The sequence below is a fragment of the Vigna radiata genome, chromosome 10 (genome assembly GCF_000741045.1).
Source record: "Vigna radiata var. radiata cultivar VC1973A chromosome 10, Vradiata_ver6, whole genome shotgun sequence".
Taxonomy (NCBI): domain Eukaryota; kingdom Viridiplantae; phylum Streptophyta; class Magnoliopsida; order Fabales; family Fabaceae; genus Vigna; species Vigna radiata.
The window spans coordinates 13957721-14028966 of NC_028360.1; the positions used below are offsets into that span (position 1 = coordinate 13957721).

The window sequence follows — 71246 nt, forward strand, 5'->3', positions numbered from 1 at the left end:
CAAAATGTGTTTTTTAAGTCGTGCACAGTGCTCTTTATTATAGTTCAACGATTTTTTTCTTCAAAATGTGTTTTCTAAGTATCTTGCTGCAATGGTAGTATTCAAGAATTGAATAGATATAGACTAGAAATATAATGTTTTGGTTTGACGTATTTGAACTTTTTCTAATTTCAAATTTTGTTATTTTTTATTTAACACATTAAAAGAGTCAATGTCTTATATTAAGAGTCAAAGTCTAAATCATCGCTTTCAAGGATTTAGACGTTTTTAGACATTAACTCCTACGCAACGTGTGAATCTTGGTAAATACATAAATTTCTTAGTCGAATATGGAGGACTTAAGGGATGGAGGATCTTACGGTAAACACGAATATTTCATATAAATGTTAAATAAGCTTTCATATAATAGCTATTAGAAGCTGAAAACTGTAAGCAGGGAAATCACGTAGTACAAAAAGGTCATTAATATGAATGACATTACCTAATATATTATTATATAGTTAGTTATTTTAATTTCACCGTATTTGATTAATTTTATAGAAAAAGGTTATGAAAAACATGTGTAGGCATGGACATTGAAAGTCAACATAAGAAATACTTTTTCTGCTATTTTGGTTGTTGGAATCCTCAAACATAGTGTTGCTAACAACTTAAATCAAGTTATTTATTATTATTTATGTTGCCATCTATTACTGACTACTTTTCCAACCTAACTAAACATGCATAATCATGGACCGAAAGCAAATACCTTCCTTTTAAGTAAGTTATTGAATTTAAAAAATTAGGAGTGACAAAGTTGTTTACGTGTAAGCCGATAAGAACTGAGTAATAAAATGTTTTTCTTTCAGGCTAGGGTTGCTAACACAACCTACGCCAATGGAGTTACAAAGACAAGATTTATATGTATAAACAAATTGTGTTTATGTTTTATGTGGGATGAAAAGGCAAGTTAAATATGGTTTAAATAGTCTGCTATGTCGGATGGTTGAGCACAAGATGGAAAGATGAGAATACTATACAGAATTCATGATGAACAGAAGCATTCTATTATTGCACACCTTCTTATCTTATACGGAAAACAATGGGTTGGATATTGAATAATGACAAGTACACACAGAGACATATTCTAGATATAAATAACAAAATTACACGTGCGAAGAAAAGAAAGGCAAAACAAGGCATTATTACGAGAAACACCAAAATAGGGAAGATGACATTCCTGGACTGAACAAACTTTCACGACCAGTACCCACAACACCACCCATACATAAAATATGAAATAAAACATACAAACGAAAGACGCCAAATATCATTGAATTAAAATAAAAAATAAGTTAATTTTAGAAAACTTAGAGTTTGAAAGTGAAATAATTCGATGATTATTTATGGATTAAAACTCTCATATTATTATTCAAGTTTATTTAAATATTTGTTGGCATAAAAGTATTAAAATGACTAGGGAAGAGGTCAACTTTAATAATAAAAATGAGTATATAAATTGAATTAATTAAATTTCGATGGGGTTATTTTTGGAATATTAATGGTGATGTAAAACTTAGGTTGTTGTGATATTGTAATGTTAGGTTGTGACAAAAAATAAAAAAGAAAAAAAAAATGTAAGGGTGAGATGCATGTATGGGGACCAGCAGAAAGAGAAGGGTCTGGTTGGAGATTCCTTACCGACAGTTTTGTGTGAGGGGCTGGCATGCATGGGAGATACCAGGTAATGCAAATTTGGTACCTCTGTGGTGGCCTGCTCAATCTTTGTGCAGATTACGTTGCACTCAAGGGGAAACTTCAACCAAATCGCATTCTATTTTTTTTTTTTAATTATAGTAATATTATGAATCATTAAAATTCAAAGTTATAATAGTATATTTGAGAAAATATTGGATTCTATTTTAAGTGTCAGTATAGGAAAATAAATTTTAATATTTAAATAAGTACATAAAATTTAAACTCTTCACCTTGAAAGGCTTGAGCATAGGATTATGGTTTTTACTTATAAAAGATGAGTAAAAAATAATTGTTTATGCACTAAGTACATAATTAATAAAATTATACAAACAAAATCTCCATGTATTTCATAATTTACTCGTTGAATTGATATATTTTATTAATGTTCAAAAACGTATTTAAATGTTTTTTAATACTTAAAAATCTGTTGACATATTTTTTTTTTGCTTTAATATTCTGAATTGGAGAACATATAGGTATTAGGTGTTAGTTAATTTTATTTTCTAGGATTTCAGCTTTGATTAATCAATCATATAATTTGTCCCTTTAAAAATCATAGAACAAAGGATTGGATTTTGATACCCACCTTAGAGAACTGAGCATAGAACTAGTTTGAGTCACATGCCCATTATATCCAACTCTGTTTAGCCTTTTCTTTTTGCACCCCAAAAAATTGTAATTCGACCCCTGTAATTTTTAAAATAATATTAAACTCTTAGTATGTGGTGATTTTCATATTGTCTGTTGTAGAACTATTTGAGCACATACAATTTGCACTGTTGCAACCTTATAGAATCTAAGAATTGTACGATATAACTTCTTCTATGCACAGTATAGAAAGCATGACATGAGTGTCTTACCAAAGTAAAAGACCCCAACAAAAAATAAAATAAAAAATAAAAATTGTATGTATATGAAATTTATAAATTAAATTAATTTAATTTATTAATTAAGAAAATATTATAGTAATTGTGAATAACTAACTACAATAACTAGTCTCTTTTTCACCACACAATAAAGGGTGTTAAAGAATATGAATTGCGAAGTAACCGTTTGAAAGGAGCTATTATGAGCGTATTCTGTTGTTGGGAACCGCTTTCTAAGGCCAGTTTCTCAGTTCAAATAGCGGAAACGATCTCAATGCAAGAGGCGTCCCTCTCTATCAATCTTCTCCTATCCATCCTTTAGTTTGGACATAGGAGAAGAACCATGGCTTTCAGTTTCATCAAAACCTTATTCCTCTTCGTCTCCTTCTCGGGCCTCCTCCTCCGTGCCCACGCCGCCCGCACACCGCAGGCCCGCGTCTGGACCCTCTGCAAGCCCACCACCAGCCCAGTTGTGTGCTTCACAACCATACTTCCTCATGTCATAACCTTACGAAAATTCAATGCCTACACAGCTCTAGAAATAGAGATTGAAACCACACGGGAACTCGTCGTAAACACTACGACCCTCGTCAATAGACTCCTCACCAACCCAACCAATTCCAAAGATCTGAACGATTCCCTCCAAATATGCTCCGAACAATTCGATAACATGATGGACTCCATTAAGGATACCATGACGGTAGTGGAGCAGCGCAACGCCGCCGAGGCTCGCTTCAAGTTCAGCGCGGTGCTCTCGTACCTCTCCTCATGCACCGACGAGTTCAACAATTCACCGATTGTGAAGGAGGGGAAGGACTTGTACAATCTTGGAGCGAACTGTTTGGACATCATGAAAGCCATCGAAGATAGAGAGAGCCGTCGCCGCCGATTACAACCTGTGGGAAGCCCAAAGGTCGGCCCACCACCAGCAGTCCTTACCCCGTGCCAGAATCAAATTGGGCCTTGCACTTAGGCCCAATATTATCCCAGTCAATAAATGTTTGAACAATTATTCTCTTTTCCTGTGGTTTGTAACTGGATGATACTTTTATGTGGGTAGGAAATGAGATGTTGTTATGGGAACAATATTAAGGAAAACGAGAAGGAAATGAAGAAATTTATTTGTTTTTTAAATTATGTGATTTTATTACCAGTTGTGTTTTAATCATAAAATTAATTATCTTGTTTTAAATTATAAATTTTAATAAAAATATATGAAATAAATTTGTATATATAAATTATCTTATAATTTACATATACAATAATAAATAATTTTAAATTATGACCAAATATAATAGTATATGTTGGAGAAGTATATTCTAGTATTTAGTCTCACATGTTAGAAAGACATATATAGAAAACCAGTAGAAGCCGAAGCTTTTGATTTACCAAAATTCCAAACATTATGAACTCTTAAATATGGACCACCAAAATATATCAACTCCATTTGTTGCAAACGGTAACAATATTGTTTCTCACACTAAAAAAAATAAATCACATTTCTTAATCTACATTGAGTATATCTTAATTTTGTTTTTCTATTTCATTATGCGATTCTCTTAATTTATTATGTTTCAATTTTATTTTTAATTTAATTCTACAATGTTTTAATTATATTTGAAATTTAATTATACAAATTTTAATTGATCATCTTTCAATTTATTTTGATATTTTTTTTTTGAATTTCCTCATTAACTATTATGATCATTTCCAATTCAACTTATTTGTACTTCAGTCAAAAAAAATACCAAAATTATTTTTCATGTAACTTTTTTTTTCACTTTTTGTACTGCCGTACACATACAAAAAAAAAATGTAAACCAAACCAAACTATATGCAAAAATACATTACAAACTTTCTTCCAAAGAAGCTAAACAACTCTAAGCATACAAATTTTATAATTACTATAAAAAAAATCATAATTTTCTAAAAAAAACAATCTATTACTAGCATCTTTTGTTGCCAATGATATGTCCTGCCACTAGTTTTTTTTTTCTTGATGATTAAATACCTAATTTAGGATTACAAAGAATACACAATTTAATCATTTCCATATATAGATTAGGACAGTAAAAAAAACTGAAGAAATTTAAAAGATGAATTAAATATGAAAATAAAAATTTAATAATAAGCAACATCAAATAATGAATTTATAAATAAAAATATTTTGTTTACTAAAAATCTTAAAAGATAAATTTTCTCATAGTCATAAGCTTTTGTTTATAAAATGTGTGTTAAAACTAATAACAAAAATAAAGCTATTTGCACTATAAATCAAGAATTCTTGGTATATTATCCTTAGGTTCATACATTAGATGACTAGATAATAAAGGATAATCACTGTGACTAACTGTCTTCTCATAATTACCACTTTTAATGACGATATCGATTCCTACAATCATTCTTGTTTCCTAAGTTTTGAACTTCCAATGATGATTTTTGCTAATTATCTTAAAAAAAGTTTAAATTGAGTACAAAATTATCATGGAGTCTTATTTTACAATGGTGACTTCTAGACCATCATTTATTTATGACTATCATAAAAGTGATTTTTTTTTTTCCAACAGTGTATAAAAGAAAAATACAAAAGTATCAGCAAAACTCAATTCAAAATTATTTTATATGTATCGCAATTATCGAAAAGCATATGATTTAGTTATAATATATGGATATTATTCATAAATTTGAGTTACTCCATAATATAAAGAAATTTAATAAATCTTATTGTACTGTGACCATGTAACGTAACTTTTTATCGTCAATTATCCTTCATGAGAAATTGAAATATATTTTTTCCAAGAAAACTATGCATTTAAGAAGAATGAGAACAAAGAAGTGTCATCCCTTTGTGACAAGACAGTTACAATCTTCTTTTTTACGTGCATTGTCTTAGATACAAACAAATATTTTCACATCAGAAGAAATAAAAATCAATATGAATTTATATAAACACAATATATCTTAATTGATAGCAGATCAAAGATAGATGATTTTCGAAAGGTGAAGAAGATAAACGAAAAGGGTGGCAAATTTAAATTTAACATTATAGAAACTCCGATCTCTGGTAATTATTAAAAATATAAACAAACCATTTAAACCATAACGAAAGAACAAAGTTAAAATGAGAGGATGTAATAAAAAAAAATATGTATTTTATTAAATTTTAGGTAAAATATATAAGAGGGACAATCACCTCCTACACCAAAACCAAAACTTTCAAAACTTTCTTTTGGTAAAAGAAAAAAAAAAGTTACATAATACAAAAGTTATAGGTTTGGTAATCTGCGTGATGGGTTTGACAGAAGAAGCCAACTCCATGATTTTGTTAACGTTTTGAAGAGACGCCTTATGAGACGGTTCCGATGACACTGCTGAACGCAGAAGGGGCAGATTGCGTGGGTGTAGAACGCGGAGGAGGCAGAGATTTTTCAATGTCAGCAATAATGTCCAATGCGATCCCTCCGAGCTTGTAAACGGCGTCGGAGTCCTTGTCGAAGGGGGTTATGCCGCCTTTGAAGGTGTCCTGGCAGGCGGCCTGGTAGGAGATGACGGCGCTGAACTTGAACTTGGCGGTGGTGACGTCGTTCTTGGCGATGGCTTGTTTGGTTTCGGCAATGGCGTCGAGCATGCTGCTGTACTGGTCATCGCAGACGTTGAGGGAGTCCTTGGTGGACTTGGTGTTGTCTTTTTTGTTTTCGAGAGATTGGATTTTTCCTAGGGCAGTTTTTGCTTCGGCGAGCGTGGCATCCACTTCCACGTCGAGAGCTTTTATGGGTGAAAGTTTGTTTTGGGCGAAGTGAGGTTTGATTGTATTGGCGCAGAGTGTAGGATTTGTTGTTTTTTGGCAGAGTTGGTTGATGTCTTCTTGGATTTCACGCTGTACGATGTGGATGTCGCGGGATGAAAGAACCGGTTTTGTGAGGAGGAAGAATGATAGGGTTAGGAGAAGGATGAAAGAGGTTTTGGGAATGAATTCCATTGTCTCTTCTCTGGAGAAGCTCTTTTGAAGATCAGAGACAAATGGAGAAAGATAAGCTACCTGCGTTTTCTTGCTATACACAAACTCACATCCCCTTATATATAATCCTTCTCTTCCTCCTATTTTTGCCATCTCCATTCTTTCTACTATAAAATGCTTGGTGCTCCTCAAACCTTGCTCTCTTTCAACGTAACATTTCTATTCTCTATAATAATTATCTCTAATATAATAAAAAGGAACATTTTGACCTTCGTTAAGAACCCTTGAAAACAAAATTGAAAATTTTGTTTCTAAAGTTATCTCACTTAATAGAAGTTATAAAGATATGAATTACATCAATAACGCTCTAATATTTTATTTGAGTGTTTATAATTACGAATAAGTTTTTTTTTTTTTTATTATTATTAAGTTAAATTTAAATTTATTTATAGGTTTTATAAATTTAAGATTTGAGATTGATGTTTTGAAATATTGGGTCTATATTATTTTTATTTTTTTTCCTGAATATATCTTTTGGATATTTGATGAATAATTAAATATATAGTATTGTTGGAGCCTTTGAATAAATACAATAAATTGAAATCTTCATGATCGTTTTATCCTTCCTCTTTTTTCAGAAAACAAAAAACTTTTATATCAAGAATCCTTAAAAAATATTCTAGATATATTTTAGAAAGGCATAATATCGTGAATTTTTTAGAAATACATGATATATATATATATAATGTTCCAAAAAAATTGAAAGAAATTGTTAGGGTGTTTTATGTGGTTTTATTTTGAAAAAAAAGGAAAAAATAAATATTATCATGTAGATGAATATGAATATTAATAGAAGGCTTGGTAGTTTATTTTGTCTTCAGTTTTTGTTAAATTTTGTCAATTAGGTTTCTCTTTTAAAAGTGGTCAAATTGGTCTTTATTTAGTTAACTTTTTTTTCTATTCTCCTCTACTTTCTATATAACACAACAAACCTTTCTCTTTCTTTTGTCAGTGCTATCTTTTCATACTTTGGAATACCAAAAATATCTTCAATAATTTTGTCAACAACACCCCACATGTTTTCCTTTGCAAGTGCATGCACAATGACCTCACAAAGTGGCGTGAAACCTTTATGAATCATTTCATGATACAACCTCGTAGTCTTTTTCATCTCATTGAATCTTAGAAAGAAATCCAACATAATTGAGTAAGCTAGATTATTATAAGGTCGTCCATCCCATAATTACTCTAAGCTAAACACGTTTAACCATGGAGTTCTTATGAGTTAGGTTACCGAAAAACAAATGCATTTGTTGATATGAGTAGCCAAATCAATTCCTTTAAGCTATCTTTCAACCGCATAGTCTCATATCTATACAGTCTCTAGATCCTTCTCATTCCGGTGTATGTTCGATTCGTTTATGTACCCCTTCCACTGAAAGCCTGCCAGAAGTCACTCCTTGTCTGTGCCCCCTGCACTATGCCTCTTGCACCGACGATCACTCATCGCCTTCGTCAGTATCCAGACAAATATAAGGACCAAATGAAGATTTAAACCTAAAAACAATATCCTCTGTTACTTGAAAATAGAGGAGAGAGAGAAAAAAAGGTTGATATCTTTTGTGAGTATTTAATAGAAAAAAGACATATTGAGTAAGATACAATTTAATACACTTTTGAAAAGAAAAAACTAAATGACAAAATTTAAATAAAAGACAAAATAAGCTATTAATGCATAATAGAATGATTCTAACTTCAACATATAAAGCATAAATTGTATCATCAGAAATGGTTCATATAAGGTACACGTGGAATCTATTATCTCCACGCAAAGAGGAAGCTCCTGGAATAACAGTACGGTACACCTGCCAACAACTTCATACACAGTTCTTTGGACACTTCAACAATTTTCCAAATATATGTTTCTAGATCTTCTTTCTAGCTTCCTTCACACCCATCAAAGTTCATCTTCTGTGTAATACATATTTATAACTTAAACACGCTTATGATTGATTCTAAATTACTCTTTATCTTTAAATTAAAAACTGATTTAGACATTAATGTCTTGATAAATTAGAGATTATTTTAAATATTAATCTTATAAATTTATTAAAATTCTTTATTTATATTAGAGACTATTTTAAATAATTTTTAATTTATAAAATAATATCTAAATTAGCTTATGTGTTTTTGTCTATGTTATTTAATTATTTTAATGTAGCAATAATTTATGTAAAATTTATCAAAAATAAATATTTTTCTTTCCACAATTTCAAATTTAAAAAAAATTAAGGTTGAATTTGGTTTCATGAAAATAAAAGACTAAAATAAAAAATAATATTTAATTATCTAAAATTAAAATTTTAATTATTAATACTTAGATAAATGTTATAAATTGTATTGTATTATATTTGAGATTTACTACTTTTAATTCGAAAAAAAAATGCCTTGCTGGTTCTGTTGAGAAGTCTACATCCATCATATATTGAAGATACGTTAATTTGTGTGGTATATGTCAATTTGAAAAGCAAAAATAGATTGCCATCCTAATCAATAATAGGATATCTCATGACAATAAGAAATTCTATTATTAACAAATGGTTTCTGAATTAGTTGGATGCTATTCATGGACTGTTTAATTTGAATAGTTCATCATTTCTTTTATTGCAAACGTGTGGATGTAACTATATAATATAACTTTTAGCTTAATAATTGAATTAATACTTATCTTATACGATTAATTATTTTCCATATACAAACTGTTTAAAGGTTTACTAAAAAACACGTCATTATGAACTATAATGTTAATTTTGTAATAATCTAAAACAACAATTAACATTACTTTTTAAAATTATAAAAAAGAAAAAGAAATGAGAGGAATACATGTCTAACTATCTGCAAATAATATATAAATCCATCGTTAAAAGTTGAAGTAGGCCATTGGAATGCCCCACCTATTAAATGTAGGATAGGTGATTTTCTTTTTTTATTTTTGTAGCTGTTTATTATTTCCTGTCATGATAAGTAGCATCCAAATATTTATTAATATAAAACTAAAAAATTAGTTAATATTTTTCTTTCATGTTATCTAAAAGCATTTAATAAGACATTTTATTGCGTAAAGAAAAAGAAATAACGATATTAAATGATATGATACATCTTAATAGGCTTAATTCTAAGGAAGAGAGACGTGACACTTGTATGACATGTCGATTAGCATATAAATATAACAGACTTTTGAGGAAGGACAGCATGATGACATTTATTTCACACGTAAAATGTGGTGTGAACTTTTATAGTTTTTTTTAGAAAAAGTAAAAAAATAAAGAAAGGTAGTATCAAAATTAATATAAAAAATTAAGTGTGTTAAAAATATATTTTCTACGTAAATAATGGTATGATGATATATTTTTACATTAATTTAATATAAAATATAATAATAAAATGGTTATAGAAATGTAAAATTTACATTTAAAAAAAAATAAAAAATAAGAATGAATAATATCAAATGAATGAAAATATTAAGTGTCCAATAATATATATATATATATATATATATATATGGAAAATGATATTTTAACATTAATTTTTTGACATTGCACACGTGTCAAAATGTGGTTGGACAATTTCAAATTAAAAAAAAAATTGGTTTTTTTCTTTCAAATATGTCCTTATCTCAACTTTTTTTAATTTGAAATCGTTTAACCACATTTTAACACGTGTGCAGTGTCAAAATGGTGTCAAAAATTAGTGTTAAAATATGATTTCATATATATATATATATATATATATATATATGAATGTATAGAATATGAATTTTTGTTGATAAGAAATAAAGAAGCAATTAACTTCAATTATGAAAACAAAAGGCAAAAAACAATTTGCCCAACCAAGCAGGAAAATACATTGAAAGCAAATTTTATTTTGCGCAATTCAGTTTCTCAAGAATCAGATTTGCTATGCAAAAACTCTTTTTTTTTTTTTTTTCTTCAGTAATTTAGAATGGCATCTGCATGTTCCTGCACCGTCTTCCATGCCATGATAACATGTGTTGTATGAGTAAGGGTAGCTCCAATGGCACACCTAATCACGAAAACCCCTCCAACGGTTGCATGAGTCATGTAAACTGTGCCTGAACCATTGATCGAATCCAGCAACCTACGGTTGATTTTATTTGCAACATCCTCAGTTTTGGAACTTCCATTGCTGATCTTTGTAACTGCTGAAGGTAAAAGCCTGAAGCAAACCATAGCAAGATTTCTAGGCACAAAAATCTCAAACCTTTTGTCCTTTTTCACCAACCCTTCAAAAGTCTTGGCCATTTCAACGTGGCTTCTGAGGAAGTTTCTGAGATTGGCAGCACCATAGCTTTTTAGAACAAGCCAAAGTTTGAGTGCACGGAATCTTCTGCTCAAGGTTATCTGCCAATCCTTGTAGTCCACCACTAGTTTTGAATCGGTAGCACTGTTCTCCAAGTACACTGAATGTGTCGATAGGGACTTTATCACAGAAGCTGGATCCTTCACCCAAAGGCAGCAACAATCTAAGTTAGTAAGAAACCATTTATGAGCATTGAGACTGAACGAGTTTGCATCCTCAACTCCATCAATGAAGTGCCTGAACTCAGGACAAATGCACACGCTACCAGCATAAGCAGCATCAACATGGACCCACATGCCATATTTTTTTGCAACCATGCACAGTGGTCCCAATGGATCAATAGCAGTGGTTGAAGTTGTGCCCACAGTGACACAAAGATAACAAGGAACCAACCCATTTTGCACATCTGTTTGAATGGCGGATGATAGTGATTCTGGTAACAGCGTGAAGGAACTCGACTTCGTTGTCTTGATTACCCTAAGATTTTTGGGGTGAATTCCTATTATATGAGCTGCTTTCTGAACAGCACAATGTGTTTGATCAGACACGTAAACGACTAGGTCACAGATATTTTCTCTGCCAATTTGGCGAAGCATTTTATCTCTAGCAGCAACAAGTGTGACCAGAATGGCCTCACATGTTGTCCCTAACAACACACCTCCACCACTCCCTGAAAAGAGAAAAGGCTTGGGGAGATTCAGCAGCTGACCTAGCCAATCCATGACAACACTTTCTAGCTCTGTTGCAGCCGGTGATGACACCCAATTGAACCCTACCAAGTTGAAACCTGTGCTTAGCATCTCACCAGCAAACCCTGCTGTGCTACCACTGGAAGGAAAGTAAGCAAAGTAATTAGGGCTTTGCCAGTGTGTTATGCCAGGAACTATGTGCTGCTGCAAATCTTGAAGAATGGTTTCAATCGGTTCAGGATTGAGAGGGGCAAATTCTGGCATGAGATTTCTAAGATAACCTGGTTCTACTTGGCTTAACACTGGATAGTTGCCAATATTCTGGTAATAATCAGCAAGGAAGTCAATGATCATGTGGCCTTGCCTCCTAAATTCTTTTGGGTCTAAAGGATTCATGTTGAATGTGGGATTTTAGCTTGAAGCCTGAAAAAATATATATAGAATAGAGAGCAACTTAGTGCAGTGTGTGTATTCAATCTTTGTATGATTGGTTTTAGACTCATTCCGTCAATATTGGGAAAATATTCCTTGCACACCCACACAAATAATTTTATTCTTGAATTTATTGTGGGTTTGACTCACACAAATAATATTACTCTTTAATCTATGATTGGGTTATTTTCATTAAATCTTAACAACTTTTAAATAGGTGCAAATTAGGCCTTGGGTCAATTATAAATAATAAAAATTGACTATAAAATATCAACTTACCTAAAAAATAAAATCTTCTTATTTTATCACAAAATAATATTCTACCTAACAAACACAAAATCATAATTACTCATTCCTCTTTTATCTTTATCAAATCAAACCAAATATTATTAAACTCAAAACTAATAAAATAATAAATCTCTAAAATTTAAGTTTATATGGACATATATAAACTTTTCTTCCCTTGATATCCATACGCAACTTGCTTTCCTGAGAGCAAGATATAACTCAATTTAAGCATTAAGCACATAGACATAAAAATGCAAATTTGAGTTACAATTTTCTCTTATGTTTATTTGCTTCAAGTATCACAGTCAGAGACGTATTCAAGTAATCGCTACCGCCTAATAATTAGACTTGGTGATTTAATTTTGCTGACTAACTGATTCACTTTTCAGAGAGGCCATTAAAAATGTATAGTTAGTAGAAAGAATTAAATGATGACATCATCAGACACCGTGTTCGTTTTTGTTTCACACTTCTTGCAAAATTCAATATTTTTTTCTTCAGCTCACTGAAAGTGTAGTTTTATGCTATTTCAACTCATTTTCGTACATATATAGCTAGAAAATTTATACATACAAGAGATGAACCTAAAACATATAATGGTTTAAATGTCAAGCCTTATGGTTACTATGATTTATAGATTCATTATAATCATTTTTTTTCAGTTATACTCTTATTATTCAGTTAATTTTTAATTAAATTTTTTTATAGGTATTTGCTTGTAATGTAAAATTACAGATGATGAAAAAAAATAGAAATATTTTATTTAACTCAATTATTGTACGTATAGAATTGTTTTAAATGAGCATTAAATAACACGTTTAAATGAATTAAATACAATAGCACGAACACCTTAAATTGCACCTATAAAACTTAGGTTTAATAGGTTCGCAGGTCCCTATATTTGGGGGTTTGTTTCAATTGGGTCCTCCAATTTTGAAAGTGATCAATTAGGTCCTTAATTTTGTCAATTTGAATCAATTAAAGTTAAATGCAGTTAACTTGAAGTTTTTGAACATATGACACGCTGACACTTCCGGGTGGCACCGTTTCAAGTGCATAGGTGGATTATAAAAGGGTGAAATCTCTTCTAATTTAGGGATTTCACCTTCAAATACACCATTTTAATTTAGGTATTTCACCATTTTATAATTCACCTATGCACTTGAAATGATGCTACCTGAAAGCGTCAGCGTGCCACATGTTCAAAAACTTCACGGCATTAAGTGCATTTAACAGAAAGGCTTTTATTGATTCAAATTGACAAAATTAGGGACCTAATTGATCACTTCAAAAATTAAAGGATCCAATTGAAACAAACCTCCAAATATAGGGACCTCCAAACCTATTAAACCTAAAACTTATGCATACAAAAAATGTGTCGTAAAACATTTAATGGTTTGATGTCAACCTGTATTGATTACAACATATATGTTTCTAACATTTTTTAAAGATTTTTACTTTTATTGAAATAGTATAACTTCTTGCACTCATAGCATGCAACAAGTCATTCTTTTCGTTTGTCTTTACTATTTCGGGAAGGCTAACAAGTCATTCTTTTCGTTTGTCTTTTTTACTATTTCGAAGTGTATATTTATGTTTTTATTTAATTTTAAATATTGAATTTTTAATTGGTTTTTACATTTTAATAGAATATTTTAATTAGAATTTGTTATTATTGAGTTTATGTAACGTAAGACACAAAAACATGTTAAAAATGACTTTTTAATTGCGTAAATGTTTTTTGGATATTTTGATGTGTGTTAATTCAACTCCAGCTAAATTGAAATCATTGAGGTGTGAAAATAAATTGGGTAAAGTGTCATGGCACCTTAAAGATAAATCCAAGAATATCAAATAATCAAGACCACGAGAATTTAATTCAAGCGTAACATGAAAAAGTGATAAAAATTTTCTAAGCTAAGAGGAGAGAACAAGCAACAAAAATTGGATTTTGCGATTTTCTATATTTTTTCTACCAAAAGGACTTTGATAATTGATAAATGTTTGTGATTAAAGATAATTTGAGAAAAATATATCTTAAGATATTTTATTTGATATAGTTAAATAAATACCATATTTATCAATAAATATCAAAATATAATATTTACCAGATCTTTTTTAATCTAGCATATATTTTCTCCAATATTTTTAGATCTCCACATCAACCAAATATATTTTGAAGATAATTGAAGGAAATTACTATATCATAAAGAAGATTAAGACAACAGAAAAGCCTAAAACAAAATCCAATTCACTTTCTATATAAAAAGACATAGAAAAACACATGGGGGAGTTTAGGAACCCTTTGGGGGTTTAACTTTCGTCCACCCTCTCTTCTCTCGCATTCTCCACCCTCTCTTCTTATATTTTAATCTTATTTGAACATTTCATGGAGTGTTAAGCCTCTAGGATTTATTTTGTTGTAGTTTCTTAATTGAATTATGAGGTTAAATGAACAAATTTGTTTATTTGTTTTATTCTTGTTGTGATTTATTTTTATATATGTCTTTTGTTTTTTAATCAAGTAAAAATAATGATTTTTATATTATAGCAAATTAGCATGATGTTAGATCTGCATAACATATCAGTCATAAATCCAAGGATTTTTAATTTTAATTAAAAATTTACTTTGATTAAAGTTAGAAACTTTCATGTGATTGAATGAGTTTTCGCCAATAATTGATAATGTACTTTGATTAAAGGTGAAGACTTTAACAAGAATTAATCAAGAATTTACTTTGGTTAATTAGTTTTTTACTTTACATAAGAGGTAAAAGAATATACATGATTAGGCATAGTAATATTTAATTGAGAATATGCTTTGGTTTAAATTTATTATGATTAATCTACAAAGTTCTTACTTTTAATTGATAATGTACTTTGGTTAAGAGTGAGAATGCCAACAAATTAATTGAGAATTTACATTTATTAATTTGAAAATTTAATACAATAATTAGTTGAACAATAATCTTAATCTTTAGATAACCAATGATGAATCTTATTTTGAAAAAACAGTGAAATCAACCTATTATCTTTGTATTTGTTTTTGTCTTTTTAATCTTTTTATAATTTTTTTTTTTTATCTTTTGTTATTTTGTTCTTTATTTTTTTATTGATGTTTATCTTCTTTATTATTCTTGTTTTCCTAACCATTTTGTATAGTTTTTATAAAAATTAATTTTGTGTTAGTTAGAAAATAATTCAAGGTTACTGTAACCCTATATAGTTTATTGACCACAATAGTGAAGTTGTCTTATGAAGTAATATTAATTTGATAGATTCAATTATTAATCCAACATGTTTCTTCAAAATACTAATACTTTCATGCATTAAAAGTGTTTAAGGTTCTAAAGCAATTAAGTATTATACATTAATCAACTTTTAGATATAGTATGTTTAAGTAACAATATATTTCAATTATTACGTTTAGCACTTTTATCTTAGAGGGTTTATTTGTTAAATGTTATTTTTAAATTTTAAAATAAAAATTTGTTTAAATGAAGTTGTGTTCATGTTGTATGGATGAAAGATGAAGGTTTGACAAAGAATTGAGAATGATGATGCTGAATAATATGGTGTGAGTGGTGTGGTTGGTGTGGGTGGTGTCGGTGTTGTCGTCTTCTATATGTGTGGGTTCCAATATTTATTTGTTTTTTTTTTTTTTTGTGATAAAGGAGATGAAAAACGTGTCAGGATAGGGTAATGAAGATGTTCCGTGAATGATGAATGTGAAGCTGATGGGTGAGAAAGAATAAATGAAAGATGAATAGGATGGATGCAGATGATCAACCACACCTTTAAACAACAACACAATTTTCCATTCAACCATTTCACATATCATCACTTCATAAACTTCTCTCATTCAAACAAAGTAATAATAATATTTACACCTTACCTTCAATGACAAATCCTTCCCATAAACCAAAATTAATCAAGCGGGCGAACGGCCTCCACCACAGCTCCTCCATCACCACGGTGCCCGGTCACCACCGGCACCACCACTCCGACACCCACCAAGTGAAAGTGTAGGCCAATATTTTTTTTCCTATGCTCTACTAAATAGGTACTTACTAACTATACTATAATAATAATAATAATAATTAGTATTACCATAAAGTATAAGTCATGACCACATTGAACTCCCATAGCTGGCCTGGTCCACCACCATGTCCATGTCAAAAATAGGCTTGACATGTGAGTCCAAGGTATTGGTTGGGCTTGTAGGTCTAGGCCCATGATTGGAAAAACACCTATTCTGCCTCACCCTGAGGTGGGCTACCTCAGCCTGGGCCAGGGCCAATTGGGTCTGTAGCACATCAATCTGTTGCTGAAGAGAAGAGATGGCCCCAACACACCCATAAACTGGGTCTCGGACTCTGGCATTAGCCTCGTACACCATGCTACTCACTGCATCCCCTCTTTGATGCGTTGGTAGGTCCTGAAAATAATTCAAACTTATTATGCTTTCATCAAAATAAAAAAAAAAAATACAAGAAAATTACACATTTTTTTTCATCATAAGTAATTTCATCTCACAATTTTCTTTCTTTTTTTCTTTATTGAGTGAACAAGATAATATAATATAATATAAATAAAGGGTTAAATATGCTTTTTAGTCCCTATACTTTGATGCGATTTTGGTTTTAGTCTATTTTTAAACTATGATACAATTTAGTCCTTCAACTTTAGAAAACTCTGGTTTTAGTTCTTTTTATCAAAATTTTTTAACTTTATTTGTTATTTCAAGCACATTTCTCAGTTAACATTGAAGCAAAAATGTGTCAAACAGTGTAAACAATCCAAATGCTATAATGAAACGTGTTTGAAACAATAAATAAAGTTAAAAGAAATTGGTAAAAAAAACTAAAATCAGAATTTTCTAAAGTTGAAGGACTAAATTGTACCATAGTTTGAAAATGGACTAAAACCAAAATCGCCTCAAAATATAGGGACTAAAAACATATTTAACCCTATAAATAAATGGTAAAAAGAAAACCATCGTTTGTTTCACAAACGCTTCAATTCGTGCTTCACTTTGACTTTGGGTGCCGACATCACGTTTCCAATCTCCCATTGGCTCCCCCATATACCCAAATCATAATTAAAAAAATAAAAGGTCAAGTTTTTAAAAAAGAAAGAAAAATTAAAAAAGCTTAATCAGACATATTCAACTGTTAATCATTCATTCATGTTAGGTATATAAAAAGATGGAAGAAGTTTACTCGAAAAACACAACACACTTAATAATATAAGAAATTCACATTATTTACTCTTCAAAACTCTGAGACAATAAATTAATTAGTTTTTATTTTTATATAATATTATACTTTCTGATTTTTATCTTAAATAAAACTTAAAATCACTTAAATTTTACGTACCCAACATAATCAATGTGGTTAATTAAAAGCGTATTAAAGAATCCAAAACATTTTAAGTTTTGTTGGAAAGAAAAACACATATTAGATGGGACTTTTAGGTGTAGAAATTTTTGCAAAAGATGTGGTGGGGGTTTAACTTTAAACTTTAAAACACTTGAGATGTTTTTTTCTTAAATTAAAAATACAAAATTTACACAGATTTGAACTTTGAGCGGCAGACAGTGTTGTCATCTTTATCAAAACATGAAAAGACAGATTAAAATTAAGAGAAGACAAAGAGATGATGATGAAAGATAATGCATCCAATCTTCTTGGTCTTTCCTTAAACTTTCAAAGGGTTGCTATGTCTGTAAGTAACTCATTTCAAATATTTCACTATTTTCTCTCATATATTGGATAAATTATTCTTGCTTCCTTTGGGAGATACCTAAATTACTCTACTTTTATTTTGTTTTATAACATTATCGCTCTTTTTTTATTTTAATATAAGCAAAACCATCCATGGTAAATTAATTATCAAACTCTCTTCTAATCGTATTTGTCTCTCTAAAACAATATAATTATGATTGGATTACATTGGAATAATTTGAAGACATGGCGTGCCCCCAAGATTTTAGTAGAGGTGCCTTTATGTGATGCTCAAAAGAGTGAAAAATTTTCAACGACCTATCACTAAGTAAAAGGGGCGAAAGACTCAAAAAATAACTTATAAAAATTGTTTTGAAAATTGTATTTGAATAGTTGAATGTATATTTGTATTAATTTACATATAAGTCCTATAAATTGACTGCTTTTGGCGATTTTCAAGATGATTTTTTAATTTAGTAATTTTTCTTTTCGAAATGTGTATAAGAATAGGTTAATACAACTAAACCAATTAATATTTATCTTGAATTTCTTACTTTCAAACATGTTAGAAATAACTAATCTGATTAGATTAATTAGGTAGGTTTTGACTGTTAGTTTAAATATTATTGGACAAGAAAATGTTTCTATCAATAACCTTTGCTATCACTTTAAAACTTAAAATTCTAAAACAAGAAAGCTTTAATTAAACTTCATCTGAACAATAAAAGAGGACAACATAACATAACACATTTCATTTTTAATACATGATGATATGAATCTTCGAATTTTCAAACTTACCTAACAAGTGTTTGTTGAAAGTCCTTTAACAAACTTAGATTATTTTCTGAAATATAATGTGTGTGGATGCATTCGGAAAGAATGAGGAGCAAAGTCGAATGAAAAACCATTTATAATAATGAATATTGACAATAAAAGTTGGCGAAAAAAAGAGAGAACCTGAAGCATTTTGTTGACATTGCTAGCACCAAAGACCTTGTGCACATTTGCAAACTTTTGAGGTTCATCTGCTGGAAAATATGGAGCAAAAACACAATCTTGAGCACACCTTCTTCTGAGAAGCTTGCATGCAGCACAGGGTGAAGCTGCACCCTGCTTTCTCCCACCACCTTCTTTCATCAATTCTACCTGCAATCACTCTTCCAAACTGATTTTTTCTTCTCTATCAAAGAAACTAAACGGTGGAAAAAAAAGGAGTGTCGGTACAAAAGAATGGCTGATAAGACACAACACAGATAGCAATGGAAAATGGTGAATGGAGGAAGGAAAATACTTTGAAAGTGAACAAAAGTGAGAGACTAAAAAAGAGTGAGACATGTGGGAGAGAGGAGTGGCACGCATTATATAATTATTATTATTATAAGGTAAGGCCAAAACGTCAATGGAAAAAATAAATAAAAGAAAAAAAAAAGTGAAGGCACCACGACAAAGTAATCATTTTTAATCACTAAAAAATGTTTATTGTTTTTACAGGTTTTTCATCATAAAAGAAATCACATTTTTACCGGTTAATCAGTTATCAATTATTACATGTACGTTTAATGAGATTTTGTTTCAGGCGTAGCTTAAAAATAACGTTAAGAAAATATTTTTTTAACAACTTTTTTTAATAATTTTTTTATCATAAATTAATAAAATAGTGAGACATAATTTATTCATCAAAAAATTATTAACATAACATTATCCATAGGAAACTTCATTAACATATCTACATATGTTGTTCAGCTATTCTTTCGGAACTTTAAACACTAATAAATTGTATCAGCTTAAGATATTCATTTCTCTACTGTATAAACAAGATCTTAAAAAATATTGCGAATTATAATATTTTTAATAAATTTTATTATAAATTACTGTAAGTAAATGTAGAATAAAGTTTCAAATACACACTAATGGGGTGTCCACTTAAAAAAAAAGGATACACTATAATTGTTTACGACAAAAAGTGATATGTCATCCTGTGTTTGATTGTGGCAACATTACATAGAGAATGCATGTTTTCTTTGTTTAATGAATATTTATACCTTTAATTAGTGATGCAACAATCACTACACTCTTGCTTGCTGTGTTAAAAACAATTATACTTCCCTCACTACTCTTTAAAAATAACAAGAGCATGCCATTAACCACATTTTCAATAACATCATGTCGGCACCATTATTTTATTTTTAGTTTCGTTATTTTAATAACGATCATTGATTTGCTTTCCTTGTATTATTGATAATAAAACTATACAGGTAAAAGTAAATTAAATATAAGGATGAAGTGCCAGTTTGAATTTTATACATATAAATATTGAATGCAGAAATTTTAAACTCGTTGTTAGACCTACCTACACAAACAGAAACACATGATAATGAGACCGAGAAAAACATTCTCATAATGAAATGCTCATTGTCAAGATCTTAGAGTTTATGAACTCCGATAATTATTTTTAGTCAACTCTGGGGTCTACTAGTAGTTAGTCAATGACTATGCTTCAGGGACACTGACCTAGGCTTCCACTGTTTTAGAGGGACATAAACCCTAAAAGGAGACAACAATAACTAATAGAATACAAGATACTTTGCACTGACAGAAGATCAATATAAAATGAATGGTCTTTAGAGAGATTAATAAATGTTAATTCTGAACATAGACGTGAAGGTTGAAATGTGTGCTATGGAATGATGAAAGGAGAAAAAAATATGTGAGGAAAAATGAAGAATAATTAAAGAACAGTATTTTATAGTAAAATAACAAGAGAATAATGCAATGATTTTATAGAAAGCAGGAGGTTGGGCTACTTTTTGAAGAATGGACTTTGAGGTTTAGAGGGAGAAAAAGAAAGAAATTCATAGGCAGGTGAGTTAGGTGAAGCAATGATTTCCCATTTTCCTTTCTGAAGGATTAAACAATGGGCAAATAAAGGCATTGTGTTTAGGACAATGGGAACAATATGAAATGCATCATGCAGGAAGCCTTGATGATCCTCTCTATGCGTTTGTGTCCTATTTAATGGTCAAAATGAAGAGGACAGTGCTTCGACCGTTGGAGAAAAAACAGCTTTCTCTTTCGGTTATTTTGACTTGAGACTTCAAAAAAGTGAAAGTTGGAAATCAGAAATTCAAAGTGATTGGCCCCATTTTCGACGATTTCTTAACCTTTTGTCCCCAACATATACCTTCATTACCTTCCACTATACCAAATGCTTCATTTCCTTTCTCCCACTTTACTTCCATATTTGTCAAAATGAAGGTTGCATTATTCACTTTGTTAGCATTTAAGTAAGAGAGCAATTGCATAAGTGTCATGTCCTTGTTCCTTTTCACCATTTCATGATTTCTTTCAAGTGTTGTCACATATCTTCCTTTTATATTCATAACCAAATGAATCCTAATGGCGCCAAACCATTTTCTTTTCCTCTTTTTCCCTCTCTTCTGGTCATTGCTACTGCTTTTCTCAAAGCCATCAAAACCTTTATTTTAAACAAAGGATCTAAATGTTTGGGTGGAGATAATGGAAAACTCTAGCACTCAAGAGTGAGAGGAGGAAACACACTTAAGTAAAGAATACTTCATATCATATCTTTAGTCAGTTTAGAATCGAACGATCTCATTAATTAAGTATATCCTACAAATTAGTTGACAAATTCTATGAATCTAACAGTAGATTTTAAATGAGAATTAAGAGTAAAGATAATTATTTAAATCAAAGTACGATAATTACCACTTGTGTCAGGTCATTATCAATTTAAAGTCTATTCTAAAATCTATAAATATAAGTTTGAGAGATATTATGAAAAGTTAGTTACATTTAATACATATTTATTGTTAGACTACCAAATCCGTACTAACATTGGAATACCTTCTGCATGTAACATCTTGGTATGACGAAACAACAAACTGAAAAAATGATGAAATAACGGTAACTTTAGCAAAGAATTAAACGAACTAAGTTTGAAAAACGATTAATCTCAACCTCATCCAAAACAAAGATATAAGTATTTTCAACTCAAATCCTTAATATCTTTAGATTAATTATCATATTTGAAATTTTTATTATAAATAAATATAAAATTTGTCAGGATATATAAGTTTGTTGACTTTCAACCGACAATATTTGAATTGAATCCAGAAAAATGTTTTTAACATAAGTGAAAAGAATAATAACTACATGATCCTAATTTCGTTGTAGCTTATGTTAAATGACATGGAATATGTGAAGCAGTAATTAGTTGTATCCTCTCATTATTATAATTGGGGGAATCTCATGTTTCAGTCAACTTATAACAAGGTGCAAATGGTCATAATGAAATGTTAACTACAATTAACCTTATAGTATCTTGATGTTTAAGGAAATCTTTATATGGGTCCAGATTCCATGATTCTCTAAGTAAAAGCCATTAGGGAGTTTTTTAATAATCTACTTTAACCGTAATCAACTAAAATAATCTTTACCATTTAATATAGTATCTACACATTTCTAGAGGCATAATATGGAGTATTTTAGGTCATCCCTAATCATACTTTTTTAAGCACACTTCACTATTATATTTCCTCGCAGATATGCTGATAATGGGAACATGAAATTTGACTTTAGGAAATCACTACGACTTAGTGGTCCCTTTAAAAAGCATAAAATCTAGCTACAAATACAATAAGAGATGCCCCTCTTACTTTCTTCTACCATCTTTTTGAAGCTAATTGCATTATGTAGTTTTGGCAATATTCGCCATTGCAGAGTAATTTGGATTTCTCAATTGCTCAAGTCTGTAACACCTTTTGCTTTCTATTTATTGTAATGTAGTAGTGTGTTAAGTCCCTATGCTAAAAGGAGAAAATTATTGTTAGGTTTATTGAGAAGAAAATTTACTAGAAAGATACAACATCAATAAAATCATACTACAATTACATAAGAAATTGGCATTACTTTATTTAAAATCTTAAAATAATATATTAATAAATATTTAACATTATATATAATGTTCTAATTTTTCATTTTTATATTATATGATGTTTTATTTTCTTATTTTTATTTAACGTGAGATTGACACTCAAACTTAAAATTCTAATAATTATATATTATGAGGATCCCATCATTTCCCTTTTTCCATGCCCTTGACAGAGCAAACAAAGCATGGCTAACAAGGAAATCACGTTTTGTGTCACAGGGAAGAAAAGTTGTAAATATGATTGAACATATCTTCCAACAAAGACAGACCATGCAATCGGTTTTATCCACCTTGTCCCCCAAGGATCCCATAAGATCTAAGGGTCAAAATGGATAATGCAGGACAATATCATGGGAGCACATTTTCATTACATAACACTCATAAGTGCTTCTTTCCCTCTCTTTCAAGCTTTTCTCGATCAGTGGCGTAATAGTTTTATTGTGTGTACGCTAACTAAATAGCTTAAAAGCATGTGAAAACTAGTGAATGAAAGATGAAGTAAGAAAAAAAAGACAGATGACTAAGAGTCATAGCAGCAGTTCTCTGTTACAGTTTTTTATTCTTCACTCAATAAATCCCAGGTCTTTGATGGAAGTGAAGTTTGAAATGAAATATTGAGTCACATAAACTTGATGAACTCGTTAAATTTATGCAAGAAATCTGAAATAATAAATCTTGAGCTATGGTGTTTAAAGATGATGACTTAAATTAAATGAGAATGATTTAAGTTAAGAAATTAATTGAAAATAGATACTTATTGAGTCGTTTTAGAGATTTCGAATTACCATATGTATTTTAATGGAAAAGATTTAACTGGAATTAGAAAATACTTTATTCAATTCGTTTATTATGAGTCTCTATATAAAAACACTTTAATTCTATAAAAAATATAAATTAAAAAAAAAAACACGAGTAAAATCATGTCCAAACAACTGAAATAAAACAACTAAAAATTACCACAATATTTGGCTAATGAGTAGGAAAGCAAAAGACATGGTCCATTTGTCTATAATTGTTAAGCTTATGGTTTAATACATATTTTGGTCCCCTTTTATGGATTTGATTTTCTTAAAAAATGTTTAATAAGGTCATTTTCGCTGACGCCATTAAAAACATAACGTTGTAAATGCTAATGTGGCCAAACCTGGGTGAGTTGTGCAGTTTGATGAATACGTGGCACTGTGTAAATATTTTTAAAAAATATATAATGACGTTAGCTAGGTTTAACAAAATGGGTTAAATCAAATTATCCTTATCTAATAATCCTATTGCAATTTATGGGTTTAACAATCTAGTGAAATTGGTCTTATAATCACTATGATGTAGTGATTCATTGAAAGTCAAATTTGAAGTGCATACGTACATGAGGTAAGTGTTGCTAACCCTAGCCTACTTACTTATGTTCTTGTTGTTGGATTTGAGGGTTAGGGTTTGAGGTAGAAATAGAGGGTGGAGTGGAGGTGGAAAGTGATGGTGGAGAGGAAGTGAATGGTGGAGCGGAGGTGGACAGAGATGATGGACTGGATGTGGAAACCAATGGTGTAGAGGAGGTGGATGGTGGAGTAGAGGTGGACAAAGATGGTGGACTAGAGGTGGAAACTAATGGTGGAAACTAAGTCAGATATTTATCATGTGTTTTTTGTTGATATTCATTTGGGACCAAAGTACACAGTTTTAAATTGAAAAGGGAACATTGCACATTTTTTGACCAAAGGGGAAACTAATTTAACATCACATATAAACACTTGAAGGTAAACATTGAGCTTCACCTTCACATTGTTTCTGCGTTTCTGGATTGTGCAATTTGCAGGTTGGTGCCCATGGGTGCTGCTTGCGAACTAGGGTTTCTACGATTTGGGTAGTGATTATGTATGTTTATGGTTTGTTACTGGTGTGAATTGGGTTTCCAGGTGTCGCGATTGCGATTTTCTTGTTCATATTTGGGTTGAAATTTCTGGTTTGTAGGTTAGGGATTTTGATTCGGTTTTTACTTAATGGTGGTGAGGCGCAACGCATGGTGGAGATTTTGCCTTGATTACTGGCGACGCAGTTTAGGGTTTCATGGTGGCTAGGGTTTGATTTTTGAGTTTACTATTGTTTTTCTCTACTTCGAATTATAGATTTGTGTTGATGATGGTGACGGCAGCATAGTGGCCTGAGGGTGTTTGGCGGTGGCGCGTTTCGTTCTGCGGTGACAACACTAATTAAAACACCACTTTCACCAGAATGTTGAACTCAGATATGACGAGATTACTCTTAGATAAGGGTGATTTTCTTTAACCTATACTTAAACCTACTACCTACCTTACGTCATTTTAATTTTATTAAAATATTTACATAGTGCAGCCTCTTCACAATACCACATATTCATCAAATTGCACAACTCACTCAGGTTTGGCCACGGTGGCATTTGCACTGTTATATTTTTAACGACGTGAGTGAAAAGGACCTTGATGAACATTTTTTAACAAATTATGGGATCTTTTTTAAAAGGTAGGATCATTTTTAATCAAATCCAGAAAAGATGGGACCAAAATAAGTTTAAACCTAATATTATCATGTGCCTTGCCATCATTAAAATAATAGGTGGTCCATTAAATTATGAAATTTAGCAAGATAATTTTGCATCAACCATAAAAACACATATTCGAAGATCTAGTTGCTAAAAATAAGAAATAACCCTCCTAGATTCTCCATAATTTTATCATTGCAAGGAGCTTATCTACCTCAATCTATTTAAAGCATTAATATCAAAAGTTTTATTCTTATGCGCATTAATGAGTATCAAATCTCTAAACGTATCACCTCATCAATATAAAAATTTATAAAGACTAAAGCAAAAGAAATATAAAATAATGACATAATTATAAGACAAGAAAAAGTTAAACTAAATAATAATAATATAAATTAAATACTTAAATACACAATAAACGAATCTAAAACCTTGATATGAAATAAATATTTAATGATTGAAATATACTAGACTTAACCAGAAAACTATATTACAATGTTACATTGATTGATATTTTTCTTGGGGACCTAATATTAATTACGGAAAATGATGTATGTTTCTGTTGGTGGTAGATATATAGCTTGAAAATATCGTACTTAACTTAGGTGGGGTTAGAAACCAGTCCACTGCAGTGTGACCTACGAAATCGCCATGGCAACACCACGAACACTCGCATCTTCCATTCTCCATTCCCACACACTCCCACGCGCGCCATGCCGTTTCCGCTTTCACTTTCGCTTTCCTTCAACTTTCAGCACTCTTACATTTTCCTCTTCCAAATTTCCCGCTAAATCTTCTTCGCGCCTCGCCGTCTTCTCTGCTTCATCCACTGACCACCGCCACAGCACATCTCAAGACCTCGCCGTCCTTCTCGAAGTCGACGGGTGATTCGATTCCTCATTCCATCAACCTTCTCTCACTACGCTCCACGATTCCGTCTTTCTGTTCTGCTTGTCACACTCTTAAACTATTGTTCTGTTGTTTTAGGGTTCTTATGGACGCGCACCGCGTAGGAAATCGTATTGCCTTTAACAAAGGTTCGACCAATTTCTGCATCGGCCGTTTACGATGCTCTGATTCTGTGTAATGCGGTGTAACTTTTCTTCCTTTTCCCGCAGCTTTCGAGAGGCTAGGGCTTGATTGCGCCAACTGGACTGAACCTGTCTATTCGGATCTTTCGAAGTGTGTTTTTTTTTTTTGGTTATTTGTTAAATTAGAATGTTCTGTTGCTTATGCGTGTGTGTGTGTGGTTGAATTAGCTTTGCCATTGCCACACTTTACTTTGGCATCGAGTATATTGATGCTTTGAATTTCTTTTTTGAAGACTCTTTTGATCGGTAAATATTGGAGTGTTTTCACAATTGAGTGCTGCAAGTTGTGCAAGTGAGTTTCTCCTTTGCTTATAGACCATTTTCCAATGACTTTCTAGGAGGAGTGCTCGAGATGAAGAAAAGATGGTGTTTCTGTATTTTAATCGCGTAAGTTGTTCGTCTTTTGTCTGATTTGCGAATGAGAAAAGAGGCATGTTTACTGGTAATATTAGTAGTTTTCTTAGTTGCCGACATTAGGTAAGCCATATTATGTTGTTGTATCTATAAGCAGATTGGATGGCCTGCTTCGTTACCCACAAATGAGCAGGGACTATTTGCGAAAAGAGTTTTGCAGCAAAAGGTTTTGTCCTTACACTTGATCTTGATGAATGGTATACTACTGATAATTAGTGTGCTTTTCACTTTGGTGTATGGGGGAACTGAGGCATATTAAAGGAGGTTAGTTTACTAAGAATGCGTTATTGATAAAAAAAATAGAATCGTGCTGAAACTTTCCTAATTTCTATGAACTTTGCCTTATAAGGAGGAAATATCTGTTATGCCCCTCTAGTCTAATACTAAACTTTATTAAGACCACAACAAAATTCCTAGCAGAGAAGCCTTTTCGTCTTCCCATTTCAAGCATTTATTAAACTAGTCACTTTAAGAAATGTTTGATGCGGGCATTAAGAAAGCTAAGCTCTTATCTACAAGCCAATTTGGATAGCTTAATTTTGGGGCAAAAAAACCATCAACCAAAGATTAATGAGAGATTTTGATAACAATTTATTCCTAAACATTCTATATATTATTCTCTGAATAAGATTGCTTCATCTAGTGAATGATGTCTTGAGTTCATGGATGCTTTAAATGACAATTATCGGATCCAGAGGATCATATGCTTTTATGTTGTTTCTTAGAATTATTAGAATAACTTGTCCTCAGTTCTTCTTCACCAAATACAAAAGTAAAAGGGGGAAGTATAGATGGAAAAACAATTTCAACTGGAGGGGGTGTGTCTAAGTTTTGCAAAACATGCGACTTTGATATTTAAGACCTAAGGAACTCAATTACCCTAGTAAGCTAAAAATCCTTCCCCAGATGATTTTTAAGTTTACTCATATTTAGAAGTGTATAAAAATTTGTAGAGAATCCTATTCAACTCTTGATCATATATTGGCAGGAAAAGGCGTTAGAAGAGTTTGTGATGTCAAAAGATCTACCTTTACGACCTGGTCTTGAACAGTGAGTTATCTCGTATTCTGTGAATATGGTTGTATGTCACATTATGTATTTCATGTATGGGAAGCTACCTTTAAAAGAGATCTATATTTATGGTAATTAGAGAACAAGATGTACATTAGCTAAGGATAGCAAACCCTTTTAAAAGTTTTCTATTAGGTTATCATACCTAGTCATTCTTTCACTTTTTTGGTCTGAGCCAATTGGCCATTCAGGTGGATTTTAACCACACGTAATTTTGATTGATTTGTTACTGTTCTATCTTTGTGGATAGCATTTTTTCTTCATGATTTAAACATTAACAGGGATATATTATTTAATCAAAATATTTGTTCGAGGCCCATGAATAAATAAGGATAATTTTGGTCTGGGTGTTTTTCCCTAGAACTTAATTTGGTTTCCAATAAAATTGATACACTGCCACTTAAAGCTATTTGTGGATGTCATGAGCATATTTCATGTTTACATTCCTCTTTTTCTTGATTGTAGTTGGTCTTCTATTCATTTTTGGAAGGATTTCAGTTTACAAAAGTCAAATGTCCCATTTTAAAATGTTTTTCCTTGTTTTCATTGCCTCTTAATATTGATCTGTACTTTGATTGCTTATATTAATTCTCTTGAAGGTTCAAATATTACCAGGATATTTCATAAATTTAGGAACTTGGATAATTACGGATCTTTAATATGCTTATTTATATTCCTTAACATATAGTAATGTCTCCATTGACAGATTTATTGATGATGCATATAATGAAGGAATTCCAGTGGTAATACTAACGGCATACACTAAAAGTGGTGACAATATTGCTGGGTAATTTTATTTAGCTCCAAAATTTTGCATGGCACTACAATACTAAGCATGATAATATTATGATAATTGTTGGAATTTGATTTTGTGGTTTTGAGATGTTATTGATCACTGAGTAGCTCAGTTTACTGATTTACTTACAAAGTTTTTTTAGGTGTTGTAAGGGGCTGGGGTGGGGTGCGTTGTGCTTGTTTTTTTATTTTTTTATTTGGGGGTTTATACTCGAGCTTTAACTGAGAGCACTATTATGTGAGCTAATATTTCCTCCCTCTTGTGCTTATTGAACTTTTAGGTCCATAATGGAAAAGCTTGGCAAAGATAGAAGCATAAAGGTCATTATTGTAGGGAATAAGGAGGTTGATCAAAGTTTATATGGACAACTAGTCTCGGGAAAGGTAATTGCCTCTGATTTGGATGAAGAGCTTGCCAAGGAAGCCAATAGAGCTGGTATATACTTCAGTCATTGATTATGTATGTGCCCCCCTGCAAGCATTTTTAGCGCACAATGTTCTTTGCTGAGGGACTTTCCACTTCTGCCATTTTTTGTTAGTTTCTGCTGAAAGACAAAGACTAGCGAAGGAGGTAGCATCCGTGCTAAAATTGAGCGTTGAGATTGATACCAACTCATCTGAAAGGTTAGTTCATTAGTCTCCAGTAATTTTCACCAAAAATAAATAGAATATCTTGGTCCTTTTGTTTCACTTACCGTAGGGATATATACTCGTAGAATGAAGAAACTTGAAAATGTGTATGACTCAGCTTTGTAGTTTTCAAGGAAACAATGGTTGACTTATGTTTAGAGAGGGTAAGGAGAGCAAGAAAAGAAAAGGAAAGAGTGTGAGAAGGGATGGCAAAGGAACTGGGTGTTAAATAGTGTTTTTTGTCTGTCGTCCTTCAAAATTGGGGGAACTTCTTAACAGGAGGGAGGTTTGCTCAAAAGCTGCCCATCCCCTGCTTTATTTTCCATCTAATTAGTTCCTAAGGTGCCTTGTAGAGAAAGGAAAAGTGCATGATTATGTTATGCAAAACAACAAATGAATTTAAACTCTTTCCGACTAGCTATACAAATTTTCCACCAGAAGACAAGTTCTTTCTGTTAGCAAAAAAATTGAAAATTAGTCAAAATAAAGTTTTATATCTAAATTGTAGACATTTAGTATAATTATTATCAAAAGTTGGATAGAATTAGAATATTATAGTAAGCCTTATGCTATCCCATTTTTGTGGTGTACTGAATGACTAGATTCTATCATCATTCTAATGCTATATACGTTTTTTCTTATTTGGTATTTAAGATAATTAGATAATATTAGGATGTGTGTATATATGTATATATATATATAACAATATTACTATTTCATTAAAAATACATAATTAATTTTAATTTTTTATATATTTTAAAAAATATTATACATTAGTCCCTTTTCAAATTCTACACATTATTTAATTTTTTAAATTAAGTTATATAAAATTAGTTAACAGATCAGTTGCACTAATTGCATTTTATTATTAATTATCTATAATATATATAATGAATATATTAATTTTACCAAATTTTAACATCAAATGCTAAACTCGTACGTATTTCTGAATTTATCTTTAAAGTAGTTTTCAAAATCTAAAATGCATCAGGCCGAATAACAACATAACATATATAGAAACTCTGGATTTTATGGTTTTGTTAATTTAAAATGCTTTTGTTTTTAAGAGCTTCCTTAAAATTATATTTGGCACGACTCTCCTTTTAAAGAAGGGCAAAATAAAAGCTGCGTTAAATGCTACCGAAAGACATTGAAACTGAAAATCTGTGAAGGTTAGAAAGTTTTCTTTCACATATATGATATATGTAATAATTTTCTGTCAGCTTCTATACTTTTTATGTTTGACTTCCCCTGCATAAATGATTTTTTATGCCATCTAGAATTTGTATGTTCACTAGAACAATTGTTCTTCCTTAAACTATAATAGATTTGTGTGTTTATTGAGTTATATCTTTCTGTTAATCCAATGCAATCTGAAACAGTTTATTTTTGGCGGTGCTTGAGCTGTGGCACATAAGTTGATGAACCCAAATTATCATTTCACGCCTTAATCTGCCAATTGTTCAATTAATGACTGATTTGGATGTTAGCTGTGTAGTTAAATATTATGTCAATTTTCATTAATTTGTTGATTGGTCTGTCCAGTCTAGCTAAGATTGTTGCTGCACTACGAGCGGGAGCAGAATATGCAGGGTTACCCGTCTGCAATTGTGTCCTTGTTGCTGGAAGCCAATCTGGTGTATCTGGAGCTACACAGGTGGGCATGCCATGTGTTGTTTTACGAAGCAGGTGATTTGCTCTTGGAAGTTCAACAAACATGTAATGCAGAGTTTACACAATTGCACTATTGCATACTTTCATCGGAAGTTCAGTAGAATTGTAATTGTTTTGAGTTGGTGTGTTCGAGAACTGTTTATATTTTATTGTTTCTTGTAGTTTGACATCTAGAGCCGAGTTTCCATTGGCAAACGCTACAGCGGATGGATTTGGAGGTGCAGATCTAACAATTTCAAAATTACGTAATATACGCCCGAAGAACAAGCAAAGGACTGAATGGTAATTTATTCAACTTCACTAAATATTTTTAAAGAGAAAATATTCTATTACATGAATAAGAGTTGTGACTAGAAAGTATTCCATCATTTTTTGCTGTGCAGAGCTCTATACTTCCCAAAAAAATTAATAAACACAACATAATCACACTTGCTCTGGAGTTGAAGATTTTTTTTGCGGGCAAGCAACGGAGTTTAAGATAGGTAACTTCAGGCGATATGTTTGCTAGTATGATAATTTCATATTACAATTCTACAATGTAGGAATAGAGCAAATACGCTGAAATGTGTGGTTTTTGTTTTCCTACTTGCGTGATCTGACATCGCTCTCCCAGCAGCCTGAGCAAAGACTAATCTCTTCTCGATTGAAATTTGGCTGTGGAGAAGCTCCTACTGCATTTGCTGGGTAAATATAATTGTAATACATCTGATGTAAGATTTTTATTGATAACTTCCCATGGTGGAATGAGAATGTGTTAGTAGTGGTCGGGTGCTTTTTTGTAATTGACATACATTGTCGCATACATTATTATTACACTTACATCCCAAAGGACTGAATCTACGTCAAGTTCAAAGTTACTCTTAGTTATTTCTATCCTCTCATTTGGACGTGAAAATCGTACTTACGGTTAGGGGATGCAAACCTTTTTCTTAGTCTCACATGATGTCTTGTTAATTAAAAGAAAATAACATGTAGATTTAAAAGATTTTTTTTTTTCTTCCTATTCTATTGGAGCTACGTTTATAAAGTTGCTTTCTTAATCTATCAATTTTTATTTGGTGAAACGTGATTTGAATAAGTTAGGTGCCTTAAAAACTTATAGTGAAGTAGTCCTAATTATCGCACTTATTATTGATACCTATTCCTAGCATCTTTCTTGTAAATTGTAATGGTAACCTAACAAAATGAAAAGCTCTGAAAAGAAAAAGTATGATTGAGTTTCCATTTTTTTTTTAAATATTCAGTAGAACAAGCAACTTTTTTTAATATTTATGTATCCAGAACAAATATTTCTATATAAATCTATATAATTATATAAAATTAAATCACTTGTATTTTCTGGTAAACTAAAATAATTTTTCTTAAAATATAGTTGGAATTTTTTTTATTTCTATAGAATATTTGCTTAGCATAAATGAAGACTTCGTGTTCAGTGAAACCTTTCTGTCACACTCAACAGCTTAGAATTAAATTATTTCAAACCTGTAGTAAAAAATAGTACTTAGTGGTGCTTTATTAATGCTCAATGCCAAAGTGTTCGTGACACTTAGCAAAAAATCTTAGATCAACACAATAAATTGGTGCTTAGTGTCATCTTGTCACTGCTCAACACTCCATCAGATATTAACAAACTTAAATTTATGATTTAAGAAAAACAGAACCAGTTTAAATGGTTAAACTAGTATTCCTACTTAGTACTTTCGTCAAAAACAACTCTCAATATCAGATTATATAAACTTGTTCAAATATGTAATCAGATCCTAAATTTCTCAATTCAGCACAAACATTTAACACAACCAGATTTTCGCTCAAACACTAATATTAACAAATCAAACATTATCAACCAACCAAACATAAAATTTACAACTCTCAAAAACATCTATAACTTTTAATAGTGTGAGCGTCAGCTACGTAAATGGATTTTCCTCCAAAGAAATAGCCAATTTCATGTGTTGATAAAGCTATGATTAAGTATCAGAAACAATTCAAAATTGGTAAAATTTAAAGGAAAACTAGTTTATAATGTTATTCCGTCGCTATTGGACTGAAGATAATGTTCTATAGTTGCAGAACCCAAATAGGGGTCCTTCATATAATAAGATAATTTACACGTTACAGTGAAGAGTAAAATATAAATGTAAAATAGAATAGGTAGTAAACAAAACTGATCTGGGAAGTCACCCTAACTGGTGCATTTCTTTTCTGATGCCAATCGTGTCTCCAAATCAAATTGTCATGAAAACTCAGCTTGTGGAGCGTTTGTTCTTCTCCTCTGAGACAAATTTGCCGTTGAGTATTCATTATCATCATTAGATGAGGAGCCAACACTAGATATATTGGAAATTGAGCTTGATACTGAATCGGGTTTGTGCACTTGATTTCTGAATACCTGTGTCTGGGAAGCTGACCCTTGAGATTCTTCAGGGGTTTGATTCCCCTGAGCTTCTTCAGCAAGACGCTTAATAAGGTTCATTACTGTGGGAAGAAACCTTGATGAAATGGATAGTAGTCCAGGCAGCTGCAAACAATATAGCCATAACATTAACAAACTCAGACAATGCTAGTCACCTTTGTAGCTGATATCATTAAGCCGTCTCTTCTATTTATCATTGTTTTTCTCTTACAATAACATTCAACAGAACAAAGCCAACTAGACAAACAATAAATTTTGAACTAATAAATCCTATTTTTTAATAAATTACCAATAAATTATTATTTTGCTTTTGATCTTGAAAGCGGTTTATATAAATAGTGAAATAAATTGATTCAAATAGTGTTTTTAAGATAAAAATAAAAAAATAAAACAAACATTTATAACGAACAAAATAATTAAAAAATATATATTAGGGACCACATACAAAATCTGATAATTTATTAATGACCATAAATACATAAACCTTAAATGTATATTTAGCAAACATCATAACTTTTGCGTTATGCAATTTATAAAAAAAAAATGCCAATGGGCCTAACTAGTGCGTGTGTACGTGTGCAAATGGCACGATTGCAAGAGTCATTGACTTGGGTAGAAAAACCATCACAGAATCTTGACAATCTTACTGCTGGGAAAGGTAAAAAATTCACTCGTACTCACAGTGCCATGTCGAAACTCCCCAGCTATATCCATTTGTACCCAGACGGCCTTTCCAAGTAGATAGGCAACAAATATAAACAGCAGGTAGAGAGGATTTCTGTTTTACATACAAGTCAGAAAATGTAATCATTAAATTGCAGAAAAAAAAGGTCCAATGAAACATAATAATGAAAACAACAAATAATTAATAGTTAAATTTTTTTAAAAGTGATACTTACTTCAGTAGCATCATAAACTCATTAAAACCAAGTATGACCATTGCCATTATCGCCCACGGAGGAGGTAGCCAATTGTTACTCCGCTTGAAGGCCTCCTGAATACACACCAAAAACGAAAAGGAAATAATACCTTTGTTAGTGAGTCTGGAGTTAGATAAGTGTTTTAAGGCAAATATAAAGGACAAAAAGCATATTTTCATAGAATCTGCCGCTAGGTAAAACTTAAAGGACCAAAAAAAGAAGAAAATAGAAACTGCGAAAACTTTGGAGCAGACGCCATTCTAATAAATCCTAACAAGAAATACTCTCACCAAACTGGTTTTATCATGCAAATGAGGCAACTGAAGCAGGACAAAACCAGGTCACGGAAAATGGATGTAGAAGCATTGAGGTTTGAGATTCACGTTCTAAAAGCCAGACTGGATTAACATTATCTTTAGTTTGAACATTACTTTGTTTCATCTTCAAATTTAAGTGGCAAAGGTTGAACCAATTAAACACGAGCTAGAGCCTGAAGGTCTTGCTTGTTGAACTTCAGTTTGGTTTTCAAACATCACTCAAGACAGACATGAGAATAACATCACATGACTGACTGTTATTCATCCATATAAAATTCCATTCAGAAATTTATATAACCGATAAGCCATCAAAATAAGTTCTGCGTGACGGTTTTTCACTCAATCCAGTATGCAAGTTTGCATATTACAGTACATGATCCCCCCATCAAGTCAAACAAACAAAGAGTTTGCACAGTTATTGCCTTGTCCGAGCTGCATCCATATTAATAGTGTCATTTATCTAATTTTAGTGTCTGAACTTTCATATATTTGGAGGTTATTGTGTATTTAATAGTATAACAATATTATAAAATATATTGTTTGTTTAGCTACGTTTTTTTTTTTACATTGAATACCATTTTATAGGCTTAAAAATGAAATACAATCATAATAGATGTAGAATGGGGGAGAGTATGTTTTATTTGAATAAAAAAAAACTCAATTCGTTTTTATAAAGCCCAAATTAGAAGTAGTGTTTGTCCCTTTTTATAAGACTCCATCCATAATGTCTCTTGAATTAATTATTTTAAACTAAAATATCCTTAAATAAAAGAGAGCTTATGCTGGCAAACAAATAGGAGAGAGGCAGAAATGAGTGTTAATGAAAAGAGTAGTTTTCACAAAAAAATAAAATAAAATTATAACAAATTTATAGTTATTAACTAAATTGAACATATTTTAGTCTAATAAATTAAGTAATAGTCTAATAAATAGGAACGGAGAAAGTGATATGTTTTATAGTATTTGGTTGAGATAAAAGGATGACACCTACGCAAATATGTCAACATGGCAAAATCAAGCAATCTACAACGTGGCAGCAAATTAGATCATATTTCAAAACTTATATTATGAACAGATCCTTCTGTCCACCCAAAAACCATGTTATACAAGGTTGTGAATTGCATATTAATTGACATCCATCCCTCTTTCTCAATGCATACACACACGCACACATTAAGGATTTTGTTTATACTGTAAGGAAACAACAAGCCAAAAAGCTAAGGTTTTTTTTATGTTAAAGCACACAAAAAGTTTTATATCTACCACACCTTTAATGAAATGCAAGAGCCTTCTGGAAAAGAAGCATTGAGAATGCTTATTCCACTTTATTTTGCCTTGAAACTTGACTTTATATTAGAAAAATAGGAATGACATGCACCACTTAATGGTAAAAACTCCTATACCATGTCAATGATCAATTGTACCAAAATCCCAAGTTCTCAAATAAAGGTGGCATAAGAATAGTTTTTTATCTCAAACACACTGCAGACAAGTTGGCTAACAATGCCGAAAAAATATATTAATAACAAGAAAACAGAATAAGTAGACAGGAATATATGAAATATGACTTTACCTGAGCTGAAATAGCTTGAGTAACTGTATACTCAGTTTCTCCAAGGAATTGTCTCCACAAAGCCTTGCACTGCATTGGAGTGATAAGCACATCCTCTGGGGAAACCTACATTTTATATAGATTCTCAAATATAATACTTTTACTATAACATTAATAGAGGAAATCAGAAACCACAATATCCGGACATACTACCTCCTCCCATGTGCTTGAAGCCAAAGTATCCGCAGAAGCTTCCCGAGTTACTAATTGTGAAGATGTTGAAGCACTAGTTTTATCTATGAGAGATGAATGAAGTATGCTTCCAATGGGATCTGGCTTCTCATCCAGGCGTATAGCAGCCATATCTGATAGAAGCTTCAGGGACTGATACATGGCAGGATAAGTTACTTTACAATGTGCTAAAAAAGAGTAGCAATTTCCAGTATAGTTTCGTGCATGAGCCAAAAAAAAATTAATTTTACGTATGAGTCAAAATTTTATCATTGATGTTGCTATCAATTACCGCAGAGCGAGCATCCCTCGTAATAGCTCTAATATCTTCCTTCCCAGTCCAAACTCTAGGTAGTGAATCATTATCATGATTGAATACGGTAGAGAACCTGGAAATTATTAGAGTCAGGAATCAGTAAGCCACCAAAGTAATCCAAAATCTAAACATCTATTGGGAATAGTGCACTTTCATTCATCATACAAGAATAAACATGTACAAGTATTATATAATGCATCCTCCGATACAAAAACAATAGACAGCATCCAAGCATTTTCCCACTAGATAGGGTAAGCAACATGGAACAAACAGTGTCATAATGCTCTATCACAAATCATGTATACAATCAAATTGAGACCATTAAATCTTTCTTAATGGTTTCACCTATAGTTTGCCACGGTCTTGGTCACCCTTCACCTTAAGCAATTGGGCAACATTCCATCTGATTTACTATCCATATCAGGGCTTCTTCAAGTTTTCTTTGCATAAGCCCTAATTACCTTCAGTTATTTTCAACCGTTATCTCAATCATTGGAGCCATCCCAACCTTTTCTATAATATACTCACTATTACTCCCATCCTGTTTTATATTCCACATTCTAGCATAACACTCCCATTGACTACTTCAGTTTATCGTCTAGTTGTCCTTTTACGGACCAACATTCAGTACCATAGAGCACCCACTTCAGTTTATTGTCTAGTTGTCCTTTTACGGATCCACATTCAGTCCCATAGAGCACCGCAGGTCTTACAGTTGAACAATATAATTCTCCTTCCAGACTATGCATGTTCTGTTACTAACAAAAAATTTACCTCTGACTACTATATATTTCTTGGAGAAACTCTGATAAACTAGAGAAGGAAAAATCAAAATAGAATATCGTGTTTTAGTGCAGAAACTGAATTTTGAGTCATTACTCAAGGTGAGTGAGTGAAAGACTCTAGATAAAAATCAGAAAATAAAGGTTAACATCCCTATGCATATGTGTAGTGATAACAAGACAGTCACAAGCATTGCCCATAATTCAATACAACATGATAGGACCAAAAATATTGGAATTCACAAGGCTTCATCAAGATAACTTTGACAAGGGTCTTGTTACAATCCGTGTTCCTGTAGTACTCCTTCGGATACCAGACATTTTTACTAAAGGATTTCCCGTAGCAGACAGATTACAAAATCTTGTTGGCAAGTTGCAAATGATTAATGTTCATGTACCAATTTGAGAGGAAGTGTTGTAAATAATATATTATTAGGATGGAAGTATCCTCAATATCTCTACAGTGATTAGGAAAAAAATATCTTTAGAATCTTCCTTTTCATTTCAACATAATTTTATTTCTTTATTTTAAAGAATTCGATTATTACAATAATGGTGATTAGAATGGAAATTGTGTTATTATTATCAATAACATAATTCTCTATTTCCTTACATAGTTTAAGTTTTCTTTTGCTACTTTTAATCAGATAAATGTAAACTGTCTGTCTCCATGCATGTCTAATACAGTAGCTCCTACTAAATACATATAGCAGAACATAATAAAATAGTGAAACAACTATGACATTATAGGAACAGACAGAAACTTTCGATAAACTATGGAGTTCTACGCTATCCAAATACACCAATGAAATACAAAAGAAGCAGTGTACCATGTCTTGTTTCAATACTTACAACTACTGAGTTCCAAAACATTAATATTCAACAGTAAATCAAGTTTTATATACATATTACAATCCACAACCAAATTTTACCAAAATAAATGACGTGATCTCATGATATTTGAAATGCAGTTTACCTATCTTTCATGCGTATCAAAATCTTTCCAGCTTCTTCTCTTGCTTTATTTTCCACCACTTTTCTCGCATAGTCCCTTAAACTTCGTTCCATTCTTTCAACTGTTTCTTCATCCAACTCAAAACCAGCAACGGAAGCAGAAAATTCGGATACAGCAGATTCAGTCTCACGTTTAAGCAGTGCTCTTATTGAAAGCCACGTGTCCTTTCCACCTGATTCAAAGAGAGACTCCACTGGCTTGGTCAATGCCTTGGTCAATTTTTTCTGCATAAGATACTTTTATTTTAGTGTCTGATAGAACTAGAAGGCATTAAAAAACATATCCCAGCTCAACCAATAAACCACTGTTATATCAATATTACCTCAAGATTAGTTGTTATCTCGGACAATTTTGCAGCACGCACAGATGAAGCATGTGAATCAATATCATGACGAAGTTTGTCTCGCACTTTTGAAGCACCCCAATTAGCATGTCTTACAGCAGCATCTGGAAAGTGCAAATATTATTAAAAAATGAACAAAATAAGAGTGGGAGTTCTAGTGATTATACAAAAGAACATTTAAACAATGACTAAAAAGATATCGTGATTCTACTTCAAGTACAATTATATGTGAGAAACGTGATTTGATTCTAAAGAGAGTCAACAGGAACCGCTGAGCTTAGGGGGGAGGAAAAGGCAGAAAATAAAGACGAAGGGAGATAGGATAGAATTGCTAAAGTGAAGCTGATTGACTACGCTGTACTTAGATTATGAAAAATATCTATCTACCTATCTATATCTTTATCTACATCCCTCTCTATATATATAGACTTTTCAGAGAATGGAGAATACATCCTAAGTAAATAGTGAATGGGTGATAGCTACAAATAAACACTTTTTAAAATATTATGGGATCCACAAAAATTGGTTGAAAATGTGATACAGGACCTGATTAGACAAACTAAAACAAGGACTAAAAGAAGTGGTTAGAGATGTCGAAGCTAAAAATAAACACAGCTGCAGATTTAACCCAAATGTAGATTTGTCACAACTGGAAATTGACAGTTTTTGGAAATTCAACAGAGGTGACAATTCACTGTAAGATTTAGCTGGAAACATTGTCAAAAAATTGATAGAAGTTTATCAAAAAGTTAGTCATAAAGGTCATTGACAATTGAAGGTTGGACAAAGTTTGCCAGAAAGTTGCTAGAAATTGATTCATCAGAAAAGTTTGCTAGTGAATATGATACTACTCATCCATGTTGAGTTTAGACCATGAAACACTGAGTTAATATTAATTGAGCTATACTGCAATGTCATCATGTTATATTCTTAAATCTAAAATACAAAACCCTGATAATACTAAGCATAATCCTGACTAAAAAAAGAAACAAGTAATGAGATACTAGGAAGTATGGAAACAAAGAAAAATACGACTAATAAATACTAAGAGATAATCTATAGGATACCTAAAATATTATGAGATATGGAAACAAAGAAAAATACGACTAATACTACGAGATAATCTCTAGGATACCTAAAATATCATGAGATATCCCAAAGACTAGTCCTATACTTAGGTTATGCAGAAATTAAAATAATATATATATATATATATATATATATATATAGAGAGAGAGAGAGAGAGAGAAAGAGGCCTCTTAATAGACTAAGTGAGGACTATTTCCAAGGCAATTAGTAAATGGGTAATTACAAATTCTGATGAAAAGTATTTCTTTAAACATGTGACGCATGAACTTATTATCGAGTAAGACCTGAACTGAAGATAATAAGAGGCATCCTGAGATGTAGATAGAGAGAAGCCAATCTTATACACAGATTTTTCTTTCCATTTAATTAAATGAACAAATATAAAACTTATATATAAAATAACAGAAGACAAACTTTCAGTATCAGTGATATGGAGGAATAATAAATTCCTGATATTTTCTGCTTCATGATTGACTAATGATCTTAGACAATACAGAATCTAAGGCAATTTCAAACATAATCCCAAAAGAAATATTTTTTAAGGTAAAATTACAAAAAGTGTGACCAAGCTAGTCACTTAGAACAGAGACGGGGTCTGAGATGATTCAAATAAAGCGAAAAAACAGCCAGAAGAAAATCTGGTAAAAACCGATTTAAAGCAGGTCAATAATTTTTTTTAATATAATAGCATTTTAAAATTTTCATAAAAAATAAATATAAACCTAAAATATTTGTCATTTTCTTTTTTATTCTAAATAGAAACTTATATATAAATGATGATGTACATTGTTGAAACTTAGATACTTAATATTGTAATTTTTTTATTTGAGCTTTTGAAGGAACTTTAAATGTTAAGAACATATAAAATCATGTTATATTTTAATTTTTCCAATTATAAAGTTATGATATTATATTTCTTGGTTTAAACCTTCGGTTGGTCTTCACTTTTGTATAGTAATCTCAGTTGGACCCTCATATTTACAACTGTCTCAATTGGATCATATTTTGTAATGTTGAGCCAAATTTATCCTAACCGATAAGTTGTTCCAGACGACGTTAAATTGAGCTGAACCATTCAATCTTTAAACCTATATTTCTTCAACAACAACTGAACCATTCAATCTTTAAACCAATATCTTGACCCACCCATTTAATGACTGGTCCGAGTTATTTTGCAGTACTTGGCTTTGTATTTAAATTAATCAATTGTGGTGGATAAAATGGGAAAATAGAAGTGAACTAAAAACAGTGTTAGATTTACATTTTAGATAATATATCATTCCTTCTTATAATCATGAAAAACTCTGCTCTCTCCCCGTCTCGTCTGCTTTCTTTTCTTGTTATACTCATTGCTCCTTTGTAACTATATATATACATATATATATATATATATATATATATATATATAAATAGATACATACATATGCATGTGTGGACAGGGGCACACAAACATATATATAGTCTTAATCTCAAATCACTTGAGTAATTCAACTGAACCAAACAAAATAGATTATCTCAAAATCACTTTTTAAATAACATATCCAAACAAAAAACTTATATCCATTATACCTATAATTAATTATTCAAATAATCTATATTTCACTATTAACACAGGCCCATTAATAGGATATATAAACCAAGAGACTTGTAGTAGTATGCATCCTTTGAAGAATTCATTTTTTTCTCCATATCTCAATCTAAGTCATTTAAATACGCTCTTGACAAAGCCAAACTCAAAAATTCACTCAATTAACTTAATAAAGACACAGCACCATAGTAACATGCATTCTCAAAAACACTATCTTATTTTCCCCTGATCGTTCCTGAATGCAGACACCCTTGTATTTGCTAAACCTACTATGAATTGAAAGTAAGATCTCGTATTATAGTCAACGAAATTTTCTTAGACACAAAAGTACTTGGGAATTGATATAATGTAAAGCTTCACAGAATAGGATCAAAATCCTAACAATAGTTGTGATTCCCATCAATTTTCTTTAATTTTTAAATATCCTCATCCATGCAAGTCTTAAGTGGGAAAGTAAAACAATCAAGGCAGAAATGACAGAATGACAACTAATATAAACTCAGGGTAAATGAAAAGTCAAGCTAGCATTAGCACCCCAATTTTCACATAATTTTGAAAGATGCATATAAAGTTAGAACAGACTGTTGTACATGTTATGAAGAATAAAATCAGATTATTACCAGCAGATCCTTTGTCAAATTCATCCATAATAGTTCGAGTCCAAGTGCGAACAGATGAAGCAAACCCCTCTCCATTGTTTAGTGATTGTTCCAGTTTAGTCTTAAAATCATCTAGAGCTTTAGCGTGTATATGCTCTAGCAATGTTGTATAAGCAGGGTACACAAGCTGAAAAGTTGACACCAATAAAAAAACATTACCAGAGTTTTATGTACAAACACAGCCTTCAGAAGTCCTTATGAGTTCTCAGTTCAGTATTCAGCAGTTTTAGGATTTAGTGTTTTGTGCAGGGTGGTATGAGTAAAAATATAGGAAGTAGTAAAAATATAGGAAGTGGGATCAATTATCGTACTAAACAATGTTTGAATATTCGTAGCGGTTATTAGGTACAACTAAAGTAGAATAGTGTTTAAGAACTCAAAAATCATTTTATATTGTTATAATTACAGAAATAAGGATCATATCGTTATACTTACAAATATTTATGACCAGACATATCAACATCATATCTATATTATAGTGACATTTACTATTTATTCTAGTATCATAATATTATCGTTAGAGAATATCAAGCTTCCACTATATATTGTATTGAAAAGTCAATATAACTAAATCACTAGTGTTGTTACATAGCACACGGTTTCAGCTAAATACTTCTTTTTCTTATAGTTTAACACCATATCAGAGCCTCTTGAAAGCCATGTTAGCTCAGTGGATCCACTATCTCGCCTTCCCTGCCAGCACATGAGGATTATCTACCCCTCACCCAAGTCGCTTCCTCCATGTGACCACACCTTTGCTATTGAGGCTCCATCGGAGTTGATTTGGTGGTTCAACCTTATTTCCTCTCTCCTTCAATTATTTTAGTTCTCGTTTTCAAATTGGCTTCAAGCAAGAACTCTGCATCTAGAATAGGTTCTCCAATCTTTTCTAACCATATTGTTAGTATTGGGAAGATGGATGGATCTAACTATTCCACTTGGACTAAACCAGGTTAGGGCTAAGTGGGTTGGATCATCCCATCTAACTACCACAGTTGAATCCAACCCGGTAAATGAACACAAACAATGGACACACCACACCCAAACCTATAATGTTTGCCAAGACCTCTTGGCACTGTCTGCTTATCTTGGGAAGATTTATGTACCAAACAAGATTTAAATGAGTTCCTAACACGATTTAAATATGTAAAGCAGGAACTTGAGAACCGATATACATTTCTTACAACAGATTTTTATGGATATCCTCAAGAGTAAGTTGATACGTCATTAGATTCTAGGATCACCAATAATCCATACTGTAACTTTTGTCTCATCAAAATAAATATACATGGAGATGTGTACCTCTTTAGTTTGGGACACTTCTATATTTGCCTTACAGAACACTAGTTATGGGTGCTTTTGCACAAGTTTAAAACGTGAGCAATGTTACCACAATGACCGTACATTCATAGATGTTGGAGGCTGCATGCAAAACCTCCTTGGGTGAGCAATATTGCTTAGGCATATACTACTAAGTCACCTGTTGCTCTTGCATTGCCAGCTAACCAGCGATGTATGATTCCAGAAACATAAGTGGGTTTTCTCCAATGGTATGAAAATTGCAAAATTGCTAGTAGCATTGCTTTGGTGGACACACACAGGTGAATCATCTACTTGTCTCTCTTAACCCTGGGTCCTTGGGTCATTGACTTTGGTGCAACCAATAATATGTTTGGTAACCATTCTCTTTTCCCTTCCCTTATCTGACAATTTGTCCTCCATTACCGTTATTGATGGTTCACAAACACAAGCATATGGCATTGGCACCAACCCCCTTCCATCTCTTACTGCTGACTATGTTCTATATGTACCTAACTGTCCATTTAATTTACTTTTTTTCACCCAGCTGACCAAATCCCATGACATTACCTTCAATTTAATTAAAAATATTGTTTGCTCATAGGATCAAATATCAAAACAGATGATTGCCATCCACTGTTTCCCCAATGATTCATGCCTAATGAATACATCACCGGTTGACCAAATTGCAGAAGATGGTGTCAATATTCATCGGTCCTTTTCTAATAGAACTAATAAATGAATTTCTTCTCTTTTCTCCTTAGTTCACTCCAATATTTGGAGACCTTCTTGTACTATTACTCCTTTTGGTTTTAAGGATTTAGTTTCATTTATTTGTCACTATTCTAGATATACTTAGATTTGGCTAATGAAAAATCGATCAAAGTTGTTTTCTAATTACAGTGAAATCAAAACATAATTTACTACATCAAAATTCTTTTAAAATAAGAAACAAATAGCAAAAGCACAGCCAGCAGCCTTACATCCAATGCCTTCGATTCCAATTGCTTTCGTTTTGCATTTCTCACAGATTCTTCAAAGAAAATTGCCTCTTCATCATATCTGTTGAAAACAAGATATTATCAACATATAGAACAAAAGATTAGAATCTTAGGACACAATTGAATTATCTAAAAAGATGGAAAGCTAACTAACAGCCCCCACGAGTTGCACAGGTGAATAAAACATGTTTAAAGAATTGCATATTACTTGAAACTTTCAATTTACAATACAATTTTGATGAATTGAATTTTGTTTTAAAATGTTGATAAATTAAATGATACATAATACTGGGAGAAAGAATGAAGATATTTTATTATCTTATGTTAAGGGTTCAAATAAGAAAAATCAACAGTAAGTGTTGTTATTAAAAGAAAATTTATCAAATTAAAGTCTAGGTCAAGAAAAAATTGGTTATGCATATAAGCTTTATTCTTATGCATTTATTCATAATACATACATACACACATACATACACACATACATACATACATACATACATATATATATATATATATATATATATATATATATATATAAGATTAAATATTTAAGCATGAAAAAATAACTGGAATAGATCTGTAGTCACTGAACGTAGATTTTTCTTGAACTTAAATTGAAAAGTCCACCAGCATCTGGAACATACTGTGAAAGGCTGGCATCAATAATGGAGCTCAGCTTTTCCCCAAAACCTCGTACTGGACCTAATTGAACAGCTTCTTCCAATTCCAGCCAACCCTAAGCCAAATTCATTCTCATGAGATTATTTACTCTAAAAATAGCTGAAGCAACTCACGATAGAAAGGAAATGGATAAGCACCTTGTCAGACTGTAGTTGGTTAAGTTTTTCATTAGCAATTTCTTCACAACGCACAGTTGCAACCATTACCTGTTAAATAAAATGGCAAATAGATAAAAGAAAATAAAAATAAAAAAATAAAAGATGAAAAATTGTTTCATCCCATCCTAAAAATAAGCTAATAGGAAACCTTGTGAGCTGGAAGATCGAGATCCCTGTTTTCTCGTATGACTTTCCATATTTGCTGTGCACTAATAGAAAATGCAGAAGCAGGCACAACACCACGCCGATCACCAGCCAAACCTCCAGGTGCTATAGAATGAAAGAAACGTTGCCGTAATAGAGCAACCTGTATGAATAAGTGTAACTCTATGATCCACATCATATCCGAGTATAATTACAGTTGTAAAAGAAGCTTATTATACTACACTCTACAGCCGAATAAGGAAAGAACCCAAAATGGAAAGGTTTTAAGTACAAAAGTTTCAAAATCTTCATTACTTGCTAAAACACTCATGCTGAAAACTATCAATTTAACCAAGTCTAGAAAATCAATTGAATTTTAGAAATTAGTAATCACTCCAGAACAGGGGAAAAAGTATCCTAACACAAATTCCAAAAGTGATGCATTGTCTATTGAAGTGTACCTCCTCGTTGAACTTATCCTCCTTGTCCTCATAACTTGACAGAGCAGTAACTTCCACCTTCATTTGAAGATTCATTAATCATATACAATAATATACACTAAGACAGTTGACACGTGCAAAAGGGAGATAGATAGAACTTACATTGAAAAATTCACTTAGAGGAGTATGTTGATGTGCTTGGGGTTTTCTAACACTATCCCAAATCTGAGGAATTCACATCAAGGTAAGCAGTAATGATGAAGAAAAACAAGAAACCACAAGAATAAAAGTCAAATGGGAAACACACCTTCTGAATATCTTCTCTTAAAATAGGCTCCAGATGTTCAAGTGGGGTCTGCATAGACAGCCAGAAACGTGAAAAACATTGAATAGTAAAATACTATAAAAAGGGTGCGTTCTCAAAAAAGGACCCATGATTCTATACCTTTGTTTTATCTCGAATAACAAAAAGCAATGTCGTTTTCCGGGGACTGAATAACCGCATCATGACCTACAAATACAAGAAGGACCAAAGTGTGAAATCTCAAATATTGAATACCCAACCAAAGGTAAATCCATGGCTAAAAACTACCTGAAAAACTGTTTTCAAAAGAGGTTTATTGGCTGCTTGTTCTCGACCAATGTCATGACACCACCTGTGAATAAAACAAAAAACATAAAAAGTTGTCCAAAGTGGATTGAATGTTTGCACAAGTTTTCCTTTAGGCTCCCATAAACCATGAAACAGAGTTCTTTTTTACTTTCTGATTAAATCCAATTACTGATCTTTTGCACCAGCACATATTATAATTCATCGTATACTCACTGACATACAATGTGAATGATCCTTACTAAGTGTCAGGTGGACAGTTAGCAAGGTTATCTTAAAACACGAGTTACTAGAACGAACAGGAAATACACCAAGTTAGACAGAAAGATTTGCAATTCCACCTAGACTTCAGTTATGTAATGCAGCATGTACGGACTGCACAAACATATTGGATGTGAATTTGTTAAGAAACTTTTAAATAGCCAAGCATAATGCCTTACTTCAATCATTTCCCCAGAATTTGATTCATTCAGCTTTTTATAAAGCAATAATTTAGAGCTAAAAACTTACATGTTTATCAGAACAATATCTGATACTGCCAAAGCAAAAAGAGCACTCTGTTTCTCGAAAGCAGTGTCATCCTGAGAGTGAGTTTTGATTCACATAAAAAAGACACAACAGGAATATTTGTCAGTAAAAATGAAGCTACAACTTGTTTTACGAGTCACTGATAGCATACATTTCAAAATATCAACTAAAGATATGGTCAGGGTGATTTGATGTTTATTCGAGGAATTTTCTTTTATAAAAAGAACGGTAAAGGGAAGCATCTCGCGAGACCATTAAAGTAGATTTCATTTTCCAACTAGGTTTGTCAAAAAATAACCCTTGACAGTTGGTTGAACGAAAAGGAAATTACAAAAATGAATTTGAAAGAAAACATTGCAGCAGAACCAAAGTCAACAGTCAACACCAAGCCAGGTTGAGAAATTATAGTATTTTCGTAGTATATAATATCAGGTCACTCTTATCAGATGCTCTAAAGGCGGCGGCCTAAAATGACTAATAAATCAAACTCGTGTGATCATTACAGGTTTTATACAGACAAAAAACGACTTGTGTAGAAAATAACAATAAGAATAGTCCTATCGCACTAGGTGATAGAAATAACAGAAAATGAAAAGAAAAAAAAAATAACAAGGATTACCTCGCCCCTCTCCCTTCCATCAGTACCCTCCAAATCCATAGCAATTGTGGCTGGCTCAATCCCGACACATTTGGCAATCCAAATGCCCTTGGTCGTTTGAGATCTGCAACAATATGATACCCAATTAGATGCTCGCCATAAACTAGAACATAACAGGCAGCAAGAATGTCAGAGACATTCAGTTTTAGCCACCCAAAACAACAGCTCAGTAATTTCAGAACCAAACCTCCCCCTGAAAGCATCCATCTCCCTGAAACTTGTGTGGAAAAGATGATTCATTAACGTGCTCTTTCCTGCACACAAGAAAAACATAACATTAACTCACACAAGTCCACGAGAGAGAGAGAGAGAGAGAGAGAGAGAGAGAGAGAGAGAAAGAGAGAGCCTAGAGCTAAAAATAAACTGCACCCGATTGATAGCCAAAACCGGTTAAAACTACAAAAATCAGAAACGGACATGCATGGCAATAGCAACTCCAATAATAAAAATTATTTACTTTTTTTCGCTACAACTATATAACATATTCTCTTTCTCCTAATCCATGAATGCATCACATCTCAGCCTCGCTTTCAAATTCCAAAACGAGTTACGTCAATCAATCGTCAAATTAAATAAACCTAATCACTAACTACAAAACTCCACTTCAGAGTAGACATAGACTTATAAATCACGCTACGATAAACCGATCCAGGCTCAACAACGACAAAAGAAACACAGCAGAAGTTCAACCGAAGTAAATCAAGAATTCAGAACGAGCAAAGGGAAGGATCGAGACGCACCGCTACTCTGCGGTCCCATGATGGCGACGACGGCGTAGGAGAGGCCGCAGGAGGCGAGGTTGACAGTCTTGATGAAGTTGTCGAGGCCGGCGACGTTGAACTCGCCGTCGCCGTCGATGAGTTGCGTGGCGCAGGAACCGTCGTTGGCCATGCCTCGCCGGAGAGCTGAAGTGAAGAGAAATCCTAGAATTGACGAACAGATTGCTTTGGATCTCTGATTCGCTCCGCTTTGCTTTCAGTGAAGATTCTTTGATTGCTGTGCGGACTTGCTACTAACACTGCATTTGCCTAAAGAGGGAAAAGGATCGAAGAGAAGAAACACAAGTCTTGTTGGCTTCTGTTTGACGTGCGTCCAATGACACGTGCCACTCGCATCCAATCAAGCTACCTAATCATTTTCGCTTTTTTATCAAATTTTAAATTAATCAAATAAAAACTTTTCATAGGCTTCTCTCTCACTCATAGCCTTAAATCTAACTTCTAAAATTTAGTAAATTAAAAATATGTATATTTAATACGTCTCGTGTTACCTCTGATTCATGAATGTTAATTGGTATTAATTTTATGCAATGTATGACTTGATACGTCCTCTACTCCATTGCTAAGCTGGATTTATCTATTAAAGTGCTTAATTCACTTGGCTATTTAAAACAGTACTCCTCCTCTTGCACGTTTTGTTCCCATGATTTTGAGGAAGATGACTGGATGAATTTAAAGAATAAAGTGTATTGTTGTTTTCTTTGAAAATAATAAAAAATCGATTTGAAAATAAATTTTGTAAGAATTTATGAAAAATTTGAGTGATATGATAAATTAAAAAAATATTTTAGTGAATAAAAAATTAAAGTTACTAAATTATCCTTAAATATAATAATAATATAAAATTATATTTATGAATAATATATGTTTTTTTATAAAAATGATTTGAATTACTATAATTAAAAAATAAACAATACAATAGGTTTTGGTAGACACTCAAATGATGTTTTATTAATTACAAATATTTATTTTAAAAACTATTGTTCAATAATTTTTTGAAATTATTATCAAATTTATAAATATTCTTAAATCTCGCAAAAAAAAAGTAAAACCCAGTTTCATCTTGCAAAACTGCTTTAAAAAATAAAAGTAGTCGAACTCATTAATTATATATATATATATATTGTATTTTATTTATATTTTTAGATTGTATAAGATGCTTAATCAACTCTCTAAATTCAATAATGAGATATTTTTAACTTAATCACCTTTCTAGATTGTCTTTTCTACTGATAATAAACATTATATTTACATAAGATTTGATTGTTCTATAATTAATTCACATTACACGTTATAAAACTACCATTATTCCAAATTTTTTAATGTAAGTTAATAGATATAATTGATCATGGTAATTAATTAAAGACAGTAGAAAAATAGTTAGTTGGTACATAGCAAACATGTCGGCATTTCCATGCACAAAAAGACTAGATTCCCAGATAACTTACCAGCATGGAATCGATTCCAACAAATCTAAAACTGTTTCCCTTACCTTTAATCACAAAAAAATCAGTTTCAAAGAATACGTTACTTATTCTCCAAAGTTACAAAATCTGTGATAGCCTGCTTCCATGATTTTTGAGTGTCACCGTGAAATCTCATTGGTCACTTCCACTCTTCAATAAGTGAGGTTATTTTTGTAAAAACACGTATTATACCCACAAATCTCCTCAGATAAGCGGATATCATAAGTTTATAATTTCGCTAATTCGCTCTCTCAATTCCTTGCAAATCCGTTTAAAAGAATACAAATTATCATCGTATTTTCCTAATAAAAAAAAATTATTTCTAGAGTTAATTAGTTCCTTCTCAAAATTGATAAACATATGTTATTTCATCTTTTCTTATATTCCTCTTTCTTCTTTTTGTCATTTTTCAATTTCTTTTGTTTATTATTCTTCCATTCATTCTTCTTACTCTTTTTTTATTGTTTTAATTCTAACTAGTGAGTAATGATTATTAATGAGATGGATTTAAGGATGTATGGGTCTAAGATGTACTACTCCCATTTTGAAGTAAACAAAAATCGTATTTAAGTATAATATCTTTTCTGTCTTATTATTATTTTCATTGGATAATGGATACAGTTATGTTTGTTTTTTACTATTTTAAATATTAACTAAATTTGTATTTAGGAAAAAAACAACAACATCAAAGTAACACATAATATTATTAATGATTTAATGTTAAAATATACAATATTTACAATTTTATATGCAAAACAAAACATTAATGAAGAAAATTACAATTACGTAAATATTAAATAAAAGATCAAAATAATAATTGAATATCAGTCAAGTAATTATGGAAAAAATATTAATTGTTTACAACTTGACATACAATATGTTCGAACAAAATCATACAGATATATTAGAGATTTATGTATACTTACTATTGTATGGATCCAAGTGTTGATAATGAATAAAATAAATAGACAGAGAAAAGGTTGTCCGGAAGAAAAAAAAAACTAATAATCAAAGTAGGACCAAAATAGTTAATTTAATCCTCAGAGTATGTTAAAAGAGAGTGAATTCTTTAACTTTTGTTTTAAAAAACTTTCTGTTCTAATAATTCTTCTACTGTAAAATTGGTTAGTCCTCGATCATCGATGAAAACGACATCGTTACGTACGCAGGAAAAATATGTAATATAAGTAGGTCAAAATAGTCAATGATATTAGTCTGGTCAAAAGTTTTTAAGAAACTGCTTATTTAAAATGACCAATTTTAAGTAATTGAAAGAATTCTTCATCTAGCTTGTTTAAATAATAATAATAATAAACATTGGACTCTTCTTTCTATAATATTTACATGTATCCTGTACTTGCAAATATCCGGTGTGTCATATATATATATATATATATATATATATATATATATATATATATATATATATATATATATATANTATATATATATATATATATATATATATATATATATATATATATATATATATATATATATATAGCTTGACAGAACCTTCAAAAAAAAAAGTATTTCACCTTTTGGAATAAATTATTTAGTCGGCGCATTAAATTTCATTATACACATATATAACCAAATTCCAGAAACTGAACTAAAAACTCAGCACCAACAGAATGATATGAAAATGGGAAATATGAGTGACCTGAACAAGATAGTAAAAGATTTGAAAGTCTTCCGGATCGACACTTGATCGAACGTCGACGAGAGACCCGATCTTGGAAGTTGTGAAGGAAATGTGCTCGTATCCCATGACAATCTCCAACTCCTGGCGTCCCAACCGATCAGATTCCGGCCAGGAATTATCGTCCTCCTTCATGATTTCGCTCTCCGCGATTATACGGCGGCACTCATGTAAAACGGTGGGAGTGAGGTACACCTCCTTGCGGATTATGATGTCGTTTTTGTAGTTGGAGTGGTTGCGTAACGGAGCTTGCCGTCGGGTCTGAACTCAGATTCAAGAAAATCGTGGCCGAACTTCCCCTTGTGCTCCACGTAATATCTCAGGTAGAATTCCCCCTTCTCCTCTTCGCTCCCCATTTTTCAGATCACAAACTCCAACTCTTTCTTGTTCTTCTTTTCTCTTCTTTGTTATGCTCTGTTCTGTTTTCCTTCCACAACGGAACAATTGCGAATGTCCTAAGATTTAATTTCTTTGAAAGAAAAGAAAATGTAAAGACTTTTTATAAGTTTATTTCAGAAAAGAAAATTAAAGATAAAAATGAACTTAATGTGTGAGATAATTTTCAAATATTTGTTTATACATTACGTTTATTTTTTAAATATTTTCACAAACTAATTTTAATTTATGGGAAAATTATCTATTTTAATTTATGCTTATTCCGGTTCACTTTGGTTCAGCTCGGTTCGATTCAATTTAGTTCGACTGAGTTTGGTTTATTTTAGTTAGGTTTGGCTGGATTATGTTTAGTTTGGCTCAATTTGGCCCGGATTGGCTCGTCTTGAATCGGCTCAGCCCCCCTTTGATCGGCTCGGTTAGACTTGGCCCTGCTTAATTCGACTCGACTTGATCAAGTTTGGCATAATTTGGCTCGGCACAATTCAATTCGGTTTGGTTCGGCTCAGCTCGGCTAGGCTCAATTAGGCTTGGTTTGACTCGTTTTGGTTTGGTTCAGCTAGGTTCGATTCTGTTCGGTTTTGATCAGTTCAGTTTGGCCTGACTTGGCCTGGCCTAGCTCGGCTCCGCACAATTAAGCTCGGCTAAACATAGATGGGCTCGACTCGATTTGGCTCGGATCGGTTCGGTTTGATTCCGTTTGGTTCAAGTCGGTCACGTTCGGTTTTGTCTAGTCTTGTTTGGTTCGGTTTGGTTTAATTTGGTTTGGTTTGCTCTCGTTTGATTTAGTCTGGTCCCGTTCGGTTTGGTTTAGTTCGGTTCAGTCTAATTCAATTTGGTTCATTTGGTCCAGTTCAGTTCGGTCTGGTTCGGTTCGGTTTGGTTCGGTTGGTTCGGTCCAATCCGGTTTGGTTCGGTTTTGTTTGGTTTGGTCTAGTTTCATTTGGTTCGGCTCTGTTGGTTTGGTTTGGTTCAGCTCGGCTCGATTAGGCTTGGTTCGTTTCGAATCGATTTGGCTTGGTTTTGTTCGGCTTAGTTCGGTTCGATTCAGTTTGGCTAGTCTCAGTTCGATTCAGTTAGGTTCGGTTCGGTTCGGTTTGGTCTGATCTCGTTTCGGTTCGGTTTAGTTCAGTTTAGTTTGACTCAGTTCGGTTTGGTCTGGTTCGGTCCATTTTGGTTTGGTTTGGTTCAATTCGATTAGGTTCATTTCGGTTTGGTTCGGTCTGGTCCGGTCCGGTCCGATCCATTTTGGTTTGGTCCAATCCGGTCCGATCCATTTTGGTTCGGTCTAGTTCGGTTCGGTCTGGTTCGGCTTGGTCCAGTTTGGTTCAGTTTGCTTTGGTTTGGTTCAATCCAGTTTGGTTTGATTCGGTTTGGTCGATTTGGTCTGGTCTGGTCTGGTGTGGTTCGGTTATGTTCGGTTTTGGATAGTTCAGTTCGGTTTGATTCGATTTGGTCTGGTTCGGTCCGATCTAGTTCTGTCTAGTCCAGCTCGGCTTGGATCAGGCTCAGTTCGATTTATATCAGTTCATTTCGATCTGGTTCGGTTCGGTTTGGTCCGATTTATTTTGGTTTGGTTCGGTTCAATTCAATTAGGTTCATTTCGGTCTGGTTCGGTCTGGTCTGGTTCGCCCCGATCCGTTTTGGTTCGGTCCAATCCGGTTTGGTCCTGTCTAGTTCGATTCGGTTCGATTCAGTTTGATCGATTTGGTCTGGTCTGGTCTAGTGTGGTTCGGTTATGTTCAGTTTTGTACAGTTCAGTTCGGTTTGATTCAATTCGGTCTGGTTCGGTCCGATCTAGTTCTGTCCAGTCCAACTCGACTTAACTCAGGCTCAGTTCGATTTATATCGGTTCATTTCGATCTGGTTCAATTTTGCTTGATTCAGTTTGGTTTAATTCAATTCGATTTGGTTTAGTTCAGTTTGATTTGACTCAGTTCAATTCGATATTGTTTACACTATCGTTGTCATGTGACGTCACCGTGTGAGTTTGACACGTTATTTTTTTTAAACATTTTAAAAAATTAAAAATATTTAAAAGAGTAAAAAAATAGCCTTTTTGTTTAATTTTTTTAAAATTAAAAATTTCTCACACACACAAAAAAAGAATGAAAAGTTTATTTGAGAAAAATCACGAAATAATAATGATGATCACCTGTATTGTTAACCCAAATAAATTTAACAGTTAATTAAATTTAAAAATCTAAAAAAAAAAGTTCTCGTGTTTCATCTCCTTCGCCTTCTCCAGGATCAAAGGCAGTAGCAGTCCAGTGCTTCTTGGGGAAGCTGAGGTCGAATAAATGCTTTTGGGATCTTAATGAGATGTTGGTGGTGTGGTGGTTGGGGTTGTTCTTCTCGGACTCGGCACAGATGAATCTCCACTTAAAGCAATCCACCACCTTCTCACCCTTCTCTAAGCGAATGGTTAGTTTCTTCTCCTTGGGACTCCTTGGGGTGCTTCAGAGCACCATAGTACAGCCAAAGCACGAGCTCAACAGTGCCACCAGACAAGGCAGTCACGGCAAACTTTCAGTGGATTTTTTTTTCTGTAAATTTAGCATTGACGTTGATTATGGTACACTAAAACTTATTGAAAGGAAATTGTAAGAAACGAATCCCTTAATCAGGTGGATGTTACACTATGTTCATATACTTACAGGACCATGAAGGAGATGACGTTCCCTGCACATCAAAAGGTTAAATTCTTGGATTTTGGAAAAAGAATGAGGTTGGTCAAAATGTATTATAGTCAGTTAAAACACATTGCATTGAAGAAAGGATAATGATATTTTGACATCCAAATTTTAACAAATTTTTGATACTGGACACGTGTCATAAGTCAATTGGTCTGTATGTTTAATGTTTAAAAAAATTGAAGTACACAGATCAATTGACTTATGACACATGTCCAGTGTCAAAAATTTGTTAAAAATTGGGTGTCAAATATATTTATCCTTAAAGAAAAGGCTACATATAATTAAAATTACTAGAGAAGGGTTATAGTTAATTATGAAAATGATACACAATGATACTGAAAAGGGACATGATAAAAAAAATGACAAAGAAGAAGTGAAATTCAATTTTTTTATCCGTGGATTTTTCTTTTCGAATTATGTATGAATTTTTTGTTTTATGGGATATCAAAATTAATTTAACTGTTAATTTTTTTTTCATCGAATTTTAAAATTCGTTGACTTTCAAAATTTAATTATTTATATAATTTTTTTAATCAAATTTTGAAATTTAATTATGTATAATTTTTTTGGTAATCAAATTTTGAAATTAAGTTAAATGTAAACAAACTAGTATCAGATTATGAAATTATTATTTTTAGTATCTATCGAATTTAAGAGTCTATTAAGCTTAGCTATACACTAGATTTTGAAATTCATCAACTATACGTACCTCTCAAGAAGATTTGCTGGATTTTCGATTCTCATCACATTTCCCATCTTTCATATTATTATGTTATCTTGTTTGTTGTTATGTTAATTATATAATATTTTGAATTGTTGTAATGTGAAAATAATATCTTTGACGTGAAGCAATGATAAGTAATTAATATGGTTATTAAAGAGTGAATGAGTGTAAACTCAAGAAAAAGAGGAAAAATGGTGTGAAAAATGTAATTATTTAAATTATAAAAAAAGAGATATAAAAGTCTAACTAAATGTAATTAATTATTAATTATAAATAAACATTTAAATATACGTTTCATGTTTCATAAAAAAAGTTATTTATTCTAATTGATAGTTGAAGTTTTTAAATATTTTTACTTGCTTTTATTTTAATAACTTTTTTACATACCAAATTATTTTAAGCTAGTATTTTCTACTTTAAAAACACAAATATATCCACATTATTTATGTCATTGTTTGAGTAAAATCAAATAAGTGGTCCACATAACGAATGCTAACATTTCAATTATGGATGTTAACAATAATGCAAGAAAACCTATGATAAATAAAAGGGGAGGGGAAGGAAAAATTGGAGAAGTGGGTATAGTAGCCAAATCTACCGCTTGCTACCCCAACGACCCCGCAAGAGCAAACCCCGGCGACCTCACGCACTACCGACCGACTGGAACCACCACGATTCCAACTCTAGCAAGTCTTTGCAGCGGCCGTGGCTCTGCATCATTGACAATTTCTCTTCCTCTTATCGGTAAATTCTCTTCCTCTGTCTTGGTTTATCTACTGGAAAATGTTTTGCTGCTGTTTTGTGATTTATGGAGTAGAAATTTATCAGTATTAGTCTTGTTCTTACAGTAGTGGAAGCTTGCACCACTTTAAGTTTGTAGGCATCTGAATCATCTACTGAAATATAATTTGTAATGCAGTTAAAGATACACCATCAGGACAACTACGATGGGAAATGCTTGATTTGTTGGACATTTGAAATGCGTTTTAGAATTATATTTCTTTTGTTTCTAAGTAAAATTTTGCGGCGAGTGCTATTCTTGATTATCAAGGTTCGTTTAATACGTGGACTATATGGATAGGTTATTTATTGAGTGGATTTTTGCGGATGCCGCCTAAATGGGTGTATGCTGAACCGCATGCCCAGCTCCATTTTCATTTTGGAGAGAATTCATTGTTGAAGATAGATAAAATAAGTGGCCGTTGATTTGTAGAAAATGGGACGAAAATTAAAGGTTGTTTTGTGTATGTGATGCTGAGCAGTTAAAGCATAATATTTGTAATATTAAATATTTATTGAAGGATAAAACAAATACATCAATTAGGGATATCCGCATTAACTAATTTGTTGTGTCAAGGATATATGTGCCAAGGATACATCTTATGATTTGTTAAACTGCATTTGTGATTACTAGCTTACATGTTTTTTTAAGAGTAATTCTCAGCCAACTTTAACAAAAGATGCAGGACTCCCTAGAGCCAAGACATGAATTTTGGGTGGGTCAACGAGTGTGTTCATTGGGCGATCCTCAACGAATTGGTACAGTTAAGTATGTGGGACCTATAGAAGGCTATTCAGACACTTGGGTTGGAGTTGACTGGGACAACGGAGAAGGCAAACATGATGGATCCATGAATGGTGTCCGCTACTTCCATGCTAAATCAGATAGATCAGGGTCATTTGTTCGTCCCCACAATCTAAACCAAGGGATTTCATTGCTTGAAGCTCTTGAAAGTCGATATAAAAGTGACTCTACAAAAGATGAAGAGGGTATATCTCAGGCTTAAATTCATTTGTGTCTAAAACATTTATATTTAGGGGCCATGAATAAGGGTGAAAATAGTTTCATTTTAAATTTTGGCACGACAGAAAAGAAGTCAACTGTATTGTAGTTGAGCTGTTTTCTCTACCGTTGTTACCAAATTGTTACTGTATTTGTTTGGTTTTGTTGTTTTCATTCTTCGAGGTTTCAATTGGGGTGAAGGGGGAAAAGGGAGGGGGGTGGAAGGTTTCTTTTGTTCCACATGTCTTGATTTAGTCAGTACAATTTTTGTAATTATATTTTATTATTATAAATTCTCTAAATATGTGGTAGAGAAAATCATCTAAGAAATGTACAACTGACAAATTATAAATTTTGAATTTTGAACTCCATAATATTCCTGCCTATTGATAATAGATTGTTAGAAATTGATTTGATATGAAGCCCCGAGACCATTTTGTGTTCTGTTAGTTATATATATTTTTTTTCTTTCAGGTTAAGAACTGAGAAGGTGTTCACAATGTTTTTGAAAATTTACCCCCATCCATTCTAATTATTATTATTATTATTTTTTTTTTTACATTCTAGTCTGTCTGTACATCTTTTTTCTGTATGCATACACTGACAAAACCTGGAAAATAAAATGTATTTTTTCTTTGTTTTGAGCAGATGAAATGTATGTCCTTTCAACAAGCAACCAGAGAGTATCTGTTCAACTTTTGGGTAAAGATCAAATTCAAGATAAGCTAAGAAGATTTGATGAATTAACTAGTGTATCATTGCCATACATGGGCATTAGTTCCCCTGGAATCCCTTCTCACATTAATAACACGGTGCCAAGTAAGCTTGATTCTAGGACACTCCCATTTCTTTGCTAATATCAAGATCAATACACATTGGCTTAGTAATATCAGTGGTTTTGTTTTATTTTAAGATAAAATTGCTGTATCAATAAATTAGTTGCTTGTACGTTAGGTTTTATTTTTGGTTAAGCTCTTTTCAAACTGGAGTTATAATTTGTAACTTTGATTATTTGATATCCTTTTCTATTCTGTTGCATTTTCAATATAAGTAATGAGTTCTGTTGCAATTTTCTCTCTTTGATATCTTCAGGATCCTTGCACTTTAACCGCGTTTTATTTTTGTTGATAGATATAAAAGAACTTGACCTGACTGGGAACTTGCTTTCAGAGTGGAAGGTATGTTCTGCAACCAGGTTTTGTCTAGCAATCAATCCCTGCTACTGGTTCAGCTTCTTATTAACTTCTTTTCAACATATCATGCAAGTCTTACCAAGAACTTCAATGATTTGTGTTTTTGGTTCAACTTATTTTGAAGAAATAATAACTTTTTTTATTAGCTTCCTAATAGAACTTTTGAAGAGAAATGTACAATTACTTCATAGAAAATAAGCTTTCTTTAGTGAAAACTGGATCTGATTTTCTATTTCTAATTGCATTTTGGTTGAAATGTGTGTATTATGAATATCTCCTTTACATTTTAATATGTGATTACGATTACTAGGTTTTATTAAATTCTACTAAGTTTTCTTTTTGTATGATAGTGGATTAATTGGTTTTAGCGTATTTGATTTTTGGTACAATGTTGACACTACTTTGATAATATTTCTACTACTGCAAACTACCAAGGCACTTCCTCACTCTTTGTTAAAATAGGTTCAAAGTAGGTCAAAGTAAGCTTTATTCAAAAGCTTTTTTGGATAGTACCTATATATTGGATTACTTGTTTTTTACTCTTTCATTGGCATTGTATCACATAGATCTGCTGTATATAAATATGACTACCTATATAAATATTCCTTGTTTTTTACCTATATAGGTCTGGATATTAACATGGTATCAAAGCCATTGGTTATAGCCTAACCTAGTGAAATTTGATATTTGTTGGATTTATTGTTCTACTCGCTATCGGCCGGTATCGAACCATCCATTAATGTTTAGTCCTACACTCGAGATGTATATATTTCAGCTTGAGGGGTGTGTGTTGGAAGTCCCACCTCGATTGAAGATAGGACCAAATCACAACATATAATAAGTGGGTGCAAATTTTACTTTACAAGCTGATTTTGTGGGATTGAATTAAGCATAAAGTTTACTTCTTAACGAATGCCATAGTTTCACCTTTCTCTCTCTCTAACTCTCTCGCACATACATCCAATAATCCTTTTTCGATTTTCATCCAAAATTGTTGTGGTTATATTTGTCCAAAAATGTATGGATTGTGATAATCTAATATTTTAAATATAGGGAAAGCAATATTATGGTTTCAGTTGTGAGAAGAAACCAACAATCATGTATTATTAGGTATAAGCGTAAAAATAAATGTCATGTTGGTATTTAAGAGATAAGTCAAGAGCAATAATGTATTGTTAGAATGTGATTGAAAATAACTTGTTTTGCAGTAGGATATTTTCTTAGAAAGTGAACTTTAAACTTAACCTCACAAAAACAGTTTGGTAAGTGAGGTTTGTACCTATTTATATACTATAATTTAGTCATATCTTTATCGATGTGAGATCTTCAATATCTCATCTTAAGCTCAGAAGTGGACATCCTGAGCATGAGACTAGATATTTGTAGGTGGTCTGATAGTGAATGACACAATAAGTCCAATAAACCTAGCTAGGATTGAAGTTTAAGCCTAACTCAATCCCACAAAACCAGTTTAGTAAGCTGAGGTTTGTACCAATTTATATATTCTAATTAAACACATTTATAGTCAATTTGAGATCTCCAACATATTTGATAGTTGGTAGGGTGTGTAATTAGGCAAAGGGTGTTGTTATTTGCAGTTTGTGGGCATCATACTCTTTGATAAGCCTGTATGAGACAACAAGCATATTGCTGTATTGCATGCCATTTATGTGCTCAGCGTTATATTTTATTGGTTTATCAGTTGGTCTTCTGTCAACTATGGGAGTGTCTTAAGTGATTTCCCATTTCTTATGTGTCAAGGGATTGGACAATCTTGCTATATTTCTTTCTTCTTTTTTCTAGTTACAAAGGATGTCTAGACGTTATGTAAGGGGAGGTGGAGGGGAAGTGAAGTTTAATGTGGAGACAAAAAGGTCTTAGTGGGACTTCAACATAGCAAGGCTAATGGACTACAGTATATTTCATTTTTTGTTTAATCTTCTTTCCTGAATTGTTATGTAGAAATCTTTTTAACTATAGTTCTTGCCCCCTTTTTTTTTTTTATCCCTTTTCTATTAAAAAACCTATGCACTGTTCATGTACGAGATCCCTTTTACTTAGTTTTTGTTTGGTCTACCATTTTGTTAGTGATTGATTGAGGGTACTTGTCATTTACTTTCCTTTCAATTGATCTCTTTGCAGGATGTTGGCACAATTTGTGAACAGTTGCCTGCTCTGAGGACAATCAATTTATCCAACAATTTAATGTCACCCTATAAAACCAATATTCCAATACTGAAAATCATCCAAGTTCTGGTTCTAAATAATACTGGCGTAGATTGGGAACAGGTTCCTTCTATATCTTTTCTAACGTTTCTTTAATAAATTTACCTGATGGTTTAAATAGGAATTGCTAAATATTTCTTTTTAAACTGGGCAGGTTGAGTTGCTTAGACAATCGCTGACAACAATTGAAGAGCTACATATAATGGGAAACAATATAAGCAGAATACTGGTATGTTATCTTTCGTTCGGTATGCTTGCCAAGTATCTTAAAGCTGTAGGCTTACAATCTTCCTCCAATTTGAGAACAGATTAAAACACATTGGAAACTTACACAATCTTTTAAGCACCCCGGAGCCTGAATTTCGATGTTCAGTTTGGGGTATCTGAAGAACTTGTCTCCTTCTCTCATTTTTATTTACTATCTCAAGTGATTGCTTTAGAATGCAAGCTGGACATATTTAAGGAATAGTGTTGCGGATATAATCCAAACATTTCAATATTTCTCAGCCTTTATAATGGCTGTTTCACATTGAGATGTTTTTTTTCTCTTATCTGGCTGACTGGCCAGTTCGATGTGCTACACTATTTCTGTTTTAACATTAAAATATGGTGTACTTTTTTTTTTTTCGTATGGAGGTAATTCCTTTTGTACGTATTAGGTTTTCCCTTTCGTGTTTAATTTTATGTTGCTCTTCAGTTGCTGGTCAACTTTTAAATATAAATTACTAGCATTCTAAAGCCTTCTAATTCTCCTTTTTCAGCCTGGGTCATCCTCTATGGTTCAGGGATTTGATTGTCTGCGGCTGTTGAATTTGGAAAACAACTGTATAGATGAATGGAATGAAATCATGAAGCTTTCTCAGCTAAGATGGTCGGTAATGGCAGTTTTGTTTACTTCTAGAATACAGTCCTGACACCATTTGTAAACGATTCTATCTTAACTTTTAACCACGTCTAACTTCAATAAAATATACTTCCATGTTGATCATACCTAAAATTATAACATAGGACTTGATCTAACCAGTTAACAATTTAGTTAGTACATTATAATTTCTGTTAACTACTGAGTGTGAGTTGTTGGTGTTAGTAATCTTGTAAATTGTGACTGATATATTGTGTAAATAGAGAAATATTGTAATTAAGATGTGATGAGCTGTATAATTATGTAACTCTTGTTTATTATATTTATAACTCTAAAAGAGCTTCTGCTGTGTACTTAAAACACGGATTTATTCATATGACTCTTGATTTTCTACTTCTCAAACAGTTAGCATCATGGTAAAGTATATAATTAGCTTGAAATATTGATTAGAAGTCCCAGGGGGTATCTGTATCACTGGAAGTACTGATTTTATCTTAGAACTGGCCATAAGTATTCTTCTCTTCTTTGTTCCTGTATTTCCTCCTCAGATCAGTGCCCCTGCTTTTGGTTAGATTTGTTTAAGTCAGTCGATTTGATTTATTTATACTTGGTTATCTTTTTCAGTTTGGAGAAGCTTTATTTAAACAAGAATTGTTTGAATTCTCTATTTTATCCGGATAATAATGAGCGGTATGAATCAGAAGTTACATGCTATAAACCCTTCCAAAATTTATGCCGCCTTCTATTGGGTAATATTATAATTTTCCTCTTGATAAATATCATTTTCTACATATGCCAATGAAATCTGGATTGTGGATACCAGTTGAAGGCTTTCAAATCATGTTTCAGGTAATAACAACATTGATGATGTGGCCTCCATTGACTCATTAAACTCTTTTCCTAATTTGGTGGTAAGGTTTATACTGTGAAGTATTGAACTGTATTTAGTATAAATTCTTGAGTACGCATGCAATGGTTACTTTGATGTATCTGTAATGATGAGTCTAGGACTGCAGCCTGATATGATCCTAAGAAATTAAAGAAATTGAACTTCTCTTGAGAGTTAGAATTAACTTAATGCATTCAAATTTTTACGGAAGTTATCTTCTTCAAAAAGTTTTGGTGGAAAAGTTGGTTTTAACTTTTGAAGAAGTTTGATCAATTTTACTTTTTGGTCTCTTGTTCTACAATTGCTTGCTTGCTGAGAAGTTTATTGGAGCATGGTCTATATCAAGTAATCCATTTGAAAATGGTAAATTGGGGATACAATTCAAGATTATTTTGTAGCTACAATTGCCGAAATGATGTCTGCTGGTCCATTACCTTTACAATCTTCCTTTGAGAAAGTAATTGACTTGCTTATAATTTATCTTTCCTCATTACCAAAGGGACCATTTTCTCCTTATTTTTCTCTTTCACTGGTTTATTTTAGACTGAATTTTGCAATGCTAGCTTCAGTTCTAATTACTTATTTTTAATAACAACGAAGGATATCAGGCTTTCTGAAAACCCAATTACTGATCCTAGAAGAGGCGGGGTTCCAAGATTTGTTTTGATAGCTCGTTTAGCAAAAGTTCAGATATTAAATGGGAGTGAGGTATGACAGAAGATATCTCTGTTGCTTAGTTGCTTCTTTTATATACTCTTTTACTAAGCATAATGTTTCATGTCTGCTATACCTTTCAGGTTACTCCTCGTGAAAGGAAGGACTCTGAGATTAGGTATGTTTGTGTTATACACCCTTTTGGCAATTGAAAGTCTGAAGCGTCGTTTATGCTCATCAATTCTGTGTATTATTTTATAATGCATTTTATCTGTCTTTTTATTATTGTTGCTCATAGATGTTCGTTTATGGTTTATACTCATTTGGACTAAATAGTTGGTTGGAGATCTGGTTTGTTTGCCTCCCTGTAATTATATTCCTTGTCATTCCAGTGTGTGTGTGTGTGTGTCCATTTCCTTAGATGGTGGTGGTTCATTTGTGGGATGCATCTTGTTGTCAATGCGAATCATACTTGCCTTGTAGTGTTAGATACTTCTCTTTCATGAAATCTAATTGCTTATTTCCATGAACTTTCAACCAATTTTCCTTATAGAAGAGGAAATGAAATTTAGGAATGTTAAGAAGGAAACTTTAAGTCTAACTCAACCTCACAAAACCGGTGAGGTCTGCATCCACTTATATACTTTAAATTGACCTTATCTCTAGTCGATGTAGGACTTCTAACATATCTTCTTCACACCGAGGTACATATATCTCAAGTATAGGACTAGACATTAATGGATCCGATAGCTGGTGGAACAATATATCCAACACCATAAATCTTGTTAGGATAGATTCTAACAATGGCTTTGATACTATGTTAAAAGGTGAATTTTAAGGCCAATTCAACTCCACAAAACTAGTTTATAAGGTAAGGTTTGCACCTACTTATATATTTTAAATTGACCTTATCTCTAGTTGATGTAGGACTTCCAACAAGAAACAACAATTGACTCCATTTTTTATGGTATCTCCTTCTTAGAACATGTATCAGTTAGCTTGCTTTTCTTGACCACATCTCAAATAAGAAGCTACACAACCATAGAAACTGAATCAATATTTGAGTTTCCCATCCTGAGGACTAAATATTGTGCACCTAAAAAAAGTACAAGTACAGAATACTTCAATACCCAACCAAAGCATTAAGTATATGATGGAATAGGACATAAAATTGATCCAACCTACGCCTGTATGTTGTGTCAGAACCTAGCTAAAAGCAAGTGCAGCCTCCAGAACCTTTCTGATCTAGTTGTAGCTTCCTGTACCATGGCACTGCTGCCTATACCTAGAAGGCCTTTCAAGCTGAGTGCTTAAGTATGCCACAAATACTCAAACTTATGTTTTATTCATTGGGTCACCCAAATAATTGTTAAAAGTTAAAACAAGGTTGTTGTGGCAGAAATATTTAATCTGTTTGTAGCATTCATCACTTTGAAATTCACCACTGGTTAGAGTCCTCTTTAAAGACTGACCATTAGACCTTTTTTTATTTTATCAATCTTTATACATGAGATAAGTGAGGCTTTTGAACCATGGTTATCTTTTGGGTTTAGAGTTCAATTAGAGTTTTATATGCAATTAATGTATGGTACGAAGCAACATTATCTTTCTATTCTTACATATTATTTACAATTCTTATGCAGGTATGTTCGGCTTGTTATCTCAAGGTTGCATACTAGTCCTGAAGAAATCAAACAGCATCCCAGGTAAATTCACGGACAATATCTGGAACCTTTGCTCTAGCATTAATGTTTGGTATATGTTGTGATGGCAATTGAAAACTGATGAAAATGCTATCAGAAATCAGTTGCTGTAGGTTCTTATGGGATTAAAAGAGCAAATATGTAATAATGGTTCATGGTGTTCAGATTTCGAAATTGGAAAAAAGACGTGGGTCAGAACTAGTGAATATGATGGTTGAGATTTCAATAGAAAACCAAGAGGAACAACGAAAACCTAGGTTTTACAGCTTGTGTTCTTAGGCATTATTTTGTCTGAGACTTGGATTGACTAGGTGAATAAGGTTCATAGCTCTTAATTTATTGGTTCTGTATTTTTTTTTGGTGGGATATTTAAGAGGGTGTGGTTGAGTTGTTTTGTTGTTTTGCGCTCCTTAGTTGTGCATGAAGCTCAGACACGTTTGGCGTGTCTCTGGGTCTAACACGTATAGGACGCCAACACACGTACAACACATATTGATGAATTGTCCAATTCAAAAGACATTTTTTTTTCTGTAATATAATTTTTGACACGGTTCCAACATTATGTTAATAAGGATAAATACAATGATTTTCTAAAAGCTCATAAATTATTGTATGAGTTTCTATTATGATTATATAAATAAGAAACAAAACCTATACAATCACATATTTAGATTATATATGATTTTGAATACATAAGTCTTGATTGTCAATTTAAATAATTCATGATGATCGAATATATATATATATATATATATATATATCCGTGTTCTCGTATCTTATATATCAGTGTTCTGTTACTGTAGATATTAATTGAAACTGGATGTAGACGGGATTATCAATTAATTTCCAATACAGGTGAACTATGTTTTGTGAATATATTGGTGCAATTTGCTACAGGTTATACGAGCTTAAGAAGATTCATGGAATTGAGGATGAAAGACCTTCAAGTGGAACTACTGTCCCGCAAACAATCAGCTCAGGGTTATTGTGTATGGATTACGGTTGTTAAGTTTGCATATCTGCTTGTTTTTCGGAATTTGAAATATCTTTATTTGATATTGAGATTAATGCAGCTATCACTCTGAATTGTGTTGGAGCATCCATGGGTGAGAAGCCACCATTGACAAAGAAGCTTCCAGCAACAACTACAGTTAAGCATCGACACTGCCTTAGTAATGCAAAGTTCAGTATTTCAAGACTTAAAAAACCCCTCTGATTACCTTATTTTTCTTAGGTCGGTAAGCTGAAATCTCTATGCGAAAGCTTTTTTAAGCTGAAGTCCATGAAGCTAAAGTTATATCTTCAAGAAGAGGTTTGCTTTTATCAAGATTAAGATGTGCTATTTGTTATTACGATTGTCTGATTAGATGATTCAAAACTTCCTAAATGAAAAGCAGCAGCTTCCAGACAATCTTAAGAAATCGTTGTGTTCTGCTCTGATTGAATGAAATAATTTCAAATTGATATTTGGAAAACCATTTTTGTGACAACTTTATTATGGGGAATGAGGGAGGGAAGATGAAGGACCATATAACATAGCAGATGGTCATACTTGTTTATATCATCTCAAGAAAGTTTTGCAAGATGAGTATGGTTTTTGCAGAGAAAAAAAAAATCTTTCTTGATTTAGTTGCATGTCTTCGCATTATGTATGCAGGGTTCTCCATTTCCTTTGATGCTTGACAATGATACTTCATCTCTGATGGACCTTGGAATTGGAAATGATTCTATTATCCTTGTAGACGAAGAAGGGTCATAAATATATTTGTGAACAGGTTCCCATGTGTTAAAAGACTGCATCCTTCTGACTGTCCCCAACTCTTGGAAGTATGGCTCTCTCTCTCTCTCTCTCTCTCTCTCTGTGTGTGTGTCTATATATATATATATATATATATATATATATATATATATATATATATATATATATATATATATATATATTTGTAAGTGGTACACCTGTTTAGTTGGTGACGTTCTTTTATCAGGGGTGATCCACTGGTTCTCTGTAAATCACTGGTTCTTTTATACATTTGCAAGTAGATTTCGGCCTTCTTCTTTAAGAGTAGTCTTTAGAAAATGACCATAAAATTAATAACATTTTTTTTTATGGAAAGATGGGTATGCAAAAGATCACTATATAGCTTATGATCTCAATCTCAAGTTACATCAATTATTTGCAACATACCAAAATGACATAAGAAATAAAGAACAGCCCGTTTAAATACAAGATAGCGCGGGACTAACCGAAACCCATTTAGCTAACAAGGTTATAAAAAGGTAAATGGAAACTTTTTGTAAAATTCATAGCGAATGAAATCTTACCACTATACATGGAGGAGTAACATCATAGTTGAAAAGTTTATCCGATAATAGTTGCAGCACAATGTGAGTTGGAAAAAACTTGAACCACTAACATTGAATCACTCCTTGTCAACTAATTATGCCATTCTCTATCCATACTGAATCCAACTGTGTTTACTACTTCTGTGATCTTGGCGTATAAAGCAACTTGCTGATAAAGGAAAATAGAAAAGAAACTAGCAACAACAATAGAATGATCCTGAATAAATTCCCCTACGAGTAGGTAAACCAGGTGAATCTTTAGTTGCCCCATCAATATTATATTTAATTTATGAACATATAGAAGGTTTTCAAGTCAGTGGAATAACCTCAGAACTAGGAAACGTGTCAACATAAACAAATCTTAGCTCACAAAATTCCTATATATTTGAATCCATAGTAAAAGAAACCTTGCCAACCGCATACACACGATGACAGCTTCTATTATTCAAAATTAAGACATTCTCAAAACAAATTAGATTCCTGTTGAACTATATGACATCAATGATATAGAAAATAGTAGAATGATGTACCAAATAGACCAACTAACTCCCGGAGCACTTTATTGAATGGGATAAATCCTATTCAGTGGACCATCTTTGTTAGAAAGAAGCTTAAGACATTTGCTAGTATCATAAACAATGAACTAACAATCTGAGCAAAATGGTGGTAATCTTTCATATTCTAGTAGAACAAAAAAGGAAAATCCCTTGCTGAGGTTTGTGCTTCCTATGATTACTACCTGCACCTTATACTAACAATACAAAGACTAGAATACTCACTCGTTGCATTATGCTGCCGTTGTTGCCGCTACTACAGTCATTGCTGTCGGTCTGAAAATCTTAATCTGAAAGTCTTGTTCTGGGAAGTTAAAAATGGTAAGAAAATAATAAAACCTTCACTTACCTGAACGTAAATACGGTCATTACAGCATTACCAACTATAAGCCACACTTTTTTCATCTTTATAATATTATAAACTACTCTTCATTTTTAAGCATTTTGACTCATTTTTATTGTGGCATGTATATTCATTTTTCAGTGCATTTATTCGACCTTAAACGAAATATAGGCGTAAACCTTATATCCATAATTATAATTAATCCCTAATTTAAAAGATGCGCCTCCAAGCAATCTTGAAAAACTCTTTAAGCTTTTAGAACTGTTCCAAATAAAAAAATAACGAGACTTCGATTAAAGAAAATATTCGGCTGACCACATTAGAAGTTAAAAGAATTAATTTTTTTATTATATATATTATTAATATTAAAAATAATAATGATATATATATATATATATATATATATATATACACATATTATTAATAATGAAAATAATCATAATTATGATAATATTTTTGTAATTTATAAAATGATTTTCTTTTATTATATATATAAATATTTAGTTTTTATTTTTTATTATATGTATATATTAATACTAATAATAATAATTATAATAATAATATTTTTTTAAATTTTAAATAACAATTTTAATTTTATTTTAGCATGATTTTTACTATTTATATTAATTCTATATCCTATTTATTCTTAGGTTAAATATAGTGGTCCCTATTTTTATTGGTTTTCTTCTATTAGGTTCCCGTTTTTTAAAAATGATCAATTTAATCCCTGAATTTGAAAAATCAAACCAATCAAGGACATTCCGTTAACTTCCCTGGACGGTGTTAAATATAGATCAGTGCTTCCTTTTTTCGCTTAAGCTAAAAAATTTCGCTTAAGCTAAAAGGACAGGTTCCAGTTTTTTGCTGTTGTGAACCATTTACTCATGTAATGAAAATGATCCTCTGTTTTTTGCTGGCTTTCAGCCATCTTTAATGTTATTGGTTTGCGATTACATATGAGATTATTAGTTCGTTGCACTCTCATTATTACTGGCTTTCAGATTATTGATTACATATCTTCTGTCACGGTTTTTGTTGCATAATAGCAACTAAGATGGTGATTTTGTGAAATTGGATATTTCTGTGTATTTGGACTGTTGATACGAGTTTATTTATTCAATATAAACTTGTGTGCACGGTTGAATTGCAGTTTTACTTGCCCATACCAGAAGTCACTACTTCAACATCCAATTTCTTTAAAAATTGCAAGTAGCAAGGTCAAATTCAGATTTTGAATGTATTAGTGTTGTTTGATTGACTTTGCAATCATCATTTGAAGTGTCTCTGGAACATTTTCGCTTGTGCGAAACCATGCTCGCCTAGGCGAAAATGTACTGCAAATAAGAATGAATCACTGGAGCTTTTTAGCTTGGGCGAAACTTGGCTAGCGTGGGCGAGATCTTTCAAAACCGGAACCTGTCCTTTTAGCTTAAGCGAGAAAAGGAAGCACTGATCTATATTTAACACCGTCTAGAAAAGTTAACGGAATGTTCTTAATTGGTTTGATTTTTCAAATTCAAAAACTAAATTGATCATTTTTAAAAAACGGGGCCTAATTGAAGAAAACCAGTAAAAATAGAGACTACTGAATGTATTTAACCTTATTCTTATGAATAAAATAATAATCATCTAATTTTATCTATTAAAATATTTTTTAATTTATCATATTTATTATTCACAAACTTTTATAAAGTTTTTCTTCAAATCTCTTTATTCTTTTCTTCAAATAGTGTTCTTTTATATAAATTTACACCTTAATATCAGACAGGAAATTAAAAAGGTTTTTTCTGTTAATTTGTATTGATTTGGGAAAGAGAACAGACTGGACAAGTGGGATTCGTCCTGTATGCCATCTTACAAAGAGATCTATGGAGAAAGATGTACTTTTACAAAAACACCCTTGATTTAATATTACGTGCACCACTCTTTATTTTTCCGTTGCTTATGTTTGTCCTTCAAGGTGCACCACTGCTTATGCTAACATAATTAAGATCCTTTCATTTCACTTTATTAATTATGTGATAAAAAAAGAAGATTTCTTTCCTCATAATAATCATTAATACTTAAATATTTATTTTTTTCTTTTGAAAAAATAGTTATTATTTAAGAATGAATATTACCTTCTTTTTTTTTGCAAAATTATTGAATAATTAAAAAAAATATTTTAACTCATTTCAAAAATCATTTCATATTACTTTTAGTATCAAGATAATTTGATAAATTTGATTTTTATCTATTATATTTTCTTTTATCTATCATCCGTCAAATCATTAAGAAACTTCACTCTCAAATACAGTGACTTCCACCCTCAAATTTCTTAATTGAAACACAAAAATCACCTTTAAATTCACTTAAATTTATTCAATTCTCTTCAAATTTTCTCTCCAATCCAAACATTACATAAGAAAGTTTTAAAAATATTTACTTAAGTTTTTTTACTTAAATTTTAACATGTATTTCAGTTTTAAAATTATCTTTTAAATAAAATTATATTTACTTATTATTTAAATTTAATAAATTAAAATATTATAAATATTTGCTATTATCTAACACTTTATTTACACAGTATAAAATAAAATAAAATAACAAGTTTTTTATATAATATAGTTATTTCTTATATTTTTTAACATCAATCATAATTGCATGTTCAAAATGGGCATTCTACATAAATTCCTGGCTAGGCCTTAACCGTGACTTTATTCTAAAACCATTTTGAATTTTAGAGAATATAGCCTTTAATACTGTTACATTTTTCACACCAGCTTTCTCGAAGACCCATCCCTATATATATATATATATATATAAGTTGAAACATTGTGAATGATTCATATTCCAATTTCGAGTTTCTTGTGATATCAATCGTGAAAGTTAATTATTACATTTAAAGCTTTAGATTTCAGAATTACATCATTCTAGTGGATATGAAAATTCTAATTACCCTAAAATTATTTAGTTAATATTTGAAATAATAAAGAAAC

The 71246-nt window shown here is 31.9% G+C and overlaps 7 protein-coding genes and 1 pseudogene across 15 annotated transcripts; 3 read left to right on the forward strand and 5 right to left on the reverse strand.

Annotated features, from left to right (window-relative positions):
• Positions 1-2780: 2780 nt before the first annotated feature.
• LOC106775525 lies at positions 2781-3737 on the forward strand. Its single transcript, XM_014662668.2, has one exon. It carries the CDS (start codon positions 2947-2949, stop codon positions 3574-3576), a length of 630 nt encoding a protein of 209 aa, XP_014518154.1. The 5' UTR covers positions 2781-2946; the 3' UTR covers positions 3577-3737.
• Positions 3738-5776: 2039 nt separating this feature from the next.
• LOC106775509 lies at positions 5777-6811 on the reverse strand. The gene has a single exon (XM_014662643.2). The coding sequence runs from the start codon at positions 6718-6720 to the stop codon at positions 5950-5952; it is 771 nt and encodes a 256-aa protein (XP_014518129.1). The 5' UTR covers positions 6721-6811; the 3' UTR covers positions 5777-5949.
• A 3600-nt stretch (positions 6812-10411) lies between these two features.
• Positions 10412-12098, reverse strand: LOC106775283 (tyrosine/DOPA decarboxylase 2). Its single transcript, XM_014662389.2, has one exon. It carries the CDS (start codon positions 12024-12026, stop codon positions 10551-10553), a length of 1476 nt encoding a protein of 491 aa, XP_014517875.1. The 5' UTR covers positions 12027-12098; the 3' UTR covers positions 10412-10550.
• Positions 12099-15966: 3868 nt separating this feature from the next.
• Positions 15967-19556, reverse strand: LOC106775488 (LOB domain-containing protein 4). Its single transcript, XM_014662616.2, has 2 exons — positions 19034-19556; positions 15967-16788 (listed from the first exon to the last, which is right to left on the reverse strand). The coding sequence occupies exons 1-2, from the start codon at positions 19211-19213 to the stop codon at positions 16474-16476; spliced, it is 495 nt and encodes a 164-aa protein (XP_014518102.1). The 5' UTR covers positions 19214-19556; the 3' UTR covers positions 15967-16473.
• A 6540-nt stretch (positions 19557-26096) lies between these two features.
• Positions 26097-32077, forward strand: LOC106774445 (CBBY-like protein). 6 transcript variants are annotated; one of them, XR_001376742.2, is made up of 13 exons: positions 26105-26423; positions 26527-26576; positions 26658-26721; positions 26969-27017; positions 27142-27210; positions 28033-28094; positions 28822-28902; positions 29192-29346; positions 29450-29534; positions 31086-31229; positions 31377-31496; positions 31598-31696; positions 31828-32077. XR_001376742.2 is itself a non-coding variant. In XM_014661441.2 (12 exons), coding segments are annotated over exons 1-12 (1113 nt in total). In that variant the 5' UTR covers positions 26105-26190; the 3' UTR covers positions 31599-32077. The 6 variants fall into 6 exon arrangements, 3 of the variants coding, with proteins under 3 accessions (XP_022642561.1, XP_022642560.1, XP_014516927.1); XR_002669882.1 differs by having other exon boundaries at positions 31831-32077; XR_002669883.1 differs by having other exon boundaries at positions 26097-26423; positions 31086-31259; positions 31598-32077.
• A 1073-nt stretch (positions 32078-33150) lies between these two features.
• On the reverse strand, positions 33151-49059 carry LOC106775692 (protein ROOT HAIR DEFECTIVE 3 homolog 2). 2 transcript variants are annotated; one of them, XM_022786569.1, is made up of 23 exons: positions 48699-49059; positions 48146-48212; positions 47920-48022; positions 47283-47353; positions 46755-46818; positions 46608-46673; positions 46470-46517; positions 46325-46387; positions 46184-46240; positions 45727-45885; positions 45558-45626; positions 45384-45475; positions 44722-44800; positions 42401-42566; positions 39083-39207; positions 38722-38984; positions 36940-37036; positions 36630-36800; positions 36438-36542; positions 34527-34621; positions 34309-34405; positions 33604-33732; positions 33151-33486 (listed from the first exon to the last, which is right to left on the reverse strand). In XM_022786569.1, exons 1-23 carry the CDS (start codon positions 48847-48849, stop codon positions 33448-33450), a joined length of 2376 nt encoding a protein of 791 aa, XP_022642290.1. In that variant the 5' UTR covers positions 48850-49059; the 3' UTR covers positions 33151-33447. The 2 variants fall into 2 exon arrangements, with proteins under 2 accessions (XP_022642290.1, XP_014518330.1); XM_014662844.2 differs by having other exon boundaries at positions 33151-33732; positions 48699-49058.
• A 2686-nt stretch (positions 49060-51745) lies between these two features.
• LOC106774870 lies at positions 51746-52430 on the reverse strand (annotated as a pseudogene).
• Positions 52431-56243: 3813 nt separating this feature from the next.
• Positions 56244-67088, forward strand: LOC106775693 (tubulin-folding cofactor E). 3 transcript variants are annotated; one of them, XM_014662845.2, is made up of 16 exons: positions 56244-56462; positions 57179-57488; positions 58150-58320; positions 58633-58679; positions 60837-60983; positions 61075-61149; positions 61682-61791; positions 62407-62531; positions 62632-62693; positions 63272-63379; positions 63469-63503; positions 64969-65031; positions 65926-66017; positions 66102-66178; positions 66263-66340; positions 66686-67088. In XM_014662845.2, exons 2-16 carry the CDS (start codon positions 57179-57181, stop codon positions 66785-66787), a joined length of 1602 nt encoding a protein of 533 aa, XP_014518331.1. In that variant the 5' UTR covers positions 56244-56462; the 3' UTR covers positions 66788-67088. The 3 variants fall into 3 exon arrangements, with proteins under 3 accessions (XP_014518331.1, XP_014518332.1, XP_014518333.1); XM_014662846.2 differs by having other exon boundaries at positions 58150-58203; XM_014662847.2 differs by having other exon boundaries at positions 57185-57488.
• The last annotated feature ends 4158 nt before the right edge of the window (positions 67089-71246 follow it).

Excerpts from the sequence above, each read along its gene's own strand:
- LOC106775525 (XM_014662668.2), top strand. The coding sequence starts at position 2,947 with ATGGCTTTCAGTTTCATCAAAACCTTATTCCTCTTCGTCTCCTTCTCG.
- LOC106775509 (XM_014662643.2), bottom strand. The coding sequence starts at position 6,720 with ATGGAGATGGCAAAAATAGGAGGAAGAGAAGGATTATATATAAGGGGA.
- LOC106775283 (XM_014662389.2), bottom strand. The coding sequence starts at position 12,026 with ATGAATCCTTTAGACCCAAAAGAATTTAGGAGGCAAGGCCACATGATC.
- LOC106775488 (XM_014662616.2), bottom strand. The coding sequence starts at position 19,213 with ATGAAAGAAGGTGGTGGGAGAAAGCAGGGTGCAGCTTCACCCTGTGCT. Across the intron at positions 16,789-19,033 it reads ATGTCAACAAAATGCTTCAG|GACCTACCAACGCATCAAAG; the intron begins GTTCTCTCTTTT and ends AATTATTTTCAG.
- LOC106774445 (XM_014661441.2), top strand. The coding sequence starts at position 26,191 with ATGGCAACACCACGAACACTCGCATCTTCCATTCTCCATTCCCACACA. Across the intron at positions 26,424-26,526 it reads GTCCTTCTCGAAGTCGACGG|GGTTCTTATGGACGCGCACC; the intron begins GTGATTCGATTC and ends CTGTTGTTTTAG. Across the intron at positions 28,095-28,821 it reads TTACGACCTGGTCTTGAACA|ATTTATTGATGATGCATATA; the intron begins GTGAGTTATCTC and ends CTCCATTGACAG.
- LOC106775692 (XM_014662844.2), bottom strand. The coding sequence starts at position 48,849 with ATGGCCAACGACGGTTCCTGCGCCACGCAACTCATCGACGGCGACGGC. Across the intron at positions 48,023-48,145 it reads ATGGATGCTTTCAGGGGGAG|ATCTCAAACGACCAAGGGCA; the intron begins GTTTGGTTCTGA and ends ATATTGTTGCAG. Across the intron at positions 44,801-45,383 it reads ATTGATGCCAGCCTTTCACA|ATATGATGAAGAGGCAATTT; the intron begins GTATGTTCCAGA and ends TGTTTTCAACAG.
- LOC106775693 (XM_014662845.2), top strand. The coding sequence starts at position 57,179 with ATGCAGGACTCCCTAGAGCCAAGACATGAATTTTGGGTGGGTCAACGA. Across the intron at positions 58,321-58,632 it reads CATTAATAACACGGTGCCAA|ATATAAAAGAACTTGACCTG; the intron begins GTAAGCTTGATT and ends TTTTGTTGATAG. Across the intron at positions 66,341-66,685 it reads AGTTATATCTTCAAGAAGAG|GGTTCTCCATTTCCTTTGAT; the intron begins GTTTGCTTTTAT and ends TTATGTATGCAG.